Source organism: Plutella xylostella, chromosome 29 (assembly GCF_932276165.1).
Source record: "Plutella xylostella chromosome 29, ilPluXylo3.1, whole genome shotgun sequence".
NCBI classification, from domain to species: Eukaryota; Metazoa; Arthropoda; class Insecta; order Lepidoptera; family Plutellidae; genus Plutella; species Plutella xylostella.
Window position 1 is genome coordinate 7,365,558 of NC_064009.1, and position 72,089 is coordinate 7,437,646.

Below are 72,089 nucleotides of genomic sequence, written 5' to 3' on the forward strand. Positions count from 1 at the left end.
AATGAGTGCAATGCATTTAGGGTATACATCTAGAATCTAGATGTTTAGGTGTCCTCACGATGTGTTTCTTCACCGTAATAGTTTTTTGCAATTTGGCAAAATAGTTTATGGCCTCCTTGTACGCGGCACTAACTCACAGTGTTCCAATAAAGCACTTTACGCCTCATAGCCGTATCACGTAATGTGGCCTAGGAAAGTATAATAACCAACCCCTGCTGATCTTTATGATAAGCCCATGCTTCATAACACAGGGCATAAACTTAGCCGATAATTTAATACCCACTATAATAATAATAACATTATTGTTACGGTTTCATATAATAACTACTAATTTATTGGCACGTAAAAGCTGATTACGAAAGTTCAAAAAAATCATAAAGTTTTCGTTTCTCGAAAACAAGTATCCGGTAATCACGACTTTTCAACACCATGGATTTGATTTCGGGAATAAAGTCATAAAAACACCTTAAAAAAGTAATTCTGCAAACAAGATTCTCTAACGAGTTTTACAGGCAATTCCCATAGCGGTAAAGACAATGCCTACCACGTTTTTACGTTTACGACAGTTATCCTGAAAACAAAGCTACGGCGTCAGAAATTACGGCCTGAAAGCTTTATGTAATTAAATAGTTTGGATGGGCAGTAAGTAAAGGGGCCCTCTGCCTTTTAGGGAGTATTTAAAAGGTGTCTTAATGTTGAAGAATTTACATAGATGATCGCGTCGGTAGGTCCGATAGTCACCCTTCGTCAGTCTCTTGCTCGCCGCCGCCCGCGTCGCACGCAGTCTTCACGGGATATTATCGTACGCCTCCAAATAAATAAAATACTCATAAGAACCCCCAAGGAGTACCCTTCATGGTTTCAGATCATATTTCGCATCAAAAAGTGACAGCAAGTAGCTAAACCAAAGTTATTGGATTAATATTTGCACAGTAAGAAAAGTTTCAAAAACTTTTTTCCGTAACTTTTTGTGTTGTTTAAAGTTTTGTGAGTTGATAGACACACGTCTGTTTGTTGGATTATAATCAAAACTTGAAATGGATTTGTAAATACCACGATATTTGAAACTTTTCGGTAGTTCCTGAGAAAATGTGACGATAATGAAACTCCGCAAATAATGAAAATAAACACATGAAAAGGTCAGTATTTATTTTTACGTAAAAATGTATTGCTGGTATATGGTTGAAATGTATTAAAATTAAAGCTTTCCTTTGTATACATGTGTTATATGTTTGCATATCTGCATACTTATGTTATAATTATGAAAGTTTGTAAGTACCTATGGATGCATGGACCATGTTTTTTACTCTTTCACGAGAAAAGAGCTATCTTTTTAATTAAATTTGCCATGTAGTAACCTGACACAATTTTGTTAAACTTTTTTAGTGTCATGACGTATGAAAAAACTAGCAGTCATATCTGTGTTTCATAGAACAACGCGGACTCGGGTGTACTGTGTTTAAACAAATATCTGCCCCAGCCGGGAATCGAACCCGGGACCTTCGGCTCAGTAGTCAGGGTCACTAACCACTACGCCAATCGGTCGTCCGGATGAAAGTTAAAAGTTATCTGGGGTATAGTTCCGATGCTGTCGCATCTGAATGTTTGTATTAGTGACAGCGATAATTTTATTCCTCGAATAACATTTATCTGACTTGAAAAATCAGCCGTAAATCGTATAGATCAATGGGATATTTCCTAAGCCCGGGATAAAAAACGGCTTCAATACTTTTCCATTCAACCAATTTTAATAAATCATAGAGACTGGGTTCTCTTAATTCTGTTTGAGTCTGTATAAACAATGAATCGGGGAAATTTAATATTGAACTATAAGCCGTTCACAATAACACATAACTGAATTATTATTTGATCGTAAACAAAGTTAATTAAAATATAAATTCAATAAAAAATGTAACCCCCTATTGTTATTTGGTTTTGAGTTTTTTTGTTATACTTTAGGATGCTGCGCTGTCGTGAAAATATACTACGTTGTTTTGGTCTCTATTGGTTCCCCTTCGGTTGTGGTGTCCTAGGCAATTGCTAAATTTGTTAAAGGGTTAATGGTCACCTCACATATAATTGTAACGTAAAGGGAGCGCTTCATTTTCTTCAGACCAGAAGATTTAAAAAAATAGTGTTAGCGCTCGTAGGTATTCATACTGACGATGTAAAAAATTAGGTACTAGCTGCCCCCGTGAGCTTCGCTTCGCCTTAAAATATTTTCCCGTAAAGAAAGTTATCCTTACGCCGCCAAAATAAATAAATTTTGATTACGTAATGATTACAAAAATAAGACAAACCTAAATACATTTATGTATGAGCACAGAAACTAGAGATTTCCTTATGGTACCTATACTTAAAATTCCAAATAAGTACATGTCAGCGTCGGGTTTCGATTCCGCATCTCTGGCGTGAGAAACGAGCGCTTACCCGAATATGCTACTACCGCTTAAACGAACTTACCGCCTAATCTCAAAGTCTTGTCTCCGACTACACAAGAACTACAAAATTCGTTTGGCCCGTATAATGATTGCCTACCATAGACTTAAACACTATAATGAACTTATTAAGGTTTGCCTACCCTTTTAACTGAAACTTCAGCCGATTGAAACCTGTTTAACTCAAGTTAGTTGACATTCGACCTTCTTTAGAAATCGACATAAATAAACGGTGAAATAAAGAGGAAAGAGCCTTTCGTTCCACCTTTTTACGACTTACACTCATAAAACGACACTCTTGTGAAGCGAATTCATTACTTCATAACTTCTCAAAGAATTTCCGGAAAAAATAGGAGTTTCCGGCGGAAACCAGGTGGAATTTCCACTTAATAGTGAACACGAGCGTGGTGTAGGCGCCATTTAACAAATATTACCATGAATGTTTTTAACTTCAGTTAGTAATTTGAGTTTTGCATTGAAAAACCGCTTTTATTTTGCTATTTAGGTTAAATGTGTGCAGATTCTAAAATATTCAAAATAATTTCTGTAAATTTTTGTAAATTTTTATGTTTTTACTTTTTTATTTTAATAATTTAGTCTTAGGTACTTAGTTACAGTAGCTTATAATAATGAATATATGTATATTAAATACACAAAGTAGATTGTAATAATTGTATGCTTTTACTGTGTTTATAAATTGTTATGTATTTATGTTTTTTGTGTACAATAAAGTGTTAAAATAAATAAATAAAATAAAATATATAATGAATATAAATAAAATACACAAACGATTACAAAGACCTGTTTGTAACAGCAAACCTCCTTTAGATTTAGAAATTCCAAAGCTGGAAATATTGTAGTAACATGCCGGATGCATTAGTTCGTTCAGTTGGTGTTTTCATTTGTTTTACATAATAGAACCACCCGTGTGAACCGCTTACATTGTTAGAATGTGACCTGAATAATATTTAAATGTAACAGACATTGAGAAAAATACCTACGAACTCTGTAAACCTACACTCTAGGGCAATAAAACAGTTACAGTTAGAAAAGCACCAAATTATTGTAAAACGGAAAAGGCTAGGTTAATGACGCCCTCTGCAACATTACATCACTTTTAACAGAGCATGAGGATATTACCAACTAAAAAAGATTATATTTAGTTAAAATATTAAAATAAATGTCTGAAAAAATTCAAGTCGTTCAGTTTTGGCATTTTGTGAGTGGAACTTTTTCATTGCCAGTGAGTATAAATCTACCAAATTGTGTATGCTTAAATATTGAGGAAAAATGATTGTATTAAAACCTTACGTATTAGGTATAACTCTATGTACTTAGTACTTTTGTACGTAGTACAATGGTCCTAACATATTTAACTATACGATCAACTGATTAATCCCGTTGAAAACTCCACAGGAGGAATACAGGGTGTTACAAAAAGGGTATACTAAGCCAAAACCTACATATCTAAGCCCGAAAATGAAATCATCATTTCAAAATTCGCGAAAAAAATATATCATTTTCCATAGAAACTATGTTGGTCACGTGGCTTTCTTTACATCATTTTTATACCATGCTACTTAGTATAAGTACCCTTTTTGCAACATCCTGTATATTTGGACAACGGTTCAGTTTGACCATTTGTATTTATTTATTCAACCAAAACAATCCTTAAAAACTAATATTTACAATATCAGCCAAACAACTGAGCTGTTTATCGGCGGTAATACTCCCATTCTATTCTATTCTCTGTGGGGGTGTAGGTACCTGCACCTGGCTCTCTCGAATGGAACCTTTGTGCATATCCCCAAGGTCTAAACTGCCTTCCTAAGCTAGGACCATTTCCCACCACGCTGGTCCACTGCGGGTTGGTGGGTTCACATATCTAGATGTGCTAAATCTAGATATGCAGGTTTCCTCACGATGTTTTCCTTCACCGTAAGAGGGATGGTATACATTGTACTTAAGTTAAAAGAACTCATTGGTACATGTCAGCGCCGGGGTTCGAACCCGCATCTCTGGCGTGAGGAGCGGGCCCTTACCCGACTGAGCTACCACCACTCTCTTACTAATAATCCCATTTAAATTACAATGATATTACACTAAACAAGTACCTACCTACCTAAGTTATAATACATGCATATAATGGCAACTTATGTACTCGTATGTGTGTATATTATAGTTAGTGTGTAGTATATTAATGAATCTAAATTTCCTTTTAACATGTACACTACACTTAATCTCATGTCTTATTCCCTCCATCCAAAGGTTGTCTGGCAGAGATCACTTTTAGTGATAAGACCGCCTTTTGTACCCTAATTAAGTTGTAATTTGTTATTCATATGATTCTTTGTTGGTGTGCAAATAAAGCGTATTCTATGTATCTATCTATCTATTAGTAGGTACCTACTACTACTGTTGTATTTTTTTAAAGCATGTCACTTACACGATATATTAATTTACATAAAACGAAAGAATTATAGCAAATATACAGACGGACGAACCGACTACAAACTTATCAGAACTTATTATGTTTTCTCCTTTATAAATACGGAACCCTAAATATTAAGTAAAATTTATGTCAAACAACACCGAAAAGATAATAATATTACATATTCAACCAGCTGCCTCTTTATACTTTGGTAAACGATGCCGCGACCTAAGCTAAGAGTGACATAATGTCTCGCAAATGATAACATCAACAGCCTATCGCGTCCAAATGCTCAACAATTACTCGATAAAAGCCTCGACGAGTTTAGTGATGTATTATATTATTGTACATAATTAAAACAGTAACAGCAGGTGGTCTTGTAGATAAAATGGATCTCTTCCGGATCTATCTACCTTTTCAAATACTGTTTGACTATCAGGCAAGCCAATTTATTTTTCCCCGAGTCCTATATGCTGTGAAATTTCGGCAAAAAACAAAGTGCTCACTAAACATTAGACTTCGCGATTCCCCGATAGCATAAGCCGTTAATATTTTGATCCTTATATTCGCTATCTTATCGTGCCTACTCGACAGGGATTACCAGAGTCAGAGAAAAATAAGACCGGAAAAGTTGGCAAAATGCTTGGGCATACAACGTTTTATTATATTTGACGAGAGAGTTAACCAAGGTTGCATTGGTCGTGACGTGATCGCGACTCTGTGATAATAACGCGCAACCCTATATACTACACATACTTAACATCGCTGGTATCTTCCAGAACTGAAAAAAACAAGAACGGAAAGTTAAAACTATTCTATTTGTAAAACTGTAACAACACTAAAACAACATACAAGTTTAAACTACAAATAGACCATTGCAAAACAAAAGCTGCCGGGTATTAGGTTCATACGCGGAAAATTTCGTTGCTTTTCCTTGAGTTTTCATTTTTTCAGATCCGTTCAACCATTGAATAGACTACCTCTAGTTAGAGAACAACCGAACAATTGCGTCGCCATAGTTTTCAAATTTGAATAGCAAATAGGCCAAAACGGAAAACTGTTGAAAAAACCAATTTGCATTTTGTTCTCTTGCAACTAACAAACACCACGAATAGTTTTCCAACGATTTAAAAACTGGAATGGAATGAAATTTCTGGATTCAGTTTTAATGATCGATCACGAATCAAGTAAGATGATAAAAAAACAATCAAGAAACTATACATCGGTACAAGTATATACTGCGTCCAGATTTTCTCATCATTGTGTAAAGCGAAACCATTGATTATTATTCATATCTCCATAATACAAACTCTCCGAAGTAAAGTGAATTCCAACAGGTTTTAATATTCATGTCAATTTCTTGCCAACTTTTTCGACGAATATTGGTAACCTATTTGGTTGTATGCCAAATAGGATGTTGTTTTTATCGACACCATTAAACTTGAATTTTTACCGCTGAAGTATGACTCTTAAATTAGTTGCAATAACGACTAGCTTTTGTTTCACTTCGCTACCAGTTCCGGGGTATGTATGATAGCACAATCACTGGTGGCTTGAATGATGCGTTTCCTGAAGGGCTAGCATGGGGCGCAAGACACACACCAAACCGTGACAAAAGGTTTTACATCGCGTTTACTTACATCGCGACTTTTGTCATGTCTTGATGTGCGCGTCTTGCGTCCCGTGCTAGCTCTCCAACAAAAATGTGTGACAGCATCGATTCCACGATTAATTAATAAGTAGGTAATAATAATATTTTTATTTGCCAAAAAAGAATTTCATTGAAATTTACATTTAACGATATTCCGAATTCAGAGACATCTTTTCGGTGATTTTATTTTCGTCCAAAGTAGAAAACAATGGAATCCAACACCTGTTATTTGTTATTAAAGAAAACACCCGGGACTTTCAGGATAGTCTGAGCATGAGTATACCTAGTTAGCGTTAATATTACATCTGGTCGGCCATCAAACTTTTTTTTTATTGAATATAAAAAAAGGAATGTTTGTGGTTGATGTAGAATGGTTTATTTGTTTAGTTTGTACGTAAACATTTACTTACAGCTAGATTCAATGTTAAAAAATGCGTCAAGATCAAGAGATTTAACAATGGAATATTTTGGGATAATATCAATATTTATAATTTCTGGCATCAGAAACGCCGCTAACAGACTAACATTGCTGTGCTCCTTTCCTAATACTATGCCAAGTATACGATTATGATGATGATTAGTTAGAGATTAGTAGTTTGTCAGCCATAGGATGTCCACTGCTGAACATGGGCCTTCCCTAATCTTTTTCACCTTTTCCGACTTTTGGGGCGCATCGTATCTCTAGTTAGGTGTAACTGGAAATATTTTATTTAGTAGGTATCTAGTGTAAATACATAGTGGGACGCGTATGACGCTCTCGATCTAGTTAGATAAGTGGCATGCAGTGACTAGGTTACGATTGAGGATGGAGTTTTGTGGCGCTCCTTGACTTGTTGTTTTCATCTACTAACTGATTTTTGGGGCGTTTTCGAGAGAATGTTTGTCTCTATATCCCGTGTGATTCTACCCAATTGGCGATATAGAAATGATATGGTATGACTAAGACGCGAAATTGGTTCTGAATGTATTTTATGAATGTGTACTAGGTAGACACTGCACCGTCCGATTTCATAACCCAATAGCTTTTATCTTATCGTTGAAATATGCCTTGTGCACACGATAATACGTCGCTATCGATTTTATTACTCGAACAAAGCTTGTCATTTATTGATACTTTATTATTGCGCTTCGTAATGATAGGTATGATAGGGTCGTGCAATCACTATTGTCATGCGAGTTTTATAAGTTTGGAAATAACACGTTTCTTTAATTTTTTTATTGCATCTCTCACTCTACATCCTATGGTTATTCCCTTTTTCTTATGATTATGATGGTTTTATCATCATTATAATATAATCACAACATCATCCAATAATCTATCTGGACGGATGGCTTCTCCTCGCATCACCTAGCTTCAAACGAGCTTGTCATCTGAATGCCTTTTTGATCGACATTCATCTGTCTTCTGTCTCTTTTCATGTGTATGTCTGTGGTAGCGTAGCTCCTAAATGGCTGAACCGTTTTTCCTCTTATCCTTTTTGAGTCAAAGGTAATGTTACCCCGAGTGTTCTTAGCCATATTTTTATCAAAATCAACTTAGCCGTTCAAAAGTTATGCGTCGTTTAGAGTGGTTTTCGGGGGTTTTCAAACATTGAAACATTAATATGCGTCCTAATATCCTTGCAAAATTATTGGCTTACGCTCTATACAGGGTGTTAACTAGAATGCGTTTGAGCGGGAAATGGGGGTTAGTATTAGTCTAACCAAGCACGTTTCTAAGAAAAAAAACATCAGAATCTCGAATATTTATGTTTAAAGTCTAAAGTAAAGTGGAAAGTTTTACCTTAATCAAAAACATGGTCACCCTACACAAACACATAACCAATGAGACATTCGATTGCAAAAGAACACACACTGTATATTTGTTATCAACTTCACTTTTCATAATTTATTTGATGTAACTATGATTGTAATTAATTACACAGTAGGTAATAACAATTATTAAATAAAATTGAAATTATTCATGGTGATTAATGACATACTAATCAACAATTAAACAGCTGATTGTCATAAAGTTTGATAGATCGTACAGAATATAATTTATGACTTTCTAGGAGCTCAGAACAATAATTAATCCTTTTTACTCAGAATAAGGTAAGCGTTTAGTATTCACCCTTGATACTCACCACATTTTATTTTTCTTTTATTACCTAAAGATGCGTACAGACCGGCCCAACGAACGCCCACCGATGGACATTTATCATACATAATACAGGGGCAGATTGAGCAACGAAGGTCAACAAAACCCGTTCGTTGGCGTTCGTTTGGCCGGTCTGTATGCAGCTAAAGATAAAAGACCACAATGCATAACAGGATGATAACAGGGTCTACTTCAATGACGAATTTATTTACTTACACTCGCTCATCTCGATTTGTGTTGTGTACTTGCGATTGAGACGTCTTTGATGACGAATAGTACGGAAATCCTCATAATAAGTATGGCCTCACTTTAAATACCAGTAGAATAATAACAATCTCGCATATCATAACCATCGAGTATTTATGATAGTCATTACCTTCTCTGTGGATCTAGTCTGTCAGTCAGTCATTGTTGTTTACTTGTTTACAATCATTTTTTACAATTATTACCTAAAAGGGAAAAGGTACCTACAATTCTATCTTTTGATTACCAAGCCTTGTTCCTCATTTCGTTTTATGTTGTGCTGTGCTGTGAATACGTGTGACCTATGTTATGAAGCATAAAATGAAAATGTTCTGTATTCATAAAAGATAATTGTGTATCAATAAAGTGATACTTATGGAGTAAAATGAAATGTCTACAATGGATTGGGTACTTTGAGTACCCAAAATCTCGGTAGGTACCTTGACGATGTGGCTCCACGAGTGTGGTGCAGATGCACGCATACTTTTTTATTGACCTTGGCTTTGAATTGTTTGGCCTTGATCTTGGCTTTCAAGTTCATGGTCATTCTGTCAAACGTACCTAAACCTGAATAGGGTGACTATGAAATTTTAAAATGTACTAAATAAAACTGTTTTATGTTGGTCAGCTTAAAGCAAATAAAATACGTTTTTTAATGTCTTATCGTGTTCAGTATCATCAGCTGTATCTACCATTTCCCGCTCCAACGCAATTAAGTTAACACCCTGTAGAGCCGGCAGCGTGCCGATCTTGTGACACAAGTGAAACTTCAAGTTTTACGCTCGAAATCTCCTCTATTTCAACGAGAAACAGAAATAAAATCTCAGTAAAAGGATGAGATGTCCACTCAGTCATATCGGAATGTCCTCTAAATTCCGTCCGTCTCTTCTGAACACCTTTTATATCCTCACAAATGAAATGGTTGGAAAGTAGCGAAAGAAACACATTAAGGGTACTCTTCCACCGATACAAAGATATAGATTTTTATGAGTTTCAAAGGTAGGTATTATTATCTATACGTATAACATTAAAATAGCGTATAGAAACGACACCGCGAACTTAACATAAATTTACTAGTTAGCATAATAATTACAATAAACCTTTATAAGAAGACCTGCCTAAAAACTATAGTATTGTTTCGATATTAAAATTTTGTATTTTCAGTTCTATTTTTCACTTTGAATAATTATTTTATGAATAAGATAGTTTCTGATCTCTAGCTATAGCTAGCTAGCAGGGAAAAGGTGTTCTTTGATTAATAAAACTGGAAGTCATAATATAATTTATATTAGATAACATTAGGTAGTAGTAATATAGTCATGGAATTACAGCTCGCAGTGGAGGAAGAGCGACCATAGCCCCGGGTGGCTGGACTTGCTATTGAATAAATATGACAGTACTTTGCTTAATGCTGCGTAAGACTACTACAATACTACAAAGGATAATGCCAGCACATTTTGTACCATTCATAATGTGTTGTGAATCTTATATCTATAGAAAGTACATTAGATAACTCATAATAGAGGTAGTCATAATGCGGAACTCTTTTACGGTAAATAAATTCTCGTGAGGGTACTGTAGTTTCAGTGCATTATTATTAATTCCAAAAACAAGGATATGTACTTATGTAGGTAGGACTTAAAGATCTTTACTTGCGTAGTTGATGAAAGCTTTAGAATGTTGCCAACTTATATACCTGTTAAGGCTAAAGGTATATCGTTTTAAGGTAAAGCTGGTAGGTAAGGTAATCCTAGACACTTATGTCTCTATTATATTAAGTTATATCTAAATAAATTAATTAATCTCTTGTATCGGAGGCCAAGAGTCACTTTGGGTCGCTGAGCCAGCGGAGTAGGTAAGTAAATAAATAAATTAAAAAGCATGGCTATTGTAAATATATCTTCATGTCTAATAGGTACTGTTAGCCATAACGTAACACACAAAATGTTCTTTATCTATTTCCTCTTTTTCACTGTTTTATACCGGGAAGTCTACTACGAAAAATATATTTTCAATGAATATATCTTCTTATGTTTCTTCACTAGATGATGTAATGTAATGGGCATGTAACTGGTTAGTTAGTAAGCACTCTGTGATCCTCGGCAGACCCTGTTGGATTAAAGGGCTTAGAGATATTACGCTGTAGAGTTCACACAAAGACGTATAGGCCTACGTAAGAACTAGTTCACTCAAACTTGGTTACCTTATGAATCTATGTATTTGTGTATTCGTCAGTGGCTGACCTACTATGGTAGTTGTTAATTCTGAGGGCACAAATTCAAATTTTAGAGCTCTCAATAAAAGCTTATTTTTTTCGTTTAAAATTCGTCTTATTGATAATTTGACTAAAATATTTTGTGCCTTTAGAATCCACCACTTTATTACTAGGTATTATTATAATGTAGCTAAGGAAGTGATGATTCAAATGTGGTCCTTATTGAAATGTATTTTATGAACAGGATAATGCGGGTCTAACGAATAAGCTATTTTTACGAAAAGGGTGTTAGCTAGTTCCAATAAAATATCGTGCAAATAAGTTATTCCAACATATTAATTACATTATTTTATAAATAGATGTAGGTACCTACCTAGTTGTTTTTTTGCTATGGTTGATATTGCCTTTTAAGTACCTATCTACTTAGGTTTTAGTTCTTTATTGGTTTAGTTTAGGTATAAGTTAAAGATAATTTACCCATTTCAAAACAAACTTCTCTGACTTTAAATATTCAAATAGGAAATTATGGAACATAGCCACCATACAGCATGGCAGTTATATGAATTTGTAACTAAACCATGAAAGTAATTAAAACAGAACCCAAACAGGATCCCCTAATTACCTTTTATAGGCGACCGTCATTATACAAATGTTACGCATATTTGCGTAGTTTTACCTATTGCATGCATACCTACCTACTGCCTATGAAATTTAAATGTATGTAGGTGAAGTTTAGGTGTTTGAAAGTAGAACCCATCGGATTAATACTTAATTAGTTTCGCTAAAAACTATATATACTTTTATTAAGTTTTAAGTAAATTTTCATAGATATTTTAGTATACATCCATTATTTAGAGAGTTGTGTAAAGTGTTTTTTACATACCGGAATAATAATGTAAACTGTATTAAGGCGAAGCATCTACGTAGTCTAGTATCTACGCCAATATTAATAACCTCTTCCGGGCTATAATAGTCGGCTCCAAGTTTAGGATAGATTAGTAAACATGAGAGCACGACTCGACAGTAAATAGATTTATGCGATGCCTCGCCGCGTAGTTATAATATCTAAAGTCTATATTCAATTCAGTGCAGTTTGAACACTTCCTGAATCTAACTTATACAAGTATGATTAATCTTTAGTCTCTCTTTTTTTTCCGTTTTCTTGAATACATTTTCAAAATATTCGAACTCCATCTTTAATTCCCTTTTCTACCACACATGGAATTCGAATATAATTTATTTACTTATTTAGTAGATTTCCACTTCGCGTGTCAGTGACAATCATTAGCTCAAGAGTGCCTGTCCACCTGATATGTGATATGCACTTGCAGCATCATATGCTGGGAAAAATAGTAGATTCAGATGCATTTTAAATTCCCAGCTTTCCATATCGACACGATAGGCTTCGTGGGAAATCGAAACAAGAACAGTGGACTAGTAACAACTGAGTCTTACGTCGGTGTGGCTCAAGAAGTCCAAAGCCCATTTTTTTACTTAAGTTATTATTACTTTACTAAAGATGGATTGTGCACCATCATGATAGTAGCTTTATCAGAGGCCTCTGTCCAGCAGTGGAATCGATATACAATAATATGTATACAGAAGTTTACATTTCTAGTGAAGTTGCATGTAAACATGTAGTGCGTTCTCCGAAGCCAGGCCTGAATGTGTCGGGACAGGAAGTGTGGCGGACCGGAAGTGACGCGCCCGATATCCGGTTGCATCATGTCACGCTGCAGCGGACACTAACACCAAACATCAAGTTCCAAGTTTGAAGGGTGAAAGAGACCATTTGATTGAGAGCGAATCGGGTTTGGTTCAATGAAATTATGGACAAAAAATAGTAATGTCGTGCCATCTCGTTGGATTATGTATGTGTATTCTTACTAAAAGTATACGGTTTTTGATGAGTATAATGTTCATGATGTGCATGTCTGTGACGTATTTTACGGCATTTCATCGATACTGAATCCGGAAACTGGTATCTACTAGCAAATGAAAGCTTATATTTTGCTTTACACCGTAAAGCTTAATGTTTTAAAATGTAAAAAAAAAACTAACGAAAGGCTGATTTTTATTTCACCATTTGTCAGGAGATTTACCTAGAATTTCATTCGTTTTGATTGCACTTACCAGTCTCGCTACAACTGAAAAAAAAAACTGAAATGCTCGTATTTCTAAACATTTACCAGAAATACATTCATAACTGTGGTTAAGTAAGTGAATCTCAACTATCCTCTCTTTTATTCAATTATGAATAGTAGTTCATAGAATTTTGTGAAAAAAATTCAGGACAATGCCAGAACGTTTTCAATTAAAGCTTGGCATAATTGAGAACCACTCCCGAAAATTGTACGCTTAGTTGACTCCTCTGGCTTTGAAACGGGAATGTGAGATGTTTTGCTGTGGAAACTTTTTGTGACAGGTAAACTTGAAATATGCATTTGAAAATATGTATGTGAATATTTAAATGCACTTTGCTTGAAAGTAACGGTTTTATAGGTTTTGAAAGTACATACGGCTGCTTTTAATTATATCTTTTTTCTTTTCATATATATTTTTTATGTTTCTAAAACTTTAAACATAACTTTTGTGTTTAAAAGTATCCATTTGATATTTTAATAGTAAACTCAAAGTTTGAATGTTTGGTTCGGTCGCTCCACACCAGACCTGAAAATTTTGAAACTCAGAATATTAAATATATTCAGTATTCCTGGTGCACATGTCTTAAAAAAATATTGATCTATGATCAGTAAATAATACTTGTGATTGGTATGGTGACAAAAAAATACAACAACCCACACATTTCACCGTACGACCTATATGAAAACAAACTCTAAGTACTACCTCTAAATTAGAGACACGGTGTTCTGGCACTAGACACAAGCAGATCGACGTGGTTGTTTGCCGCTCCCGTCCCGGTCTGTAACGGATTAGTCCCAAGCTTTGTGTTCACACGACAAACACAAGATTGCACAGTTCACTCGGCTCTATGAGATTACACATCCCACATTCTATTTGTGGGAGACAGAACCGATAGAGATTATTGGCCACTTAGAAACAAAAGAAAATAAAAAGAAAAACTATCATTTGCAGATTTGTGTCTGGCCAGTACTTTTTGTAGAAGAAAAAGTTTTTCCACTTTCAGTTCTGAACAAGAAGGTTAGTTACTCCACCATGGATGTTAGATAGAGCCAAAAGAGGCTCGGTGAAGCCTTCTGATTGGGTATTGAAAACGTCGCGACGACTCGGTTTCTATAGAGCTTTGAGTACAAATGCTGAATGTACTCTCAGATAAGTAAGGTCTGATGACTAAAGAGACACTTTACTCTCTTTAGTATCAGGTTACACTAAAATACACTGTGTAAAACTTTGTGTGTTTAAGTGTACGCTATAATTAAATATTCTTATAAAGGCGGGTTTAATTTAAGACCACAGGATTTCATGCTAAATAAAAAGTTATTACCTACCTGTTTCAGTACCGTCTGTCAAAAGTTTCAACCAATTATAACCTGGACTTTGCCGCCAGTTGTACTAGACATACAATAATTTTGCAGTCACAGCGCTCAAAGTATTTAGCTAACTAAGACCAGGTACGCTCGTGAACAAAGACAAACATAGAGCTTCATTTCGTACTACCTTATGTTCACGAACTTGCTGAATAAAGCTTTATGGAGGTTATGAACTTTCGTCTCCAAGATAATTTCTAGAACTCTGAATCTAGATGTAAGTAAGAACGAATATGTAGAAGATATGAGTGCCTGGCTAAGTTTAAATTATGAATGTTACTTTCAGTGTAATATTCTTGGCTTCATTTGTGGGTTCGATTACGGTATTCCTTATTCTTATTAGACTAACTGCCTGTTTCACAATGTCTGGATAAATATTTTCTGAGTGATTTAAGTCATGCTGTTGTTATCACGCCGATAACTTTTGTTTAGAAACCGTGAACGAGTTGGATAACCGCATCGCTTGAATGGTTGTATAAGTTTCTGATAAATGTAAAAAGAAAGTCTAATTGCATCTAACCACAGCCAAAAAGTTCAGCCATAAAATACATATATATTCCACAAAAACATTACTAGGGCGAATGAATTTTTACCTGTGTGGATACTGGATATACATTTTAGTTAAATCCTATTACTTGTGATAATTTTCTCCAAAGTACAGAAGCGATAATGTTGGAATATAATTAATTACAATTAGCAAACGTGTACCGAATAATTTGATTACAATCTGAAGATTTACATTAACCTGTTAGCCTAGCTATTCTCACCTGTCTTCTATCATTATGCCTACATATTACCTAAGTACTTGCGATCATCAGAAGTCACTAACCAAATTATAGTAAGACGTGTAGGTAAGTTGATTCCTCGGAAACAGGACTCACTTCACATCAAAGGCACACTAACGAGTCAGCTCCTATATTCAGAGATTCATATAAGTACAGGGTGTTCCAAAGGTAAGGTATAGTAAGCCGAAAGGGGGCGATTCTGGGGGTCATTATAAACAACTTTGGTTCTACGACCGACGGACGTTTGGAAATTCGTGTAACAAAATATACTTCCCATACCTAGTCAAAAATCATATGACCAACAAAGTTTAAATGGTGCAGCTTTTCAGCAACTTTATGCACTTTAAAAAAGTCACAAAAAATTTGAATAATAAAAGCTCAGAATGAAAAATAAAATAAAATCAGGAACAATTACCACCAGCAAAGGTAAATGTTATTTTCATTAGAGAGTTCGGTAAGTAAATACTTTAAACATATTTATTTATTTCGCTAAAATTCAATTAATAATACACCTGGTACCTATCTACAGAAAATAAATGTTGCGTTATACGATAAATATTGTTGTTGTTGATTTATTTCCTTAGCTGTGTGATTAATTAGTGTTGTATCTCGCTGAGGTCAGTCACTTGGAACCAACTCATCAATCTGTAGCGGCGTAAGATGAGTTGTGGGTCTTTTCAGTGCCTGAAATACAACGCACACTGGCCATAAATAAATATCTAATTGGTTTTATTTTTTTATTTACTAAGAAACGCAGCGTGGGACGCCCTCCTGTTCGCTGGACTGACGACCTTAGGCGGGTATCCGGTAGTGGTTGGATGAGGAAGGCCAAGGACCGAGTGTTGTGGCGCTCCTTGGGAGGGGTCTATGTCCAGTAGTGGATGATGATGAAGAAACATAAATTTAGGACACGGACACGATTTAATTCAAGAATTAGATACATTTATCTATTCATACTAATAGATAGATGAATGTCTTTATTGAAATTAATCTTGTTCTATTAGCCTGCTTTATTACACTTTTATGATTTCATTAAAAAACTCTTCAAGTTTCTAAAGTCGTCGAAGTAAAGTAGTTAAGAATAAAAAAAAAACAATAATTATCATCATTGTAAGGCCAATTATACTATTATTTCCAGGAGCCATGCAAAGTTTTGCCTCCAGAGCCTATGTAAGTCAGCAAGTAAAAAAGCCAATGAGTTGCCCCCTCTCAGCTTGGTATACTTACTTTACTTAGACGTGAATATAATATGGAATTACGTACTATAAAACTTCTGCAGACGGCACACAATATTGCAGAGCAGGCTTCCTGTTTTCCAAACTAAGTAAAACATTGATTACTTTTCAACTGGACCGGTTCAACTGAAACGTTAGTTTTCAATACCTACATTGGATGTTTTCTAGAATAAATTGTTGAGTTTGCGCGTAATTTAATTCGATCTTCGTAGTCGCAGTTCCTGACTAGGCCACGGGGTGCTGATGGTTTAATTAACTATTTTAATACTTTATCAAGCAAGCCGCGGTGGCGTAACGGATAAGATCTCGACCTTCATTCGTGAGGGCGTGGGTTCGAATCCGGCTATGTACTAATGTTTTTTTTACGGAATAGGAAAACATGGTGAGGAAACCTGCTGCACATCTAGATTTTTTAATATTTTCCCTAAGTGCATTGTTCTTATTTCAAAAACGGCGATACGGCTCTTGACCTATCACGCGAGTACAAATGTACAGCAAAACGCGAGTGATTTGTTTGCGAGTCACCTCTGACTACCCCTTACAGTCGTGAGCATAATTATGAATGTATGTTAAGTTTCGTAGCTCAACCATTATCTTAAAGCAAGTATAGTTTTGTGGCTTTCTACACTCACAAATATATCTTACTAGCTGTTCCCGCGCGCTTCGCTTCGCCTTAAAAAGTTTTCCCGTGGGAATTCCGGGATAAAAAGTAGCCTATGTTCTTTCCCAGGGTCTAGACAGTATATATACCAAATTTCATTCAAATCCGTTCAGTAGTTTTGGCGTGAAAGAGTAACAGACAGACAGACAGACAGACAGACAGACACAGTTACTTTCGCATTTATAATATTAGTTAGGATTAGGATTATTCACTTTTGCTGGACATAAATATGTAAGCATAATCAGATCTGCAGTTAGTTTATTTGAAAATATCAAACTTATATAACCTGAGGAGGTGTTGCCACACCACAATACCACACATCGTATCGAAAGCCTATATCTGCAGTTAATAGTGACCGTGCTAATATTGCAACATTCCTTACAAGTTATTGAGTTCCAACCTGCCACTACGGGAGCCGCGGGTTCACTCTATATCACGAAAAGCTAAGTTTCGGAGCGCTGCCGCTGCTTGACAAGCCACGACTCTATCTCGTTGTATGTGCTGATTACACGACAGCTTTCGTTCTTTCGTTTTTCGTCAGTATAGAGTAACCCTCCGGTGCGCGGTGTGAAGACACAGACGTGGGGAGGGTTACGTTCTAAGCCCTGATATGAAACGTTCTAGACCATTGGTACTCAACCTTTTTTATATAAGGGCCACAAACACGTTTAATTCATAGTGTCGCGGGCCGCAAGCAAATTTTTTTTTTTACCTTTTTTAAAACCATGTAAACTATCGAATAATAATATAAAAAAAACACATGCATGTACAACTCTGTGTAAAAAGTATCGGGATTAGATCAATAAAACAAAAAATGATTGTTATTCATTCAAATTTATTTTATCACCTTCAGAAACGATACGCATACGCCAACGAATTAGCCAATCACTACAACATTTTTTTAAACGCTGTTTAGAGAGTTGTATTTGGTACTCACGGCGAATTTTCTTTAGGACAGTTTGTCTTCTATCGACTGTTAGTTAAAGGTATGTTGACTGTTTTCTTTGACTATCGTGTTGTGCACTCGGAATTCTTGCCAGAAAGTCAAACGGTAGGAAAATAATATTATTTGCAGGTTATGTAGAATTTAATACAGCAAATTCGACGAAGAAGGCCAGATTTGTGGAAAAAAAATCGAGAAAAGATTTTGCACCATGATATTGCACCTTTCGCACAACAATTATCATTGTGAATGAATTTTTGAGCAAACACTCAAAAAATACAGTCGAGCATCCACCATATTAACCAGATATGGCTGCAGCTCACGGCTCTAGCTTCTTTTTTTTCCTAAACTCGAGGCACTGTTTTCAATCGATAGAAGACAATAAGGAAAAATCGCCGCGAGTACTAAACAAAACCCTGAAAACTGCGCTTAAAAAAATGTTGTGATGATTGGATAATTCGTTTGCGTATGTGCATTGTTTCTGAACGAGCAAACTTTGAAGGTGATAAAATAAATTTGGATGAATATAACAAAAATTTTTTGTTTTATGGATAAAATCCCGATACTTTTTACACAGAATGTATATTCTCTATTATCTCTCATGGCACGCGGGCCACTGATGAAGGCCCGGCGGGCCACATGCGGCCCGCGGGCCGCAGTTTGAGTATAGCTGTTCTAGACGGTTACCGGATACAATTTTCCCGCTTGCAAGCGAAATTCCATAAGACCCAAATGCTATAAGATTAATGTTTCTTTCCCACCTGTGCGTGTATCTTACTTAAATCATACCTAGCTGTCTAAAGGCAGTCCCAAATAAATCCCAAACTGTCATTTTCCATTTATTCATCCTTGTTCAATTTTCGGTGTTGAGAACAGTATTCATATATTTGCTATAAAATGGCGTGAATTTATGATAGCTTCGTGGAAATTGATCCAGTTTTACGGTTGAATGATGGTCATAGAACTGTGTTTGTGGCATGAGAATTAGCTTATAGTCCCTGCTGAGGGACGTCAGGATGGATGTATGTATGTATGTATGGGGTGCAAACGCGCGTGACAAGCTGTGGCAAAAGTTTTCCATCGCGCTCGCTCCGTTACTTGGTCTAGCGAAACATATTTTTATAACCTCTTGTCGTGCATCCCATGCTATGATTCCTGTGCCAGCAGGTACTTTGAATATATACAAAATCTCCTGAGCTGTTTAATTCTATATTAATGCAGTTTTTCTTGTAACTTTATTATGTTAAGCTACCGTACTACCACCGACACATTAGTAAAACATCTGTCGGACAAGTTACGCCAGCTTTCTAATAGTTTTAGACATTCCCATATTAATCGTTCTTACTTTAACATCCTGCTGAGTAAAACCGACATCAGCTGCAATCTGGCTGTAATAAATCAACGTGTTTTTACTTGTAGAATCGCACATTGAAATCAACAAAGTAATAAAATCTAAGGAAACGTCACGCAAAGATAATTGATGACCGAACTTTATGGTGTTATCTGTAATAAAAAAGATGAAAACAAGCGGGAAGTCAATGACCCATAGGATGTGGTGCAAAGTAGCCAGATGTATATCCAACTGACCTGCTAAGTGTGAAGATCACGGCATACTGAAAACAGGCATAATACTGGTATATACTCGTAGTTGAAACATTCTTAACTAAAAATATACCGAATGTTTATTTTTTTAAGTGGGCTGGAGCATTTCATTACTCTTTCTATATATGTATCTTATATCTTATAGTTTTAGTTCCTAAAGAAACGGCTTTTTTATATCAATTGTGTGGTTTTATTTGTATTGGTGTCAATACATTCATTTATAATGACTGCTGGATTATCTATATTAAATAAAAACCGGCCAAGTGCGAGTCGGGCTCGCGCACAAAGGGTTCCGTAGCTTAAATCAACCTATCTCAAAAACTATAAGAGATACTTTGATCAAACCAAAAATCGTTGAAAGAGTTAATTAGCATGCATCACCTCTATTTTTTTTAGAATTTTATACCCCGTAGTTATAAAAATAGAGGGGGGGGGGGGCATACTTTTTACGACTTTGAGAGCTGATATCTCAAAAACCGTTCACTTTAAGAAAAATGTTTTTTAGAAAACTTTATATCATTTTAAAAGACCTTTCCATTGATACCCCACACGGGTATGTACATCGAAAAAAAAAATTTCATCCCTCAGTTACATGTATGGGGGGCCCCACCCCCAATTCATTTTTTTATTATTTAGTGTCATATTTTTGTAGCGGTTCATACAACACATATTCCCATCAAATTTCATCACTGTAGTACTTATAGTTTCCGAGTAAATCGGCTGTGACAGACGGACAGACGGACAGACGGACATGACGAAACTATAAGGGTTCCGTTTTTGCCATTTTGGCTACGGAACCCTAAAAAATGAATTGATGTTCGTTAGTCTGCTTAAAACTCGAGAACGGCTGAACCGATTTGGATAGTTTTGAATAAAATGTTCGATGGTGAGAAAGATTTGATGTGTTGTTGAAATTTCAATTCGATCTCATCAGGCGCTAGAAGTCCTCTCTAGTCTAAAACATTGACCCAGGATTATATCCCTGTAACGGGGTGGGCGCGGGCAATGTGGCTATGTGAAATAGTTTCGTAGAATTGTATAATACACTGACCGACATACTGCGACCCTTTGTTTCAAACAATATGTGTAGGCTTTGCTACATTATTAATTAAAATAAAAGCAAGACCTACTTTGGTCCATAAAATTATTACTTTATATTCTGAATGAATAACGCTGAATGCTATTTGAATAACGAAGTGTTGTAGATTTTGTAATAAACCTCTCTTTAATATTTAAATGATGTAGGTACATAAGTAATTGATATTTTTTTAAATGCAAAGCAATTACTATCATTGCCGACACATAAGGACTAACACTTTCTTACAGTAATAAACGATATTTACACAGAAATAACCTTCCCCTGAACACTATGTAAATACGAACATTCTAAGTAAATAGCGTATATTTACTCAAATACCCATCAAACGAATTGTCTGCGTTGTCATTCAAACTTACTTACTGATAATGATATAGACAGTCAGTAGACCGTAGAGAAAACTTAATGATGCCATGTAACAACACTAACTCGCTCGTAAGTACAATATACTTACAAGTATACAACAAGAACTTACAGTCAGTTCACAGTTTTTTCCGCTGATTTTAGTCTCGGTGGACCACAACACAGAATAACGCGCCAGGTATATCTTGTTGTATAGTTAACGAGCACGACAGCTCTCTTTCGTTCGTTTTTTTGTCAAGCTAGAGGGTAAGCCAGGGCTTGGCATCTTTATTAGCCGGATCTCCACCAAAATATCGTCGATGGTCTGGTAGAGATCCGGCTATTGACATAGATAAACGGCACTGTATCGCGTATCCACGTTAAACACAGCGTCGTGATTAGTGGGACTTGCACGTGTGTTAGGCCCGGGTCTCCTATTTACGCCGTAGGTCTCGTCCAGCGTCACGCCGTAGGCCGCGTCACGATGCTCACTATGGAAATGTACTGATACGGTCGACGTAGTGAGTATCGTGACGCGGCCTACGGCGTGACGCTGGACGCAACCTACGACGAGAAATAGGAGACCCCGGCCTTATCTACGCTACGGAGTCACTGGACGCTGCAGACTCTTCACGAAGTTAATAGTAGCCGGTTGTAACCTAACAATCCATAAGCAGCGTCGCTCAGCTGTCAAACATCTGTCATATTCATACAAGTTACGCCAGATTTGACAAGCGAGGGACGCTGCATTAATTTTCGGTGGTGGTAACTCCACATGAGGTTTTATTTGGTGATGCGCATTATATGGCCACGATATTGCATGCCCAACGTCCCTAAACATTCGCAAGACCGGAGTAGGACCCGCGGACTCGGAGGAATGCGTAGCGAGCAAGGCTGCAGGGAGTTTGCACTAGTAATTATTCCCTTCCGTTTTCGGACAGCACCAGCTGTCAGCTGGACTGTGATTTGGGATCATTTCCTTTACGTAATGGGGAATGGAGATTTATTGCCATCAGACCCGCTGATGTGTCCCGAAGGACAAAAAGGGGTGAGTTGTTTGTAGGGGATGACGCTTAGATGGGATGGCGACTTTTAATTAAATGCTAAGACAGAATTTTGAACTTTTACAGATTATACATTTTTTTTATAAAGCTTCCGTCTATTACCTTGTAATATACCGATGTACTTTTTAGCACATGGTCATACCAACACCGCACCTACAAACTTCTCTCGCGTAAAAAGATTGACGAAGTCAAAAAAAAGTTATCATTCCATGTTTGAAAATTGACCGTTCTATTTTTAAAACAGCACAGAGAGGCCGGACGCCAGCTGTTTGCATACAGGATACAGGTGGAGCTTGTAAAAACATCTCACAGCAGCCTACGTATGTCACAAATTGGCGTGCAGCCAAATATTCGGCCACCGGGGTTGCCATGTTTATAGGGAAAGAATGCCTACCTGTATTGCCAGGCGTACATTATGAATTTTATTGTTATGCTTGCGGCCACACTGCCGCTGCCCACTTCAGTTTAGTAAAACGAAGTGTGTGAGTACCTACAACATACAAAATAATTATTATGATACGTAAAGTCGACTCTATCTCGTTGCATTAAACGTACCGTTTGCATGAAAGCTCTCGTTCAGTTGTTTTTTTGTAAAGCTTGAGTAGCATTACATAATTTGTAAATGCCAAAGTTTACAATTGCCTAACTTTAGTTACTATGGCATTGCAGAGCTGAATACTAACTGAATCGGTTTCAGTACTCTTCCACTAATAAATTGCTGTTTCCAATATCCAATAACTGTCAATAAAAATAATAGAGTTTCAGAGAATATTTATTTATTTATTTATTTATTTGTTTGTTTAAGCATAGTCATGATTAAACTCTAAAGCCATCTTAATTTGAGTGTGTCTTAGGGCTGATTTTTCAATAGTGAAATAAGTGTTATCTGTCAGACGCGAATAGGTACATGCATTACATAATTATAAATAAGTCGTTGTTACGAATCATATATCCATTTTTGCATTACAACGCTATATTCGCAACACCTCTTATAAATAAATAAATTTAAGGGGCAATGTATTTGCTTCACGTCAACTTCACGTGTGAAATATTTATAGCTTTTTTGGCTGACTTTCCTAACAGACTTTTTGATGTATAGCCCATTTAGCGTTTTGCAAGGGGACAACAACTTTTGGAACCTATGCTTGTGTAAGTAAAAAGATTTATATATTGTAGGATAAACAATTTTTATCCCATCATATTTTAAGGAAACTTACATTCCACTCTCGATGATTATTTCGTAATCAAATAATTCAAACAAAAACTTATTTAAACTTTAGCACTTTTATCACGATTTTAAATTGTCTTGTTCGTCAGAAACACCAAGTCAGTGTGGCATATCAAACATCGGGCTACACATAAAATATATCAGCCCCTACCTGGAACCAAACTCGATATCGTAGCTTACTAACCACAACGCCGTCTAATCGATGTGCTTAATTTAAGTACCATTTAATTGCCTTTCTTACAAAGCATGCAAATGGGATGTTGATTGGTTTCTCATTTACAAACAAAACAAAGGGCCAAGGTTGTCCCTTTGAATTAAAAGCTCGGCCTCCTTTATGTCCCACTCTCGTAAAAGAATCTTTGTAAGCTGTGCATGACAGGGTTACTCTATCTTAGCAAATTTATATGAAATTTCCGATTGCTAATGAATTTTTTGTCTGAAACGTACCGATACGCATGAAAGCTCTCATTTGTAAGTTATAATTTTTGCACTCCCATACAATTTACTCCCTGTACCTCCTGTAGGTTGACTGGTAGAAAATGCTTTTAGCATTAAGTCCACCTAATTGTACATAATTACTTTTGTATATTGTGCAATGAAGAATAAATAAATAAATAAAATAAATAAATAAATAATCCAAGCTAGAGGAACCCTCCTAATACACTTACTAACAATTTTATTATACTTAGGGCCACTTGCAGAAACATATTAAATCTAGATTTAGTGTGAAATCTCGATTTAAGAAACGTCAGTCCATTTAAAACTTGACACTAAATCGAGATTTAACACTAAATCTAGATTTAATATTGGTGCAAGTGGCCTTTAGTTTATTAATTAAATTTAAAAACAGTTGTGATTAAAAATACTTATGCTATACTTAACTTATAACTTTCTATTTCTTAACCTCCTAGAAGGTATGCGGGATCTAACTGAAACAATAAAATTCCAACCAAGCGAGTACTAACTCTACATACGCAACATTGCGTTGAAATCTGTAAATCTCTCTACATCGTGAAAATAGTTGGGTCCAATTAAATGCAATGAAAAGTTATAGCCGTGAACGGTATTCCAATACTCCACAAATGGTTGCCAAATCAAAAAGCTCAGCCATTGGCCGTCCATGTAGCTGCCAAGCACACTCGGCTAGTGAACGCTTTAGATATTTATACCGTTGCATACTTGCATAACGGCCATTGAAATCTGATATCACTCGCCGCGATACAAATATGTAGGTATTCGTATATCACTCGTATAATGGGATAACTGGAACAATACTCGACAACTAGTAGGTATTACGAATATATCGAAAAAAGATTATTTTGATGAATCTAGTTTGAGTTTCACGTATTTTGATGAAATTCAGTTATTGAGTTGGCCTATATTCGTTCGCCAGAGAAGGTAATTTTTGTGGCGTGAGACATTTGTAAGATCGAAGGTCGATACTTATTTTAATGAATTTGGTAATAACGGACCAATGAAGTGGAAAAGCCTGTCGATATCGTGAAGAGAAAGATGAGAACGGGGTAGGTACTTATACTGAATATTTTATTATCTCAGCCGCGTTTATTTTATTATTTCGGAATGAGTGATGATACTATATCGAAAGAGTTATTGGGTTTCCTACTCGTAGAGCTTTCTGACAGATAAAAATGTTCTTATTAAATTGTTCAGAAACAGTACAAAGGAATAAAGTGTAGTTTTTGTAGCACTACTAGCTCTTTTTACGGATACTCAAAAATATCTCATATATATCATTCGTTGTCTAAATGGAAAATGAAAGTTTGGCTCTATAAATTGAATATTTGAAAGATGAGATTGAGCCCACAGGTTGCCTGCTGGGAACAAATTCGCTGCACACAATACCCACATGCAGCCTTATGCTGACATGCATAATTAATTCTCTGAATGCCATAAACAAAATGAAACTATAATAAGAAAATCTGGAATTTCAAAGGGATAATCTTTTTTAATTATTAACTAAAGTTAATGTTAGGTATCACACATCGGGCACGGGTCTTCTTCCAATGACGGAAGGTTTTTTTTTTCTTTTTATGACTGTATTCAAAATATACTGTAGTTATATATAGGGTGTTGCAAAAAGGGTATACTAAGCCGAAACCAGCATATGCCCGAATCTGAAATCAGAATTTCAAAATTGCGAAAAAAAAAACATTCTCCATAGTAAAAATTCACGTGACCAACTAAGTTTCTATGGAAAATGAAAAAAAAAAACACAAAAACGATTTCACTTTCGGGTTTGATATACCATGCTGCACATGTAGGTTTCGGCTTAGTAGGGTAAGGCCTAATTTCACACCATTCGGTTAGGTTAAAAATAATTCGGTTTGGTCACATTTTGGACCGTTAAAGTTAGTGAGTGTCCCACCATGCTAAATCACGGGGTTAACTCCCTTGATCGGGTGATAAACTTGATTGCTGCTGTGGGGTTCCGCTAAGACTTGGTTAAGACCGGTAACCAGGCAACGGGTTGTTTACTTGTCACTCATTCTGTCAAGATTCAAGATGGAAAAATGAACAGAGTCTTTGATAAACAATATACGAACTAGATGTCGTGTGACATAAAAAAAGAAGCGAAATACTGTCTGGGTTTTATATAATGTCAAACCAAGATAAAAGTTTTAATTTAATGTCCTAACCTAACTTGGAACCGCAATATAGAAACACAAATTGATGGGTTCCCTGGGTGATGGAGCTGAGCTTCTACCACTAGACCACAGAGGTAGATATAAGAAGTTAAACCTAATGACTTAATGAGAACTATTGAATTAAGTGAAAAATCTACTAACAAAATATTTTAAAATAAGACCTTACTTAGAAATTGTGGTGTTATTTGTTGAGTCCTTTCTATTGCACTGACACTCCATCTAGTTCGTTGTATTGTTTTTCAAAGGGCATGGCGTAATGATATTATTTTCAATGACGGATGTCAAAAAACAACCTCGATAGAAATAGTAACCATGGCAACCTCAAAACCAAAAAGTTTGGTTGTTTGAGGTTGTTTGACATGATAGAGACATAGACACCAATTTCAATGAATATGACAGAATATTGAATGAAGTGTGAGTGAATGATTTACATAATGCTTGATTTATGAATGGTCTATTAGATTTTCGTCATGGGACTCATCCAATTAACAAGGGTAATAATCCTTAATCGCGTCGTCCGCAAATCCGTTATTGAGACTGTAACTAACAGAATCATGAGAAACCAGGTCTAAAACTGCCAGTTATTAGCCATCGTTAGTTACTGGCCACTATAAACTTAAAAATCATAAAATAAGGAATGAGGCATCACCTGCCATCTGTGTTTTTTAATAGAAGTTTGTTATCTAACTGACTTTGATTTTAGTACAATTTTTTGCCACTATGAAAAAAAGCGCTATACTATGCCGCCTTTTTCTGACAGTTGGCGGTCGGACTTCCGCGTGTACGCTTCAGAGTAACGTATTTCTTAACGAAACACATTTCTTCAAAATTGACATTATTGGTGATTGAACGCAATTTAAGTGATTTCTTTAGCATATTTATATGGTGTAAATGGTAAGTTTTATTAATATATTATAGTTTTATGCAATTACCTTTGGGAAGGTGAGTTTTTGGAGGTGGCCAATAATTGAATCAATATATTGCAAATTTTCTGTTACTGGCCGCCTATGCCAATGCAAGTACTCTATTTAGATGAAAATCGACTGTTTTCACAATATTTATAAGTTGTAGTATCGTGTGGCAAAATGTCACGCACTTTTATCAATTAAATTCAGTTACTGGCATAGGTGGCCAGTATTTAGTGGTGAAGTGGCCAATATCCGACCGATGTATATATATATATTATAAATTTTGTTACAGTGCGCAAACCATCATCAACGGGATGCCACCTAAACGAAGACAGTATTCTTCAGATGACTTAAATATAGCCTTCAAATTCATAAAAGACAAGACAAGACATAAGACAATAGAAAATAGTTTTCAGAAATTCAACAATATTTTATTGAAGGATATCATAGATCGACGAACCGTCTTGCCTAAAAGCTCGGCGAGTTTCAGCCCCCAGAGCAAGCTGGGTTTCGAAAAGACTTTAGTACAATAGATCTACACAGTAAGGCAGATTATACAGAAGACCGAAGAGTATAATAAGCCTCTGTGTCTAGCCTTTGAAGACTATGAGAAAGCCTTCGTCTCCATCGAGACGGGCAGTTTTGGACTCCTTGGAGAGATGCTAAATCGACTGTCGCTATATCAGGGTGTTGAGGTGTTTATACAATGCTGCTACTATGATTGTCCAAGTACAGGACCACAAGAAAAGACCTATCCAAAGGCAACGAGGAGTAAGACAGGGAGATGTAATATCTAAGAAACTGAAGACCGATGCATTAGAAGATGTCTTTAAGACGTTGGACTGGAACGAACACATGTCACACCTCCGCTGCGCAGACGACATCGTCAATATGGCAGAATGTCTGCCGGAACTCAGCTGGATGCTAAGTGGCCTAAATGCTGCTTCCCAACCTGTAGGCATCCCTCAAAGCCTGAAGACAAAAGTCTAGTCAACCACTGCATCTTGCACAGTGATGACGTATGGTGCAGACTGGTGCACCGATTTAAAGTGCACATGCTATGGAGAGAGCTATATGCTTGGGGTTGCTCTGATAGATCCTATAAGAAATAGGGTTATCTGTCAAAGAACTAAGGTTACCGACATATAGCTGTTAAAATGTGCTTAGATAAAATGGCAGTCATATCTCCCCATTCTGCCGAAGAACCGATAACCGTTGGGTTAGACGAGCTCTCGTATAGAGACCACGAACAGGCAAAAGCAACGTGGGACGCCCTCCTGCCCGCTGTTAAAGTTGACTACGGATCAAAAAACTCGGCATAAGTGAATTATTTTGGCGGCATGTTCTACCGGAACAGCCGGCGCCTGCCCTAATTTCCCGCGGGGTGCTAAGAAAGTCATTTCTACAAAATCTCATCACAAATGCTTGATTGCTTGTAAATTGATTGATGCCTTTGGGTGTACAGTTTTATCCTGCAGGATTCGTATTTTATGTAACCACTTGAACTGAATTATTGACGGAGATGAAATCTACGGATTTTTCTATGTAATATACAAGACATACTTAATATTTACATTTTCTTCCGTTTGAAACGAATTGAATCATGTGGTGCTGTCAGGATCAAGAATTGATTTAAACACATCGTAACACGTATCTTTTTCAAATGGATTGCATAATTATGATTAAATTTATATTAAAATTTATTTAGGGTTTAAATTTTAGCTCGTTATCTCCTCGGCTTCCTGATATAATCATAAAGGGCTGTATAGACATAATAGGCGGATAGACCAACCGACAACAAATGTGTTAGTTTTTACCTAAAAAGTAACTATTATTCGAAACTCAACGCGCCAGCGAGCGCCAACACGCTAGGAAGGATCTGGAGATGAAAATATATAAATATGCTAAGTACGAGATAGATGGGCCAAGTTTGGAATTTAAACGACGCCAGTGGTGCTGAAAAGTGTTGGAATCTGAAAAGGAGCCAAGTTAATTAGCGCTTTCTTAAAATATGTGATGGCAATAAGAATTCTTTCTAAAGACGAATAATTTTTAAGTGAATTTATGACTACTTAATTACCTATAGTATTTTCGAATAATAAAGAAACCGTATTTTTTTCGTTCGTTTATTTAACAATAGTAATAACAAATATTCGTGATTATAATAAATTCAGAATAAAAAATGACGTGATTTTTATAATTTGTAAAATGGATTATTCTTATTAAGTATCATTAACACTACCAGCCTATAATCGTTATCTGCTGGATATAGAATGAGCTCTTACTTTTTTATTCATGTCATGCAAATTTTATGCAGCCAACTAATTTATTTTTCAATTCTCTTTTGATTTCTTATAACCGCATACAGATATTGCGGGCAATCCAATCAAGGGTTTACCATATTACAGTAACTGTAGTCGATGCATAAGTGGAATCCGAGTGCTTGCCATTCGTTTATTATTAATAGACGCATTTTTCCTGAAATAAAAATGACATATTATGTATCTAGCCTATCTGAAACCTAGTTAAACATTGTGAGATATGGCGTTTCGACTTTCTCCGTGTTCGGCATCATAAGGGTCACAGTGACAGTTAAATAAAGTCCATTTTTCTCTCCACCTTTAATTTGCAAGGTGCGGGTGCCTATATAAATAGAGTGAGTCGCCCGCGCGCCTCAGTTGTAATATCACCATGCAGAAATGACTAGGTTTCGAAAGGCTAGATACATAATATGTCATTTTTATTTCAGGAAAAATGCGTCTATTATGTAGTCTGAGCCTATCTGAAACCTAGTTAAACATTGTGAGATGTGTTTATTATCGCATGGTGGAGGGAAAACCAACTGTGACCCATAAGCTACTGATGAGTATATCAGTAGATAAATATTTGAATCTATAAATTTATAATGCATAGATTTCTAGGTAGTAGATATACTAAAAAGAAAGGTATAAGTATACTTAAGACTTAAGTACTTCCTTATTATTCCTGACTTGTCAGAAAGTTATGGAAGGTATGTACCTATACCTACATATATGTAGGTATTTATACATATGGATACACACAGTGCCTCTTCGAAAGCAATACTTATAAGTAATTATTGATCAAAATCTTGTTATTGTCAAGGCAATATTTTTAACATACACTAGCCGAATGGATGGAACCAGTGAAATACTTTGCAACAATATTTAAAAGCTGTAAAATGTAGAATATCGATCCAGGCCGCTGGGGCTCAGGTCAGCACATGCTGACTAGGGTATGTAATTCTGGACTGACTTCAGAAATGCAGCAGCCGACCCTGGAGCCTCGAGGACCTGCTCAGTCAGCCCTGTACGACGACACGGCCTGCAACACCTGGCGCGGCATCTAGTCCTTGGAACGAGGAGTGGTGCTTGAAGGGAAGATAATTTTACTAAATATCTCAGCCTCATCAGCTACTGGAAAAGATTAGATGAAGGCTGTGACACTGGCGGATAACTAAGTATTCAGTTTTTCAAAACATGATGCAGGTCACTATATTCATATTCTAGATTGACAAGTAACACACAGTCTAATTTTGTATTCTAACTAACTCGGCGGTTAACGAGTTCCTGTGCAGTCCTACTAGGAAGGAAAGTTATTTTATAAGCCTTTGCACCGATTTTGTGGGCTACTATCATTCTGTATCATCATGTGTGAATATTATGAGCTCTGGCAGCATTCCTTGGTAGATGACATCAATTAATAAAGATTGATTAACACAACAATAACAATTATAATACTTGATAAATGAAACCCGGCTAACATGTCTTAACTGGGTAAGTAAATGATCAGTCATGCCACCAGAATAAGTAAAATGTTCAGTACTTCATATGAAAAACATTAACAAGGTCACCTTTAGGTATGTTCGTCAACACTACGGGCAGGTCTCGGCCAAAACCTTAAGGCTTCGCCTTGTTGCAACTTCAAAGGTACGTAGGTAGGTACCTACTACTACCTACTTACATTGTTGTAGGTTCGATTTTGAAACCATTAAGTCAACCTAGATAAAACTAAATAAAATAGCTCGATTAAATAAAGATGGTACGTAAAGATGTTACTTGTATCTGATCAGACCTGATGCAACGACAGCCAACATAGACTCTCTAATCTGTGGAAGCAACAATCATGGTGGCGGGAACATGGACAGTTGGACGAGCCACCTCGAGCCTGACTTATCAATCAGAACTGACAGTTCGCCAACAGCAGATAGCTTGCGGCTATCTATAGGTAAACTTAGGTAGTTAGCTATACCCAAGAAAAAGTCCTTGGACATCGATATGACAGTGGAACGGCGAATAACTGTGACATTCTTTACTTGTTGTTGTTGTTGTCCAGCTAAGGAAGGTTACCTACTTCAGCGACCTGGTATTGCATTCTGAAAGAACTGCGAAGAGTTAATATTATGACTAATAATTATTACCTACTTATTTAGAAAGTTTTCAGCAAACTCTAATAAATCAAGCAGCTACCACGTCACCGTCACCGCTGCCCGGTTATAACTCTGTACTAGCTTAGTAGATATATATACCAGTTCTAGCATTCAGCTAGAGGCCAGAGAGCTCCTAAATGAGATGCGAGTACGAGCATGACACAAGTAATTTTTTACTTGGTAACTAGTTACATAACTAACTGAAAGATCCATAAAACAGTTGAGGATTACTCAAAATGGAATTGTGAAAACGGCACGTCTTCATCTTAACCAGTCAGTCTAAGTAGTTTCAGCAGATACAGTGTTGAAAAATAGTTATGAAACGTTTGCGCCAGAATCGAATTAAAAATACATTTTCATTAGAGAAGCCGTTTAGGCATGAATAGGTACTTTCACACTTTGGATTGTGCTCCAAATGATGACCTTCGAAATTCATAGAAATTTAATGACGACTGCCATTGTTTATTATCTAGCCCCGTACATTGAGTAGGGCTGCGGCTACACGTGATGTGATACACAGTACACAGTAGGTATATGCATGTTCCCAGAATAGTGGAAGTTATAATTTTACCAAAAGGTAGTCGTCTCGTGCAAGAGCACCGTTACTCGATTTATTCGATACACAACTAGTAGACAGCTGCTGCGTAGGAGGTTCACGCATTTTTCAACAAAGAGCTCGGATACACACTCACAATCCACTGGGACATAACGAAGACAGCTAATATGGTGCCACTCAGAAACCGCGATGACACTCCGATCATGATCACCCGACAGTAGGATCATAATAAATTCGGCAACTTGTGAAGCGGTATGGTATAGCAACAGTGACTTTCACGAAATCAGGAATTAGCTCAGTGCTTTTAGGTTGAACACTCGCCGGTGGGATTCACTTTGCTCACAGCCGAGAAAAGAAAATACTCAAAGCTGGAATCTGCCGATGTGTCATGACACTTAAGATAGTGTCTGGGGGGTCACTTTATATGACGAAAAACGAACTTTCAGTGCACTGCGGCGCGAGCCGCTCTATCTGTTTGTATGTATTAAACGTGCCGATTGCACGACAGCTCTCGTTCGTTCGTTTCTCATCAGTATAGAGTAACGCTCCTGTACTTACCGTGCGTCACCATTCCCATGAGCAGTCCAATGATCTTTAGGCAGTTTAGAACAAAAGCTGCATTAGACAGTTTCTTCAGCAGAGACATCGAAATAAAAAAAAAAAAAAAAAAAATTATTGCACAACTATCCCCAGGAGCAGTCTACAGGTCACTCAGAAGAAAGCTGCTTTAATAGAATACCCTACCTCAGCGGAGGCATAAAATTGAAGTGCTATAACACTTTTAGAAGCGGTGCACGTTACCCGATTTGTCGTCATCCATGCCGATGCGGCTACGGCGACTGCAGGTGGTTACTCAGGCTTCGTTGGTGTGCCCTTGTATGGCTAACATGACCAACCTTGGCAGTAAAAGTTCGTCTGCATATGCCAAAATCGCTGATGAATAGCGCACGTTACTCGATACCTTCTAAATAAGTCACTCATAATGATGGCTGATGATGATGATGATGACCGTGCTAGCAATAGTGCAGGCGGTTCTGCTGAGCATAAAATCTCTTCCCAGACAGGGGGCGTTTGGATCTGGCAACCAGAACAGGAGTGCCAGGTGTGCGCAGCGATGCAGGTGGGACAACACAGCCGCCAGGGCAGGAGTGCATGGCTGGGTCTATGCAGCGATGCAGGTACCACAAACCGGTGGCCAGGGCCAGGACCGGGTGTACGCTGCGATGTAGGTGGCACGAGACGGCGGCCAGCGCAGGAGCACAGGGCCGGGTGTATGCTGCGATGCAGGTGGCACGAACCGGTGGCCAGGGCAGGAGCGCAGGGCCGGGTGTACGCTGCGATGCAGGTGCCACGAGCCAGCGCAGGAGCACAGGCCCGGGTGCAGGTTACACGAAACTTCAATTTCACCGAATCGGCCTGCCTACCCTCAGCGGGTAGGTACCGGCGGATCAAATTACTCGCCGCACATGCCACAATGTCCCAACATACTGAAACTCGGAGCCACGTGCTTCCTGTAAAAAATCCTATGACGGTCCTGGAAAGCTCCTGTTTGTAAAGCCTTACATAAGCTATAATCAAGTGCATTATTGTAATAGCAAAGTTTTTATCAACTGTTTTCTAAAAATATTAGAAATTGAGGGTAGAAAAATATATTTTTATAATTTTTTCCTGTATAAAATTAACATATGCTTTACTTAAAGCGGTCATTCATGTAAGTATCTAGCTCAAGCGCCACTAGTAGGAACGGAATATGTGATCAATCATCACCATGACTATTGAATCGGACCCTACTGCGTGGGATAAAAACCCCAAGCGCCGGAGCATTATGACCAGTGGCTGAGCTTTTAAAAGCAGTAAATAATAGCATTTTACTCACGGCTTATCAACTCAAACCTTCGTTGCGAAATCCTCAGCAATGGCTGCGTGCGCAGCAGCCATTGCTACAGCTCCCGGCAGCGAAGACTCCGCAAATTCAATATTATATTTTTCCCCGTCGGAGCGAAGCCGACGAGAACCGTGGCTACATTGAGCCATTTTGCCGAAGTGTTCACTTCAAAAATCAAAAACCAACTGAGGCGCGCGGGCGACTCACTCTATTTATATAGGCACCCGCACCTTGCAAATTAAAGGTGGAGAGAAAAATGGACTTTATTTAACTGTCACTGTGACCCTTATGATGCCGAACACGGAGAAAGTCGAAATGCCATATCTCACAATGTTTAACTAGGTTTCAGATAGGCTCAGACTACATAATAGTATTTTTCATGTTTATTCAGATTTATTTATAAAAATAGTTATTGGTTTAAGCTTTTTTTAAATTTATGAATTGAAATGAATTTTATTTTCCCTTGTATTATGGCTAATACTTAACCATATAATTTGTTAACTACACCACAGATGTAACACAGAAACATGTTAACTCGTGTTTAAAAAACTTTCATACGGAACGTGTTATCTCAACATTATAAGAATTGTAATTGGAGTCGTTAACAATAAACGAAAGTTACCTACATCGCTATTTTTTGTCATATTACTTGGAAGGTAATTCATCTTCAACCTAATTTGTTAGATGAAGATGACTGGGCCCAAAACTTTGTAGGTAGGTAATTTTTTTGTTTCATATTATACATAATTGAGTTGTTTTAATTTAGTTCACTCACTTATAAGGTATTTTTATAAAGTCTGTGCTGGCTACAAACTTCAACCTAGTTGAGAAAACACGATAATAAACAAACCAACGCAACGTTTGATGGCAGGTGACGTGGCCGGCAATCGTCGTAACAGCTGCCGACATTTTACGGTGATGTGTAGGTACTTCACCTTATTGTGTCGTACGGTACGGTAACGGCTACCGTTGTCATGACAACCACCCAAGTGCAAAAACGTCTGTCATTAACAAATCTAAATAACGCTAAATTGACAATGATATCTATAAATATAGAGAAAAACGCGCTTAGGAAGTTAAGTACAGAAAGAAATAGATACTTAATGCAACTTATAATATTATCTTTTGGTGTTATAATGAAATAACCCTCACAATCGTACATAGCTCTGAAGATCAGGTTAAAGTGTTTGAACTTCGATCGGCTCTTTTTTCTCTCTATTAAGTAAATATAACACGACATTTCGTCTCTTTCTTTGTGAAATGTGATTTTCAATTGGATTTCTCTATTATTGACAAAATCACTGTACACACGATTTTATTTTAAGATTTAATATACCTATTAAACTATTGAAGAAATAGTTGGCGTGATTATTTACAAAGTATTTTTTGTTCACAGATGGACTGGCCTACTGACACGTCGCATCGGAAGGCCGTCGTCATCCCAACGCAGTGAAGAGCGAGATGTGGTGAACACAACCTGAACGAGTCAAGAACATGCCATCATGAACGTGACAGGCGCCACCTACTCGGGAGGGAGCGTCCTCATCCTCAAAACCCTGACCGGCGAATCCATCGAGGTTCTAGAAGACCCCAAGTTGAACAGAACCGTAGACATCATAGACGAAAAACCTGTCCAAGTGGCCTTCTGCATTCTCTACACTATCATCTTTATGCTCGGTGTGTTCGGAAACGTCTTAGTTTGCTATGTCGTCTTCAGGAACAAAGCTATGCAAACTGTCACGAATCTCTTCATCACAAACTTGGCTCTTTCCGACATTCTCCTGTGCGTATTCGCTGTCCCTCTCACACCGATGTACACTTTCATTGGCAAGTGGGTGTTTGGTAGGATACTGTGCCATCTCATGCCTTACGCACAAGGCTGCAGTGTCTACATTTCCACTCTGACTCTCACGTCTATAGCTATAGATCGATTCTTCGTCATTATATACCCGTTCCACCCGCGAATGAAACTAAAAACTTGCATTTCTATCATTATCTTTATTTGGAAGTTCTCATTAGTAGTCACCTGCCCGTATGGACTGTTCATGGGCATTCAAATAACAAACAACAAAACGTATTGTGAAGAAAGCTGGCCGTCAGACAGGTCGAGAAGGATATTTGGAGTTTTCACGACAATACTTCAGTTTTTTATACCGTTTCTAGTCATAGCTGTTTGTTATACATGCGTTAGTATAAGACTGAACGACCGCGCGCGGTCGAAGCCTGGAGCCAAGAACACTAGGAGGGAGGAAGCGGACCGAGACCGCAAGAGAAGAACTAATAGAATGCTCATATCAATGGTGGCCATCTTCGGTATTTCGTGGCTTCCTATTAACATTATAAACATATTCAACGACTTTTACGCTCAAATGACTGAGTGGAAATATTATTTTCTGTCTTTTTTCTTTGCGCACTCGATGGCGATGGCTTCTACGTGCTACAACCCTTTCCTGTACGCGTGGCTGAACGAGAACTTCAGGAAAGAGTTCAAGCAGGTCTTGCCTTTCTTCGAGTCGACGGGCGGGGTTCGAACCAGCTACCACTCGGGGCGGATGCCGACGCACAAGTCAGATAGAATCTGCAATGGAAACGACACGATACAGGAGACGTTATTAGCGTCTTCTGTGAACCGGGGGCCCTCGTTAAAGCAGAAAGCGCTGGAGGGGAATGGGAAAAAATCGAGTGACTTGGAAGTGGAGAACATTGTTCTGGAGGACAAAGCGGCGGCGGCGACCTTCCAGGTGAAGGGGGAAAACGTGAATTTGCATTTAATTAACGAGGAAACGCAATTTACCGAACCTGTCAGGAGTAATCCTGCTTAACGGTGAGCTCATTAAAGTTCTATACAAGGCGGGATTTTGTTGTCGACCCAAAGGCATTTAAAGTTATCCAACAGCCTTTTCATTTTGTGAAAGGGCTTAAACAAACAAAACATTTACAGCTAATATTCCCTTGTGTCGATCGTAGATAAAATGCCGTAATTATGTTTAATATTAGGTATTGTTTTTCTCTCTTATAAATATATCTATGCAAATGCAAAATTTCAGTATTATTGATGCCGGGAACTAAGATTACTAGTAACAAAATAGACACATTAATCAAGTCAAATTTTAGGCAAGGGTTTTCGGTTATGATAACAGATAGTGTTTTGTAACTTTAACTATTTCAGACTATCATTAATTAGAATATGGATTTAATAACCGTGGGACGCTTTAGTTACTTATCTAAAATCTACAATATGATGTAGTTACATTAAACATCAACAATATACAATATACCTATATTAGTTGATAGTACCTTTAATATAAGTAACACAAGCACACACGGCTAGATTCTGATCTTAAAATATTTTTTTCAGTAAGCTTACGTCTTTTCAACGACTCATGAACGAAAGTAAAACGAAAAGTATACATTCTTAATATAAGTACTAGGGTTAATGACTTGATCAATACAAGTTAAAAGTTTCTTAGAGTTATGTTAACATCATTTTCTAAGTAGGTACTTGATTACTTACGTTACCATCATAGCCGAAAGAGATAAGTAGTGATAAGTACCTATAGGTTACACATACATTGTATAAAAAGTAGGTAGTACGGTCAGGTGCAGAGAAACCTGACCCCCATCTCATAGTAACAATGCTTCTGAGGGGGGTCAGGTATATCTGCCCCTTACTGTAGGTACTATTAATGGTAGTTATTTTTGTAATGTAAATAAGTCGTGTAAAATAGAATAGAAAATATAATCATGTACAAATCTAATACCAAAAAATATATTTTACGAGTACAGTTATAAAAAAATGTCGCTAACATGATAAAATGAAACATAAGAGTGAAGCTTTTAGAGAAGATAAGTTTTATTCATGATTATTATCATGATATTTTAAGCTTTGATGTTGCTTTGTATATAAGTTGAACATAAATTACTTGCAAAAAGGTCTATGAAGACTCATGTTAGAAAATAAGCCCAATTTATATGTATAAGTAAGTACCTATAATAAAAAAACAAAATGTTATCTAAAGCCACTTCTCACTGCTACCTGTGGGTAGTTAAAATATGGGTTTAGTAAACCATTAAGAAATATAGGAGCTGTAAAAATATTAAATACTTAAGTATAATAATAGATAGCTTCGTCATGTTACTTTTAACAGTTTGATTTTAGTGTGATTGAGGACTGAAAAGTGATCAAATAATTGAGTAAGAAACTAAGAAAATAAAACATATAAGCCATTATCTGTATTTAAGATATTTATATAATATGATTATTATTATGGTGTGGAATTTCGGGGATGTTTAACTTAGAAAGCCATGTCATACTGTTCGAATTATTGTGCTTTAGAGTAAGCACCGATACAACATTATGCGCTATTCTGTAACTAAGTGCCAATTACTACAAGGTAATGGCCAGTAAGATTTTGCTAATGTGGTATAGGTCTGCGCAGGGCCTCCCTATTGGTTGAAGTATATTCGATTTAGCCATTCGATTCGTGATGGAGAGCCAAGTCGTTTTAATTAGTAGAAAATGTTGAAGTAAGAATATCTTTCTAAGCTTTATGTGTGCTTAATTTGATCTCGACATCTCGACTCATTTGTCAGTTCTAGAGATTTAAATTGCCCGTTTTGAAATTTAGTTTTATCAGTTTCTTTCAAATTTATACGGAAATTTAGGTTCACAGCGAAAGATTGATACTCAGATAGGTAAAATAATAACAAAGCTTATCTAAGTAATCCTTCTGGATCATCGTTTTCGTTATGAAAGTAGCTCTGGAAAGTACCTACCTATTAGTTGGCGGTATCTAGAGTGGTAAATTTACCTTCTATTGAAAATATTTTTATACGAGTTGTCTGCCATGTTCTTTTGTAATAAAATTAGGAAACTCGGAAATATATAAATGTTGATTGCACATGCACTGTTACATGTGGGTACATACTATCATAGACAAAAAAAGAGAAAATATAGAATAGTACTTTGAACGTCTTTTTTTCGTGTAAGTTTTTAATAATTTTAGTGTGTAAGTTTAATAAGCAAGTATCCAAAGGCCTATATTTTAACCCTGCGATGTGAATATACTACTATTATGTTGTAGTATATTTAAATATAAAATAAGAAAAGATCTTTTAAAACTATTATTACAGTACGGGTAAATAAGATACAGCTGTTTTACTATAAATTTGATTGGTATTAAGCAAGTAGACTACTGAGCCCCATAATTCAAAGTTGAATACGAGTAATGTAACCAATAATGATTTTCTAATTAAGTACCTATCTGTTTCTTTAGAGCAATTTGTAAGTAACTCAGAGTGCACCCCACATAGATCGCGCTTTCGGAGAATCTGCATTCGCCTAGCGATTTTGATCATTTTTGTTTTGATTGAAACAAATATAAGAGCCACATTTGCACATCGCGATGTGATTTTTATACTGAAGTTTGCTGCGAGGTTTTTCAGCTTGTTTTATCTGCGAGTAGTAAAGACCATGCATGAAAATTTATGGATGATTAATTTTTGGTTACATTACTGAAGGTTGCAACTTAGAATTATGAAGTATATTTCTTAATGCTGATTAAATTATAAATTAAAGTATAAATAGGTACTTAAGATTTTTATATAGACTGTTGCGAAAATAGCCGTAGAAAAAAAGTTGTTCAGGATGACCCCCTGAGTCACCCCCTCTCGGCTTAGTATAACACTTTCGCAACACCCTGTATATTATGATGATGATGCTAATTATGTAAAATGTACATAACAAAGATGTAGGTACCTACTTAATATAAATAAAAAATGTTAAGTTTGTAAAATATAATATTATGCAGAAACTATTAATGAATAGTGACTTGTTTATAATGAATGAATGAATGAATAAAAAGACATGGAAAATATGAATTAAGTTTAAAACCAAATATTAATCGCTTAACTTAACTATAGTTATTCATAGAGTAGCTATTCATAGATGCAGAATGAAGATTGTTTGTTACAAATTTGATTGTTCTTTATAAAATTATAAATGTGATTTAATTAATTAAAAGCTGATTTTATAACATGTGGTGTTTCTTTTATTATATGACTAGTTTAAGGCGGAAGTCTAGCCTCACGAACACAGAATTCTAAATAATAATTTAGATTCTGTGCTCAGGATTAACTACCTGCTGTCCTATAGAAACGAGCTAACTAAATAAATAACGACTCCATGGGAAATCACACAAACACAAGAGTGGGCTAAGTATGAAGTGAGTTTTAAGATTCAACCCAAGGCTCACTAGTTGTCCCTGGGTTGAACCTTTTGTGGTGCTGGCATCTTATGACTAGTAACCGCGTTGTTATGTGTGCGAAAGATGCAAAATGTTCAGGGAAAGCGGTGTGTCAGTATTTTTAATTAATGTTCGAGCTGAGTGTTTGTAGCTGGGAAAGATGTTCAATGCCACTTTTTTTATGGGTGTCGTGATTGTCTTAATCAAGATTTTTATCCGAATTGAATCCGGCATGGAATTAAAATGCAATTCCAACGAACCTGAAAACCGTAAGTATATCTTATATCATATCGGCATCTATACTCACGAAAAACATCCTAAATACTGATAAAAGGAGGTTCCGGGGTAAATCATTCCCGTAATGAACCTTAGCAGCATGTGGCCTATTTCGTCAGGGCAACATCCGCCTAATATCCGAGGCGCCACGATCGGTTGCTAGGCAACCGGCGAGACTGCCATTTCAATGAAATAAATCTACGACCGGGCAACGACGGCGGCGGCGGCGACGTTGGTGGTAGATAACTCATATGGATTGTTGATTTGACAATCCTAATCCTAACTAATCCATCCATCCATCCATATATCCATATCCATATCCATCCATCCATATATCCATCCATCCATATCCATCCATCCATAATATTATAAATGCGAAAGTCACTGCCTGACTCTCCTACTATAGAATAGATTTATCATATGAGGTTTTGTATTTATTTCAGACAACTGAAAAACTTTAATACCGCGATGTAGGATCTTCATATTAAATGGCCTCGGTTCCATACAAGCTCTCTGTATTGCGCTTTTAGTGCCATCTGTTGGTTATATCCGGAACTGTCTGTCTGTCTGTCTGTCTGTTACTCTTTCACGCCAAAACTACTGAACGGATTTGAATGAAATTTGGTATACATATGGTCTAGACCCTGAGAAAGAACATAGGCTACTTTTTATTGCGAAACGGAGGTTGTAAGGGGTTAAAAGGGGGGGTTAAAAGTTGTATGCGAATACTTAATTTTAAAAGATAAAAATCTAGCGTAGTGGTTAGTGACCCTGACTGCTATGCCGAAGGTCCCGGGTTCGATTCCCGGCCGGGGTAGATCTTTTTTTAAATAAACTTTTTATTTAAGCACTTGATGAGCAATAATTAAACATTTTGTTCTAGCGTTTTTGAAACTTCGATGTGTGAGTGGATGAAATAGGATTTCATATTTTGTATGAAGTTCGTCATTTTTGAAGATAATAACATTATATTTTGTATTTAGGCACTACATAATCACAAAAAAATAATAATTAGCATTTAAACAAAAAACCCAGTGTGGGGGTGTAATATAGGGGTTGAAGGTTTTATGGGTGTTGAGTTTTTGAAGTTTAATTTATATAGTAGCTATGTCCGCTCCTAGATGGCGTTGTCGGATCGGATATAGATCGCGGTATGGTTTGATTTTAGCTAATGTACTTATAGTTTGTATGTATTTGCAGTAAGTTTCAAAGGTCCTCGAAAACAACACAATAAACGACTGTACTTTTCAATACGAGGTTTCATCATTCATTGTCATTTGGTTCTTATGCGTCATTTTTGAAGATAAAACCATGAAACTTATTACGTAGGTGTTTTAGGAAAAATGTACAGAGATTTTCTATACGGAATTCCCATGACTGACACGCACAGGCTAAACGTAGCATAGGCACTTGAAATTTGGAAGGGACGTAGCTTAGGTACCGTATTTTCCCACAAAAACCGGAGTTAGCGGTTGAAATTCGGCATTAACTTAGGCTGTTTTTAACAGCATGCGGATTTGATCACGCACGCGGGATTTCCCCGCACGCGTTCATACAAGTATTCATTGTAACGCGTAGAATATGCACACGAGATGCGGGAAAATGGCGTGCTATCCCACGTGCGTGATGAAATCTGCATGCTGTTAAAACAGCCGTAAAGCTTAGTTACAATAGGATATTGCAAGATACCTAGATGTTATCAATCTAACATGTCTGCACACCTTAGTAAAGTTATGGTTTTGTTTTGAAAAATGGGAGTTAAAGTGAAAAAAAATAAGTAGTATGAAAAAAACCAAAACTGCATAAGTTAGATGCTTGAAATTAAACATTTATAAATTACTATTCTGCCATTGCTATACAAGTCTTTGCGCAATGAAGTCATGAAAATAATTTTTAGTCAAGTATCTTCGTACTTATTTGTCAACTTTCATCTAATTTAATACCACCATGGCATGTTATTGGGTAGGTAGTTCGGGAGTCGTCCACGGCAAAATAATTTTAAGGCGAAGCGAAGCTCGCGGGCAACAGCTAGTATTAAATACTTATACACACATCCATATACCATTTTTAAGTTTAGAGGAGATTTAAAAATGACTTTGGAACAAATGATTTTTGCCTCTTTGTGTCAGTCAAAAAGTCGAAATTCGTATATCACAACGTCATTATTTGTAAACTTTAAATCTTCAGATCAAATTTAGTTCAAGTACTTTGTAGAAATTTCCACCACGATGGCCGATCTGATAGAAGAGTTGATCCGATAGTGCAGTTTATAGTGCTCAAGTGTGTGCAGTGTGTGCACAGTACACAAAAGAACTGTTATTACTACACTCTCTTGTGAAAGATCGCTTAGAAGCTTAAAAATTTGTTCTATTTTAATATTATTATGAATATATAATGAATATTACAATCCTTTTTTAGATTTTGTTTGTTACAAATATTTAATTTGTTAGATAATAGATCTATTTAGTAATTCTAAATAACCTTGCTTAAAGTGGATGTCACTAAACGGACACTACAATCAAAATGATAAGGGTTACACCCGTTAGCAACTTATTTAATTAAAATAAAACGCTCATCAATCTGACAGGCCGACGAAAAGCTGACAAAACTGGGAACAAAGAGATTAATTCTAAACAAACTCTCTACCCATATGTACCTATACATTTACATTTTCCTCATAAAGGCTCCCAAAGGGTAATCTTGGATAACATTCATTTGACAAATGAATGTCGCTTTAGATATAATTGTTTGCACTAATTTTATTTATTGTTTTGAGTTCAAGCTCATGGGTAAACCTACCTAAAATATTTTATAGGATGTTTCTTATAAAAACATTTTATGGATCAATACAATACCACACGAGTTCTCGAGAGGAGACCACGAACAGGCAAACACAGCGTAGGACGCCCTCCTGACCACTGGACTGACGACCTTAGGCGGGTAGCCGGTAGTGGTTGGCCGAGGACCGAGTGTTGTGGCGCTCCTTGAGAGAGGCCTATATCCAGCAGTGGATGATTATTGGCTGATGATGATGATGATGACAATACCACATATGTAAGTATAAGTACCTGTATAAAATTAGTACTCTTGCTAAAATTGCTTTCAAAAAACTAATTACATTTGGGCGGAAATTGAGATTTTTGCCTCGAGTGTATGAACTGAAAATGCCGGAGATTATGCCTTTAATAATGTAATTTGCCTTAATATTGAATTAAATTTACGTAGGTTGTAGTAACTATACAGGGTGGGGTTAAACATATATAAATATGCGCATGCTGGGAAGTCAGCGACTGCCGCTATTCTGACTGGCTAATCCTTTCACCGCAGTAACACTCTAGACTTCTGGGGCCACTTACACCAACATATTTAATCTAGATTTAGTTTTAAATCTCGATTTATGGCATAAATTTATATGGACTGTTTCTTAAATAGAGATGAGACACTAAATCTAGATTTAACACTTTGGTGCATGTCACCCCTAGTGTTTGTCGCCGACATGTCAAAAAATGATAATTTTTAAAAATAATAAAAGATCGACCAATAAAATTGCATACAAAACACCGAGCATGCAATTTTATTGGTCGATTCTGGCCTTGCACATCGCTCTGCCAGCCTTCTCCGCTCTGGTGGACAGTCACCATTAGGATCTTTTTTATCGCGGAAGTTTTACAGTAAACCTTTCAGGGCGAAAGCAAAGCACGCGAGAAATGCAGTGCCACAAACTTATCTGTTCCGGTGAGAGCGAACTAAATTGATCCATATCTCATTACTTACTAATGAATTATATAGTGATATAGATTAGATGGGTTTATTAAAACCACAAGTGCGAATTACCACTACTAGCAAACTTAAAATCTTATAGAATGAAGAAATATTAGACATTTACGTGAGCTCATATAAATGACAAGTAAACCGGCGACGCGTCGGTGGATTCAACAACAAGTGAGTTTGTGACAAAATCGAGTCACTGCCGTAGTTTACGTGGGCGATAAACCAATTGTTCCCAAACTCCCATCGCTTCCGAAATAGTGCTGAAAGTAATTCGGGAAAGTTAGCTCGATTGTCACGGGTGAATTTTATTTGTATTTTTTTAAAGGACTGATTAAAGAGGCTTAGGTACCTTTTTGGACGTAAACAAAAAACAAACTAGGTAGGTGCTAAGTGCAAACTTGTGTGTGTGTTATTTTAGCCTGACATACCTTTTAACTTTTAGGGACTTTCGTCATTCGTTATCCATTGACGTTTCATATGTCACTGGAATTTCATACTCTGCATTGCTTGTGAGTTACTGATAATTAAACCTTTAATGGTTAATCACTCGTGGTTTCATATCGCAGGTATTATTAATCTACGGTCTACAGCAACAGAGGGTCTAAATTATTGCAAGTGAGGCGTAAGACCTTACCCGAGTTTTTCTCTTCGATTTCTGAAATGTTCGCATTTTACACATTTTCCAAAGCGGACTTTTCAAATCAATGTTTTCAAATTGTTTACGAAGCAAGTTTATATTGAATTCCTATATTCAGCGTAGCACCACGTAGCACCAAAAATGTATAAACCATCATATTTTTTATACCTACAGCAACGGAATCAGAGAAAATGGAAAATAAAAATCAAATGTCCAATGGGCGACTCGATTCGCGTTTCTTTCCCTCTATAAAATCCGTTTATGATTTTTAGATCGCCATAGAGTCCATTAATCGGTTTAAATTTTAGTTTTTGTTTCAAATAGCTTTTTCCCTGTCGTTTTTATAGTGTGGTCAAAAATGCACACATGCCACATAGTGCACATTACAATATGTAATTTTTGTTGTAGTATATTTTGTAAATTACCAAATCAACAGAAATTAATTGTACGCTTCGCACTTTGGGTGTTTGTTGGATAAATATATTTAATAAAATAAATATTATATAGGTTTTTGCTCACGTGATGGTTCAAGGTCCAAAGCTCGGCGTGGAGGGCCTTCCCGATGCTTGAGTAATCCGTTTTAATCTTGAGGTTCTCACACACAAAATCACATGTCCACTTATAATCGTATACACAAATATAATGCCTAATAGCAGCTGGTAATATTTAACCGAAAATACAAATATTGCGAATATCGAGACCGCGCCGAAAAAGGAGCAGATAACCCGACGAGAGGCTGCCAACGTCTGAGTAGACTGTCAAAAATAAAAGAACCTACCCACATACAAATGTAAGAACCTACCCACATACAATTATTAAAGTGTTCGTCGGTACCGAACATTCTCCCGCCTAAGCAGTAACCGCTGCTTAAAAATAAATAAGTATACAAGTATATACGTACAACCGATTTTTTTTTTGTAATTAGTCTAAAGGCAGTCTAGATAGCCTACCTATTGCCCGCTTGAGCGTTGCTCCATTTGCAACCCGAATATCCGCTAATCTGACCACACCATCCGATCCTGGGTAGAGTTTAATTATCCGACCGCGATTCCACTGAAGAGGAGGGACGTTGTCCTCTTTCAGCAGAACTAAATCACCTTCCTTAGGAGGAGAGGTGGAGTCCGTCCATTTGACCCGCTGTTGCAAAGTGTGAAGATATTCTAAGTACCACCGATGCCAAAAACTTTGTGAAATTTGCTGTAACAGCTGAAACCGACTTAATCTATTCATCTTCACATCTTGCAACGGATACTCCGGTAGAGCATCCAGCGGATGACCGATAAGAAAATGACCAGGGGTCAATACCTCCAGATCATGAGGGCTTGAGGAGATGGGACACAAAGGTCTAGAGTTCAGTACGGCCTCAATTTTACAGAAAACCGTGCTAAGTTCCTCAAAAGTTAATTTTGTTTCCCCTATGCACCGTTTTAAATGAGTTTTCGCCGATTTAACCGCAGCCTCAAACAAACCACCCCATGATGGATAAGCTGGAGGATCAAAAATCCAAGTAATACCGCGCTTGGACATATTATACCGATATAATTTTGATTTTGTTCCAAAAAACGATAAACTTCCCTTAAATAATTATCAGCACCCTTATAATTAGTGCCACAGTCCGACCGAATAAGGGAGGGCAAGCCGCGCCTTGACACAAGCCGAGACAAGGCGGCAATAAAAGCCTCAGTAGATAGTTCCGAAACTAACTCCAGGTGAACCGATTTTGTGGCCAGACACACGAACACGCATAAGTATGCTTTGGTGATTTTCGGATTCCGTAACTTATGTGTTTTGACCTGGAAAGGTCCAGCAAAATCCGTACCGATACCTTGAAAAGGTCTAGCCGAAGTAACGCGATCACGAGGCAAATTACCCATCAATGGCTGAGTCGTCAGGCCTTTCAATTTGTAACATTGAATGCACTTAAAAGTGACATTCCTGACAGCTCTCCGAGCTGAAAGTACCCAAAAATTCCGTTGTAATATAGCCGTAAGAGCATTTGGTCCCGCATGACAATTTTTTAAATGCAAATCCAAAATTAAAAGTTTTACGAAATGTCCCGATTTTGGCAGAAGCAAGGGATGTTTTGCTTCTAATCCGATCTCCGCATTTTGGAGCCGACCGCCAACGCGCAACAGTCCACGAGAGTCTACGAATGGAGTAAGACTCCTTAAATTGCCTCTGATCTGCTCGCAGTATTTCATTAAAGTAATGAGTTCTTGCTGAAGGCTCAACGCATCAGATCAGATTCCGAATCCGTACCAGTGATTATGTCATCTACGTACACATCTGTTCTTAAAACCGCTGCCGCACGAGGAAGGCTTTCACGCTCTTGCTCAGCGAGCTCCAAGATTGTTCGATTAGCAATGTACGGGCTACACCGCAACCCGTAAGTGTTAGTACACAACTCATATGTGAGGAGAGGCTGATCAGGAGACTCCCGCCATAATATAAGTTGGTACTTCCGATCCGATTCGTCTATTACCGTTTGCCGAAACATTTGTTTGACGTCACAAATGAAAATAATTTTATGTCTCCGAAAATTTAATAAAATGTCCGTTATGTCCCTTTGTAATTTGGGACCAGTGTGAAGACACTGATTCAATGATACGCCCGTAGATGTGACGCAACTGCCATTAAAAACCACCCGAATTTTGGGCACGTCATCCGAATATTTAAAAACCGCATGATGTGGGATAAAAAAGTGTTCCTCGCCCGATTTATAATTAAATTTTGAAACCGACATATGTCCCAGTTCTTCATACTCCCGCATAAAACTGATGTACTCCTTTCTTAAGACCGAATTTTTCATAAGCCGTCTTTCTACCGCATGAAATTGTTTCTCGGCTATGTAACGAGACTCACCTAACACTGGACGCGAGGAAACAAATAAAAGTCGAGTAGAGAACCGACCGTCTGATAGCCGATGTGTATTTTGCTTATAAAGCTGTTCACACTCCTCATCAGCTGGGGTGATCTGTGAAACCGATGGAGGCTCCTCAACCTCCCAAAACTTTTGTAAAGCATCCGAAAGTAATAAAGCAAAAACATCACCTGCTAGCTCCGAAGTTACGTCAAACGAATGATCAATAGGTCCCAATAAAATGTAACCAAATACCGAATTATACGCCGTTAAACCGTTTGTACCTAAAGTAATTTTATCACCACCGACTAGTGAACCGTAAACATCCGAACCGAGTAATAACTCAACTGGTTTGGACTTATGAAACTCTGGATCAGCTAAGAACAGTCCTTCACATAAATTTAATACCGATTCATTTAAATTAAATGTTGGCTGATTACCGACAAGATTCCGTAAACAAGTAACCGGAGTGGAAATAACCGGAAACCGCTTTCCCGAAGGTGAAAATGAAACACAAGACCGACCGAAAATATTACCGAGTTCTAATCCTCCTACCCCTCTCACCAGCTCATCCGTAGGTTCTAACATTAATCCTAACTTCCTAGCTAAATTTAAGGTTATAAGAGAGCCTTGGGATCCTGCATCTAATAAAGCCCGAATTTCAACAAAATCATCCAAGTTATCACCATGCACTCTTACAATAGCCGTAGGAAGTAAAATAGTTTTATGTTGAACAGGTGATTGCAATGGGTAGGTAGGAGCCGTATCCTATTGTCGATCATTACAAGATCGCTGCGGCGCCTCACGTTCGCACCGCTGATCCCTTCGACCATCACCGTCACGCTGAGGGTGATGAGAATAACTGTTGCCGCCCACTTGAGCCACACGACGCGGGCTCCACTGGTCGTTCCTCCGACGCTCCGGGGACGCGGCGCGAGCCGGTGACATCCGAGGTGAACGGGTTCGATTCCCGCCGCTGCCGCGACGATAAAACTCACCTGCTAGCTCCGAAGTTACGTCAAACGAATGATCAATAGGTCCCAATAAAATGTAACCAAATACCGAATTATACGCCGTTAAACCGTTTGTACCTAAAGTAATTTTATCACCACCGACTAGTGAACCGTAAACATCCGAACCGAGTAATAACTCAACTGGTTTGGACTTATGAAACTCTGGATCAGCTAAGAACAGTCCTTCACATAAATTTAATACCGATTCATTTAAATTAAATGTTGGCTGATTACCGACAAGATTCCGTAAACAAGTAACCGGAGTGGAAATAACCGGAAACCGCTTTCCCGAAGGTGAAAATGAAACACAAGACCGACCGAAAATATTACCGAGTTATAATCCTCCTACCCCTCTCACCAGCTCATCCGTAGGTTCTAACATTAATCCTAACTTCCTAGCTAAATTTAAGGTTATAAGAGAGCCTTGGGATCCTGCATCTAATAAAGCCCGAATTTCAACAAAATCATCCAAGTTATCACCATGCACTCTTACAATAGCCGTAGGAAGTAAAATAGTTTTATGTTGAACAGGTGATTGCAATGGGTAGGTAGGAGCCGTATCCTATTGTCGATCATTACAAGATCGCTGCGGCGCCTCACGTTCGCACCGCTGATCCCTTCGACCATCACCGTCACGCTGAGGGTGATGAGAATAACTGTTGCCGCCCACTTGAGCCACACGACGCGGGCTCCACTGGTCGTTCCTCCGACGCTCCGGGGACGCGGCGCGAGCCGGTGACATCCGAGGTGAACGGGTTCGATTCCCGCCGCTGCCGCGACGATAAAACTCCGCGCTCCCGCCCGCACGCGGCGGCGAGCGTCTGTCCGATGTACCATTATTCACACGAGGCTGTGCAGTGCCTACCCGATTGAAACACAGCAATGGATGGTGCTTCTGGCTACCACATCCATCGCATTGCGGCACCTGGCGGCAGTCACGGTAGTGATGACTAGCCAAACAGAAATAACATAGCCGCTTCCGAGTAACAAATTCCTTCCGAGCTACGGGTGTAAGTTCCCTGAACCGTGAACATCTATTCAACACCGAGTGCGACGACTCACCACAGTAAGCGCAGCACGGGACTTGCGCTGCCGCAACCGCATAATTTTGGTGGCGCCGTGGAGGGCGCTGGTCCTCGCGATTATTATGAGAAACAAATTCTCTCTTGGTACACTCCAATAACCGACATTCTGTTTCTAAAAATTCTACCAACTCCGAGAATGTTGGTATAACATCTGTTTCCGTACCGTATTTTTGTTCGAACCGAGTTTTAATTGATGGCGGCAATTTAGTACTAGCAATATACAGTAGCAAAAAGGACCATTCAGCTACAGGGAATCCCAAACGTTCCAGCGAGTTTGTTGCCATAATTAATGGATTTAAAAATTGCGATCGCAATCCGATTAAATTTGACGAAATAATTGGCAAGTTCATAATTTTGACCGACATGAACGTCCGCTAGATGGCGGGAATTTTGGTATCTCCGCATCAAAAGGTCACGAGCTGTTTTATAACCAGCATCCGATATTTTAATATGTTGAATTAGCCCGCGAGCCTCACCAGAAATGCATGACATTAAATAAGCTAGTTTCTGTGAGGGTGACAAATCCGTACGATTATCTACCAAGCTGTCAAATAAATTATTAAATCCGACCCATTGATCCAAATCACCCGTAAAAATAGGTAACTGCAGGGTAGGTAATCTCGACACCAAAGCCTCTGAGTCGAACCTGTGTCCGTCTGACCGCGGCTCCGACTCGTCCGTGGAACCGCTCGTGCTCCGGCGTTGTTTTAATTTTTCATACATTAATTTGTCAAAAGCTTCTAATGCCCTCACATACTCCTTACGTGCCGCTTCTAAAATTTGATTTTCCGAATTATTTTCCGGGTCCGCGAGTTCAATTATTCGTTGATATGAAGCTTCTAAACTCGTAAATTCCGTATTAACCGTTAACAGTCGAACAGAGACACGGTTGACATGTTCAGGTCGATCCAACAAGTCAGCACTGTCAATAAGCCATTGAAGTTTTACTTTAAATACCGAAAACGATGCTCTCAAAGCCATATTACAATCTTAAACAATAAACAACGCAACAATACCGAACCGAAGTCGATGAATATCACCTCACTTTATAACGTCAATATTTACTAACTCCTGAAATTTATTCAAATAAAACTTTATCCCGTATTATAAGTATAATATTTACTATGAAATTAACCAGTTATCTTTAATCAAAAAGCTATAGTTACTAAGAAATCGAAGTTACAAAGTGACTAAACCAACCGCCATTTAAATTCACAATAATATTAACTACATTTCAATATTACAGCCGTAAATTATTGAACATAAAGTAACTAGGTACTTTCTCAGGTCGAATCACCAAATCACCGACCAAATCTCACCACAGCAATACTGCACGATTAGTTAATAAATAGGTAAGTATGTTTAACTTAAAAGATAAATGATTCAACGCCCATAGCGAGCTGAGACAATATGGTAATTACTAACGTGAGACGTAATTGAACCTACCGAATATCTGAGTTACAATAATAATCAAATTATAGCCGTAAAGTTAAGTAGTTGGCTACCGTAGCTACCGTAGTACCTACCGTACGAAAACCAACACAAATATAAGTATTGACCGAACCGAAATAAATATACCTATACTTAGTACAATAGAAACTGTATTCCGAAAGTAAAATTACTACGTAAACAATATGCAATGAAGCTAACCGAAATGATAACGCCGCCCTGAGCTAACCTCAAAAACTTACGTAACACGAAAACCTAATAATATAGCCGTATTAAAACCACGCTCTGCTACCAAAATGTTGGATAAATATATTTAATAAAATAAATATTATATAGGTTTTTGCTCACGTGATGGTTCAAGGTCCAAAGCTCGGCGTGGAGGGCCCTCCCGATGCTTGAGTAATCCGTTTTAATCTTGAGGTTCTCACACACAAAATCACATGTCCACTTATAATCGTATACACAAATATAATGCCTAATAGCAGCTGGTAATATTTAACCGAAAATACAAATATTGCGAATATCGAGACCGCGCCGAAATACAAGAGCAGATAACCCGACGAGAGGCTGCCAACAACTGGTAGACTGTCAAAAATAAAAGAACCTACCCACATACAAATATAAGAACCTACCCACATACAATTATTAAAGTGTTCGTCGGTACCGAACAGTGTTATATATACCGTATCTTCCTCCTAATATCCTAGAATATCATTGCGTTTTATTTACTTAAAATAGAGACGAAAACTCGAACATAACATTATCCAGTACCCCATGAATCCACGACAGATGCTTCGACACTTTGAAAGGACTTTGCTCGTAAATAGCATTTTATTACTTTTTCATAATTAGTGATGTGCCGCGCCGTAAATATAAAACAGTAATTTGGAGTAAGTTGTTTATTGGTTTTTGTTCAATACTTGTTTGCAATTCGAGTAGATACGTGGTGGCTCTAGGTTCTGATTAGGGTTACACGGAAGGACACTTATCTTCTCCTTATGTACGTTACGTACGAAATATATTAACAAAGTTAAGTATTTAAGTTCAAATACTGTCTTTTTATGAGAATGTATGAAAAGTAATGGAAGGTGTTACATACCGGCCCCCTACCACTAAACATAAATTAATTTTATCTATGTGTTGAGTGGTTTAATCAACAAAGGAAAAAATACGTTTCTGCTATTTTTTCATTCTCTTCAATATTGACTAAATTCCTATCTTGCCAACTTCCCTATTTTTGCAACATTTGGCTACTAGAGGTAGGTTCCGTTTGCTCTTTTAAAACGATCTACTGAAAATACTTGAAACTATCGATATCGTCGGGACAGTCCCGAGGGGCTGGCCGGGCTCGGCACACCACTACTCATAATACACTCATGTGTAATTTATTCCCTAATATGGCGGTCTTAGCCTCTCATAACCTTTACTTATTGGCTTTTGTAGATGTAAATTGAATTTGGCTTTGTAACACGGAGTGGCGGTGCGCTGAGTGAAGTTATGATTTTATTCATTACAATGCTTATTCTTACCCTAGGGGGTTTATGTTTTCTAAGATATGTATGAATTTATATCCTTTTTTGATGCACACTCTATAGACAAAATGGCTTTATGGATTTGTTTATGATGATTTTGTATTTACTTTAAGCCTACGGGCTGGAATTTTGTTAGTGAGCTTCCCATCGGCAGGTACCTAAATACTTGTATCAAATTTAACTATGGAGCCACTCTGAAATGACGAAACTGGAAACAGCCGGTGAGTAGTAAAACGTAATAAATAACAGAATCCCTATTTTACATGTCGTTTGTCTGGTCATAAAAACATCTGGATATTTTTTTACATAAAAAATTTCAGAACTTAAAATATAGGTACCAAGGAATTTATTATTTATACCTACCCCGCAACAAGTTACCTCCTCAATAACAATATTTTACCTCACTAGGTACGTGCGTTATGCAAGACAGAGTTGTACAAATAATTTATCACATGCGATTATTGCCATTATTTACAGACTTCCAGAGCAAAATTTGCGAGTTAAATCCCGTGTGGGATTATATTTTTATGAAAACTTTGTTCTGCAGCAGTTGCAACAAAAAGTATTTTCTGAGCTCATACTATCTGGTTCCATTTAAAAGACAATAATAGAATGACCCTTAAAATTTCTTCATCATTATCTATTACTGTTTTTTTTCTAATTTCCAAATAATTTTACTGAGTGAATAATGGTAGGTATTTTTCTTTTCCTTGGCACTTTTGAAGCTTTTACTAACGAGCCATCATTAATTGGCAAAAAGAAAAATGCAAAATGAGGCTGCTGGTGTAAACATACTAATCAATTTTATTATAATATTATTATTAATAGATTGTTAAATGCTATGGTTCGCTGGTGTGTATGTACGATAAGGCCGATTCACACACTGTTCAGTGCGAGTGTTTAGTAGACGTACATTGCTGGTTATGCAAAACTATTTAATCTTTTATACTCACCAATGTACGTCAAGTCGAAGACTATCGCACTCGCACTAAATATTGTGTGAATCATCCTTAAGTTGTAGTAGGTATTTCACCTCGTGCATAGTTAATACTCGACGATAGCGAGTAATTCTTCGTGAATTTTCCTTCACAAGAATAACTCAGTGTTAGCTGCCTTTACATGGACGCCCTTAAATACCCATGTTATACCCATGGGCCCTGTTGGCACGACATGATATTGTAATTTGTAACTCGGTATTGCCACTATAATTAAGGACCAATTAGGCCCTTTAATATGCTATGAAACATTGTTTTCGGGGGCGAGACATAGTTTTAGAAAATACCGGAGACTAAATAATGATTTCAAAATACTTATACTTAAGAGGTAATGATTTTACCTACCTGTGATCGATAGAGTGATGGATTCATCCCTATCCATCTAATCTATAGATTATGCCAAACTACTTTTTATGAAATTTTGAATACGAATGCAGCTGCGAGATATTATCAGGTACTTACATGGAATTTGTATGACTGACGATTGAATAATAACTATTTATTATAATTACCTCTGTAATTAAAGTATAACTATCTAATTATATTAAATATACACATTAACACATGTATGGAATACAAACACATGCAATACATTATTAACATTCGTACGAATGTAGGTAGTACATACAATAGTAAGTTAACAATAGTTCTCAAGCATACTGCAGCTATCAAATCGTACCCAAGAATTATTGTTCCAAAGTTAGAATTGCCCTTTCAAGCGTGTTTACGTCATCAAAACATAACACATAACATCCGCCAAAGCTAATTTAGACTCCACCATGTTACGGTTCAATTTCTGGAAACTTGAAGCGCGATTCCAGGTACTTTGCAAAGTGCACGATTGTTCGAGTTAGCAATGAATATAAAATGGCGGGCGCTTTTGTTGGCAGTCTGTGTTAGTTAATTTTTGAAACGGCTAGATTCAAATCTGACTAGATTTTTTGCCTAGCTATTAATATTCTGAAATGAAATAAGTCGCACCGAAAGACTTACCAACTGTATCTTATTATACGTGACGTGATGTAGGTTAAAAAGTACCTATGTCTGGCGCATCCTGGGCTGTCATCGACTGATGCGGCTAAGGCCTAGTTTCACCATACTCAGTTAGATCATTAACACCACTGTTACATCATAACAACGTATTAGTTGTTGACTTGTTAAACTTTTTAGAATATTTTATAAATTGTATTGCATTTAATTGACACAAAACATCAATTATATTTCATAAAAGCTCGTCATATTTTCACGACATCCAATAACATTTTTTCTGAACATATCAGTCTGACACGCAATCTCTCTATTATAATGGAAGATAGTATCTGTACGTTCGCTATAAACAAAATGATGGATTACTAAACTGTTTACATTCATACCAATGAGAAGTGGAAAGTTTCAGTCCGGTATTGTACTGTTATTTCACAGAAGTACCTACCTATGGATGGACAAAATGCAGTTCAAGCTAAGGCCACGGCAGTTTCGAGATAATCTCAATAGTTGAGATAAAATCAAGATAATCTCAATAGTTTTAACTATATATTATAAATTTCTTATAACTCGACACGAATTCTGCATAAAACGCATTTTCTACTTAAGGTGCTACCGTCATATCCGAGTCCGCGTTGTTCTACCGTAGCCACTCAGGCCCGGGATATTGCATCGTGGAACAACAGAACAGGAACAAATAAAACGTATTAAAACTGTTTAAACGTATTATAAGAGCCCCTATCAAATAATAACCTCCAAGACGTAAGCCCCGGCTGTGGTCGCGTGTAAATTCAAGAGGCATGAAGAAGCGGCTTATAATAAAAAAAAGAACAATGGCTCATGCAGTTTTGTGACCGGTGAGTGTGTGTACAGCACCCTTAACGGCAGGTCAAGAGGTCGGTAAACTGGCGAGGCGAGGCTTCGTAGCTTTAAGTTTGTGCATGTGAATGCACCTTTAGTGCATCTGCTGCTAGGCATCTGTGTTCACAACGAACTTGTTTTGACAACGATTTTCGGATTCATGTTGTATTGAATTTGACACTAATTATTTACTTCGTAAATGTTACTTCTTTTTGACTTTGCAATAACACCACTGCTGTATTACCACAAAACAATCCAAGCCATGTTATTCGAAGGGTACGTAAGTATAAAATAGAAATGTGTTTAACGTGTCAACGTGCGTCTAGTATTTGTGGTAAGAACTCTTGGAGTAAAATCAATTTTTACTCAGATGAAATGTACTTCCAATCAAGTTATTACATACTCTTTGTAGATATATAATTATAGAAACTCGTAATTAATCGATTTTAATTCAATAACTAGATATGAACTCCCCTGATCATGTTAGTAAAATAAATAAAACACAAGAATGACCATCCGGAACAACGGTGGTTCAGACAGAAAAAGTACCTTTTTGTAAAATCAAGGTAAGTAGGTGGTATTATGAGTGGACATTCTAAAGACAGGTAAATATACCCGGCATAGTGAAAAACTGATAAAAATCCAGCCTGTTACAGAATTAATTCGTTAATTCTTGGAACGAAACATGTTGAATAGATTCGAACGATACAATATTCATGCAACTTCCATTGTTCACTGACACCGCAGTTCTAAACTGAATGTGTTCTGAATGAATTATATTCATGTGAATGAACATGCTGGTACTTAATTAATAAAATTAGAAGATAGAGCTTAGATACACATGTGTTTCTTCTAACAGGTTTTTCTCCCTTTCAGTATATGTACCTATCGCATATATATGCAAAACTCAATTTCACTTACGTACCAAGCTTGAACGTAATATGGCCAAATATTATTCACACTATAATTTTCATAAAAAAATATTTTAGAATATTTATATGACGTACTGTAGTAAAAACCTTTTCCTGACATGGAAATAATAGGCATCTTGTAAATCAAAAAGATATATGAACGACATGATCCTAGATTTCCCACAGGACACCATGGGACACCAACCTAACATTTTGTGTGTATGAAGCTGCAAAAAAACTTCGCACACAAATATTCACATAAAATATTGAAAAAGTATGCTGCAAATTCTGATTACCTACGTTTTAAAATTTTGATTAACTTTCAGTTTTATACTTTTACGCAAAATTTGTTTTCAGTTTTTAATTAAAATATTTAATGGATTCATAAAAAAATACAGCTATTCATATATTTTTTATTTAATAAGATTTTCTTTATCGATTCAGTATACAGTATACTCAATTACGTATTTAAATATAAATAAAAAATCGATAAACCCTCGCTCAAACCCCTAAAACCGCAATCTATCGCAGAATATATAATTAATATTATGTACTATTCAATTTCATCGTTTCTCACTTGCAAATCGAGAGAATGAATTTTGCAGTGCTGTATTGTCGTTGGGCAAGGCTTAAATAGATTTACTAAAATGAGAAACTGGGTACGTTTACTCCCTAAACTCACTCACCCTTAACTTACTCCCAATTAAACCTCATTATTTATTTAACACAAGTCCCAATCCGATACTACACCAATCAATTGATATTTGGTACATATGCTGCGCTAATCTGTAATACTATTCGATTCATATGCCATTAGGGTACTTTATACTTTTTAGAATTGAGTTGTTTATTAATAGAACATAAATATAACATCCATAAAACAACAATAGCATCAGACATATGTATTAAACAAACAAACACCCGTATTTACGTAGACTAAATACTTATAGTTCTGGTTTTAAGTCAGTTTTATTCCAGAGATCACTACCTACAGTAGTCTAAGTTTTTTAACAAGGGGGAAAGAGTCCCCTACAAGAACTCATAATGACTTACCACACGGGAAACCTTAAGGCGAACTGTGCCTTTCCATTCTAAAAGGTATTATCCTAATAGCATTTGAACCGGATAATACCTAATTCGTGTACATTAGAGCCGGTGAGGCTACAAAGCAGCGGTACAATGCCGGCTCTGCTCGTGACAGGGTGATGGCTATATTGTTGTAAAACGCATTGTTTTTCGTTCCATGTCGATTGTGGCTGACAGCCCTACGTCATTGTCCAATGAGTGTTGTGAAATTGTTAATTAATCCGCAACGTTATCTTTATTGTAATCTGGTGATTAATATAGCGGTTGTCGTTGCAGTTTTGCTCTTATTTCGTACTTATCACTGTAGTGGTGTAAGTGGAGGGTGATAGTTACTTATCCTCATCTCGTTGGTACCTATAACTTTTTATTTGTATTCTAATCTATTCTTGGCGGGGGTGTAAGTGCCGGCATCTAGCTCACTCGAAGGGAATCTTGCAGTTCATATCACCGGATGGTCTTAAATCTTGGACCATTTCCCACCACGCTGCCTGGTCCACTGATACATCTCGATGAGCAGGTTTCCTTATGTTTTTTTTTACCGTAAAACACTTTCCGACCGAAAATCCTTCGTGCAATCCCGTCATAATCAATTACATTATTAATCAAATACCTACTGACAAACAATTTCGTTTTCAAATAGCTTAAAACTCTTTAAACAACGTATCGAAAACGAACTTTCTACCAAAGAAACCGCAAACCATCTCGATACCCAGTTGTTTAAACTCTTGAAACAAACCGGATCGTTTTAAATTAACGTTTATAGGGTAAAGGGTAGTAGAGCTTTTGCCGCACTCTCAAACCTCATTAAATTTATAGCTAGGTACGCATTAATGCCAAGCAACTGCAGGAATTAAAGCAGTTGGGTAGGTCATATCAACAAAACAATACTTATATCCAAATTTAACTGTAAAAAAAGGTAGGTAAACGAAAATTCTGTAACCCTGCAAAAATCGTATCTTTTTATGTTTCTTTTCCATTACTACGGCAGCTTGATGAAAAGATTAAGAACAAAGAAACCTATTTTGGAAGTTAAACTTTTTGGAAATTTAATAAAATCAGATTTAGCCACGTTACAATGGCGTCCGTCTACCTGATTCTTGCTAAGTCGAGGATTACCTCGTACTTTTACGACAAAAGAACTTGTTTGTACGAGAATCTTCGTATGTTTTATTACGCTGCCTAATTTGTGGTTGCTGGAGTCGAGATTAACTTTGTCTGCGTCAACGACCGAGGTAAAAGCTGCGGCTTTTACTGAATAACAACCATGATAGGAGATAACAGTTAAATATGGTTGAATGTTAATCCCAACACGATCTTCCTCTGCTGAATACAGACCTCTGCCTAGTTGCGCAAGCCAAAGTAATATTTAGTCCAAATATTTAAGCAACTGACCTCATCGAAATATGCATGTTAATTTATACAAGGTATTTTTTTCCTGCGCGTTAAATCTGGGTACAAATCTAGCTTTCCTTTTCATTTTTTACGATAACATGCATTTTGCAACACACCTAAACTCTATGTTTATGAGGATTATAAATCCGTGCTACTGCTATTTGTACGTAAAATAATGGAAGAAGTATTATGACCCTACACACATAGGCACAAACATGGAGAAACATAAATAATGATATCCTAATACAGAGAAAAGTATTCTTCGTGAATGTATTAGTACGAGTAATAAATAATAGTAAAATTTCCCGTTGCTTCACCTCAATAAGGAAATGAAATCTGCATTGCACCGAAAGAAACAGGAACGAGTAGTTCGAAATGAAATTTCATATTTGAATATTGCTTCGTCTCAGGGAATTCAAGGATTCAAATGATTTTCCTTTAAATATTTAAGAAGAATAAAGAATTCCATTACAGCAGTTTTAGGACCTTTACTTCAATTTTACATTCAAGTTAACTTTACAGTTGTATTCATCATAATAATCATTCCCAGCTAAACATTAAGGGCCTTACCACAAAAACTTAGACAGTATTTAACAGATGTTTAGCGCTGTCAAACGCCTACAACATCTGTCAAATTTCGTTTTAAACACTAGTTAAACAGTGTTTAAAGTTTTTTGTGGTAGCACAGTATAGGCCTTACCACAAAAACTTAGACAGTATTTAACAGGTGTTAGCGCTGTCAAACGCCTACAAAATCTGTGAAATTTAGTTTTAAACACTTGTTAAACTGGACTCTAGGTCCTCAAATTCTTATATACAAATAACGCTATTTGCTGTAACCCCTAATCCAGAAGCAGTTCACATCCGTAGATACACTCAAGTGAAATACTGGACTGTATTATAATAGAGCCAATTCAGCTCAATGTCCTAAACTGAAGATTTACTGCACCGTGTGTCATCTCCAAGTCCTAGCCCATTATCTTCGTTCGCCATTGTCTAGCTCACAGGTTTGGAGAACTGCTTTAAATATTATGTCAGGGTAATATGACTACGACTCATAGCAATGAACGAATGCGCCTTACACTGTGTACCATATTTAATTGATTATAACCAGAAAAGTAACGTATACAGATACAGCCTGGTATTCTTTTATATTCTATTCTCTGTGGGGGTATAAGTACCTGCACCTGGCTCTCTCGAGTGGCACCTTTATGCATATCCCCAAGGTCTAAACTGCCTTCCCAAGCTTGGACCATTTCCCATCACGCTGGTCCACTGCGGGTTGGTTGGTTCACATATCTAGACATTGTACTTAAGTTAAAAGAACTCATTGGTACATGTCAGCGCCGGGATTCGAACCCGCATCTCTTGGGTGAGAAGCGGGCGCTTACCCGACTGAGCTACCACCGCTCCCGATACAGCCCGGTAAGAAAGAGTAGAAATTCAGACAGTTTTTATCACCGATACTCTAAGAACAAATCACATCTAGAGCATCATATTCCAATACATTATTCACAGAATATACAAGTACTAGGTATCTACTTTAGCCAGTAGGAGAATACCAGATTCCAGTGATCCTAATACAATCTCTCCCCGTAGTCCGAAGCTGTTGTTCACAACAGAGCATAAATTCTAACAACTCCCAAGATTGTATGTTTATGTACAGACCCTTATTCTAGTAATGAAACACACTCCTTTACATTTAGTTTCTAATGGCAGTAGGTAAGCTCTTGTATTAATTACATTGTGACTAACTAACAATGCATCTCTGCCTACGAGTTTTTTTTTAAACTGCGTGTAAAAATGCTGCATGTAACTTTATAGAAATTTTCTCAAATAGAGATTTTTCACCATAACCTACCATAGTTAACAAACCTGTTAACATGCGATTTAACGTAAATAATATTTTTTTTACTTATTAAATAGCTCACATATTTGTAAAAAGCTTATTCTTCTAGTTCTCTATGGAACTGAGAACGTCAAGTTAACACGAACTTGAGTATGAAATGCATTGATGCAATTAATGTCTGAATTACTATAGTACCTAACACTTAATGTATTTCTTATTATTTTATTCAAATGAGAAACTGGGAATTAGTCCCTTGTTTGGGATTTAGCAGAATAAGTCAGTATACGTGCTCAAATTCAACTGAATCCCGAATTTCATCATAAAATTCAACTGTAACAGTCTCCCAGATGCGGCGTCCAATGTGAATCATTTGAATTCAGATTCTATATCGCGGGCTTCATGGCAAAGGGGCGTAAGCGCAAAAAATCGATTTTGCGTTTTTCATGCCAATCGATTCCTATACTAGTAATACACGTTCTGTAATTTTTTTGAAATTTTCAGTAAACTAGATTTTGAGATATTCATAAATAACATAAAGGCGTATACGATGTATCAATAATTTTGTGTCGTGTCAAAAAGGCGTATAGACGGCGTATAAACATCAGTAGGACGCATTTCAATCATTTCGCCATGTCAGAGAGGCGTATAGACAGCGTATAAGAATCAGTGGGGCGCATTCAAATAATTATCGCCATGTCATATAGACGTATGTGCATTTTTTTAACAAAATAAAATGACAATATGCTTTCACTGTTGATATTGATGCCTAGTCCTTTCCAGTCCAGAGTTTTAATACATCTTCCAATGCATCACGGAACAGTATCGGAGAAATTACGTCCTCTTCCCTCACGCCCCTTTGCCTATGGATAGATCTTGTCGCTGGTTCTATACTTGGACAGTAATCGTTTCAGTGTCATTAGGCACTTCAGCGCCTCGATGTATCGTCAATCTATTGGACATATCTGCAAGGATGCCAGAACAGCCCAGATCTCGACAGAGTAAAAATTTTCGTAGTCTACGAAAGCTAGGCACAGAGGCCGATTATATTCTTCCTTCTTCTGTATAATCTGCCGAACTGTGTGTATGTGGTCTACGGTGCTATAACCCCCACGAAATTCGGCATGCTCCAGCGGCTGAAATTCATCAAATCAAGTCTCGTGATGACTGTTATAAATGTACATAAACATCTTATTCACGTGGTCAAGAGTGTGATCAGTCTATAGGTTTTTAAGAGCAAATTTGTCTCCTTTCTTGAAAAACAATAGACCTACACATCTGGGGTTCTGGCTGTTGCGCATGTGAAGCGTACAATCGTGCATTCCGGCTCAGATTCGACGATTCTGCTATGGCTGGTTGTCAATTTTTTCGTTAGGGTCCCTTCAAGTCGCCTGGCAAAGACATTCGATCCCCGGTTTTGTTTAATAGCTTCTTCAATCCGGAGTGTGTTAAACCACTGGAGGTCACGATGAAAATAGCCTTGCGTATCATTTTGTTGAGAGCCTCTAGTTCTGACGGAATGGTCCAGCACATGCCGTTTGGTCTCCGTAAGTCCAAGAGTCCCCCCTGAAAGCTTAGACTTCCTTCCCGTGTTTTACATTGCACAGAACCTAGTGCCATCTTTCTGTATTGCATTGATCACGTCGTTGCAGTGGTCTGGCGCAGAGTTGGTCAGAGGGTGGACTTCATCAGTCGCCGTTCTTCAAGCTTTAGGTCGATATTCAGAGTTCCTCTGAGTATACGGTGATTAAACCGACCTGAGATATGTGCCTCTTAATCAGTCATGATGATGAAATCGATTTTATTTTTCGTGACAGAGTCCGACTTGCACCAGGTCCACCTTCTTTGGGGCTTCTTTTTGAAGAAAGAGTTCATCAAGGAAAGCCCCTGCATTCTGCGAAGTTCCAGCCTCAGCCCTCTGTCATTTCTTTAAGGAGTTTTTTGAGTTTATGTTCACTTAATTAATAGTAAATTTTGTTTTAACAGTAATTCTTGTTTTATTTTGTACTCTTATTGTTTCTAATAAATTATTCTGTGTTTTTTACAGCTTTACTATGTATTAAATAGTTACTTAAATAGATTGTTATTTTTTTATAGGCGTATCATCTCTCTTAAATTGATAGATAGATAGATAGATAGATAAATTATTTATTTACTTAACACAACACATACACAGGTTACACAGCAAGATTTTTAACATAAAGTTTAAGATTACATAAACACAAAACACTATTAAAAGACATGCAGATAGAAAAGCAACATGTGTATTTATCATGTTAGCAAAAGGGTTCTGACTCAGCATAATACTATGATTATAATTAAATAATCACAGCGCTGGTATTCTGCCAAGACCAATTTTAGTGAGTGGGAGTGGAGCCTCAACTAAACATAAATATGTGTGTAGTAAATATGTAAAAGTGTGTTGTGGTACGTTATAATTATATTTATACTAAAATAAAATAGATATTTATATATTATGTTATGAATGTATGTATATGATAATATGTAACAATAAATTGTGTTAAATGATTATGGGTGTATGCTATGTAGTATGTGTAAACGAATATATTGTGATGTGAGTTTAAGTGATATGTGTGAATTGAGAACATCCGTTAAATTACGCCATGGCAAAGGGGCGTATGAAATTCGAAAAAAATAGAAGCAGTTACATTTTTGGTTATATTTTGCTATCAGTATATTAAATGATTTAAGTGTAAAACAAATAAAATATATATAATATGATTGGATAACAAATAAAAAAGTTTGTTTATACGCCCATTATTCCTATACATAATATGATAAAAAAAGGATAGCAATACAATAATTTCCGTCAAGGCAGATAGACGTATACGCCATAAAGTGTACTTAAAGCATAGATATTATAAAAATTTTGTTTTAATTAAAACAAAAAATAATTAACTAAGGTATATGCAAAATTATAGCAAGCTAGATTACTTATTTAAAAAGTTATGATGTTTTTTTGCTCTCCTGAAAAGTAGGGTCGATGCGCATACGCCCCTTTGCCATGAAGCCCGCGATATCGTGTTACATTGAACTAGCTTGAACGCTTTTGAGATTTGCATAAAATATGTATATTTAACAAATAAAATAATTATTGCTCGAAAATGAAGAACAGAATTTGACGAATCGCTTGGGACACTTGGGAGTCACCTCCGTAACCTTTTGGGGCCTTCAAGAATAAAATTTACTTTGCAATAAGAGTTATATTATATATATATATATATATATATATATATATATATATATATATATATATATATATTTTTTTTTCTAAATGAAACCTATTTACTGAAGTCGGCCATAAGGGACTTATTCAGCTTTACCCTAACTGTGGGGGAGGCGCCGATAGGCGCCTTCACCCAGTTAAAAAGAGAGACCTACCTAAATGACCCGTCACCAGATGGAGGTGGTGAGAACCGGCCAGGGATGTACCTGACGCGGGTATAGTACCTGTTTTGGTGGAGAAGGATCCTAGCCCTACGATTCGGACCGGCAAAAGGCCGAGACCGAGTGTGAGTCCCTCCCCCGGGTCTGGGGCGGGGTGTGTAAAAGTTAAGTGGGACAGTTGCCGAGGCAGGGGTCGGGGAGTCAAAGGTTTGCAACTCCCTAATACGGACAGTGATCTCATCGTCCGGGTCACAGAGAACGTGTCTCGGACGACGTCGCCTCTGTTTGAACTCAGGGAAAACGTGATAGTTAGCCGGTTGGCTAATTAGTGGGTTCGTGTGATTAACCGCTTGGTCGAAGTAGCGGTTTGAGGAGACTTTGAGATACTGTCGGATAGTAGGGATTTGCAAATCTTTGTGCAAGTTGAAATTGCGGACGTACCAAGGCGCGCCTGTCGCCCTGCGCAGAAATCTATTTTGGATTGCTTGTAAAGAATTGATATATCTGTTCGAAGCATGAGCAAACACTACGCTAGCGTAGGTCATGACGGGTCTTATGCAAGTTAGATAGAGTCTCACTTTGCTGCGTAGTGAGAGCTTTTTGCTTCGAAACAGAGGAGTTAGTCTTCCTAAATAGAGAGAAGCTCTATTCCTAACCCTACGTATATGACTAGCAAAAGACAGTCTGCTGTCGAAAGTGACACCCAGATATTTGACATGGTCGGACCAAGGGATAGGCTTGCCGAACAGAGTGATGTTGGGTTGAGGAGCAGTGTTGGGCCGGCGGAGAGCCCGTGAAAAGTACACTGCGGTACTTTTCTCCGGGTTCACCTCCATTCTCCATTTGCGAAACCATTCGCCGAGGGCGTTGGTTGCGCTTTGGAGATGCCCGTGCTGGACTTTGCCTTTAAACCTATCCCTTAAGTAGATCGCTGTGTCGTCAGCATATAATGCTAGCGACACATGCGTATGTCTGGGGATGTCACTTGTGTATAAGGAGAAAAGAAGAGGAGCTAGAACTGACCCTTGCGGGACACCTGCACGAATCGGATGAAGAGATGATCTGGAACCCTCGACGCGAAACTGGAAGTACCTGTGGAGCAAGAAACTGTGGAGAATAAGCACTAACCGATCCGGGATGCCTAACGTGAAGAGCTTAAAGATGAGGCCGTTGTGCCACACCTTGTCGAAAGCCTTCGCTATGTCGAAGAAGAGAGCTCCAGTGCCTTTCGGCCTCTTCCTATGGAAACCATCTAAGATGTATTCCGTGATACGATGAACCTGGTTGACACAAGAGTGCTGGGCCCTAAAACCAAATTGTTCGTTAGGGATGAGGCCCTGAGCGTATGCTATCTTTTTGAGCCTGTCGGATAGCAGCCGCTCATAGACCTTACCTAGGGAAATTAAAAGACTGATGGGGCGGTAACTAGAAGGTAAATTTCTAGCTTTGCCAGTTTTATGTATTCCTATGACGTCTGCTATTTTCCACAGGTCTGGAAAATAGCAGTTCGCCATAGCTGAATTAAATATGGTTACTAGTAAGAGGATAAGCGAGGCTGAGAGGTTCTTAAGGACTCTGTTGGAGACGCCATCAGAGCCAGGAGCCTTCTTGCAATGAAGGTCCTTTATGACTAACTTAACTTCGGATACCGTCACGAGGTCGAGAGAATCTACTGGAGGTAAGCTAACCCTACGTCCTACTTCCTCGTCTACGACTTGGATGAATGTGCTGTCGGGATGCTCTTCCGAAGGAGAGCATTGCGCCTCTAGACTTAGGGCGAGACATTCAGCCTTTTCATCGTCGTCGAAGGCGAGGGAGTTATCAGGTTTCGACAGGGGGGGCATGTCTACTACGGTATCCGATTTAAGCGCGCGTGTAAGACGCCAGAAAGCAGTGTGGGTTGGCCTAATATCATCCAGCAGGCTATCCCACCGCTCTGAACGTAGAGCCTTCATCCTAGATTTGCATTTGAGATGCAGAGAGCGGAGCCTATCCTTGTTTTCCCTACTTGGAAAGAGGTCGTGTGCCCTAGTGGCGGCGTGCTTTGCCCTGAGCAGGGCCTTCATATCATCAGGCAACCTCCAACGATGAGGGGTCATCGCAGGAACCCGCCTGGTGCAGTCAGTGATGACTGTTTGAAGGTGACCGCTCAAGGCATTGATCGCCGTATCTATCTCTACTGTGGAGTTAATTTGAGAAGGTAAGTTTGCTATGTCAGAAGGACTAGCCGAACCTAAACGCTGACTAAGCCTATCCCAGTTAGTTATGGTTTTGGTAGGAGAGAAGAGGGAGTTGGCATCCCCGAGACCCAGCATGACCGGTCTGTGATCGGAGTCAAGCTCGTGTATTACCTCTAGCTTGTTTAAAGAAAGAGAAATGTTCTTTAAAAGTGCAATGTCTAAAATGTCTGGCTGATGCTCAGGATTGAATGGATAATGTGTAGGCTCCATTGGAGCCACCACATCAAACATGTATTCATCCATGAAATTAAAAAGAATATAACCGTTTGGGTTATTGACTCTACAGTTAAAAGATTTATGTTTACTGTTAAAATCCCCTGCAAGTATGACATTATTCCCCATATCCAAAAGTGACTTAAGGTCCTCAGTTTTAATTACTTTTCCTGATGGCTGATAGCAAGAGGCAATATACAGATCCGGATGTCCGGTCATAGCCAGCCTGCACACTGAGGCCTCGAGGCTGACAAGCTCCGGGGTATTGACACAACAGACATGAAGTCCACTACGGTAGTAGATAAGTGTACCACCGAGGGTGGCCGACAGTCTGTCATGCCGTATGATTTTATAGTTACTAATGTTGGGATTCTTCATGTGAGGCTTTAGAAAAGTTTCCTGCACAAGAAGGATGTCAATGTGATGATCGTTGAGGAACTTGTGAATCTGTTCTTTTTGATCTTTAAGAGAGTTGGCATTGAAGAATCCCAACATTAGTGACCTAGGTTTAGTTCTACAGGTGTTAGAAGTCATTGCGAAAGTTTATTGGAAAGGGCGGAAAGTTCCGAGCTTAGATGGTGGAACTGAGCGAACACATTCTGTTGGATCAACAGCATGCGTTCACTCAGTTGGGTTATCGCGAGCTGAAAGTCCCTGTTTGGATCACCGTTGTCCCTCCTCGGGGATGGAAGCGAGGACTGAGACAGCGGTGATGGTCCTAAAGAGGGCGGGCAGGTCGCGGGAGGCGGGGGAACCACCCGAGAGGGTGCATTCATCCGACTCGACGACGGTGCCTGCCTTGGTCCTTGTGAGGCTATGGTTGGGGGTCGAATCCAAGCGTTAGGTGGGGTGGCTACCGACGCGTCCGCAAGGGCCGCTAAAGGCGCTTGTGGACTAGGGTTTTTCTTTATAGATGATGATGAAGTTTGTTGTTGACTGGGCTTGGATTTGGGAGCCCTACGGTTACGAGGGCGCTGGGGGCAGCCGCCATATGAGGCTGTGTGTCCCAGCGTCCCACACAGAACACAACCAGGGGCCTCCGTACACTCCTTGGGATCTTTTGGGCGCGGGCAGTCGTGGGTGTGATGGTCGCCCAGACACTTTACGCACCGCGCCCTGACGTGACAGTTCCTAGAGGAGTGCCCGTAGGATTGGCAGTTGTGGCACTGCGTGGGACTCGACTTCTTGTAGGGCTTCTCAATCTTGAGCCCAGAGATTTGGCATATGGCCGTTATATTGAATATCTTTTTCCCCTCAGGGGAAAGGTCAAGGATGACGAGGATCATGTCGTAAATGACCCGCTTGCCTCGCCCGTACATGCGGTGAACCTCATGCACCGGTAGAGACTGCGCCTTCAGATCCGACATGATCTCCGCAGAGTCGAGTTCCTTGGGAACTCCCCGGATCACTACCCTTAGGCGGCGGTCCTCTGGGAGCTCCCAGTGGTAGTACTCGACCTTGCGCTCGTCGAGTAGTCTAGTGAGAAGGCGATGATCGCCAGAGGTGGGCACCTGGACCAAAATACCATCTCTGGTGTTTTTGGCCTTGGTGAAACCGATTTTGTTTGCGGCAAGGGCCTGGGAAATAGAGTTCCAGGAACCTTTGTCGCGGAGCATCAGAGATGGAGGGGCTCTCGCCTTCGGACCTTTCGGAACAGCGGGAGCAGAGGGCGAGGGAGTAGGAGAGGAAGGGGGGAGCTGGGTTCTGACAGCTTTCGCTGCCGGACGAGGGAGCTTCGACTTCGCCTTCCGCTTGGCTCCAACGACGGTGAAGCCGTCGTCAGGGTCAGCGGATGAAGCGGAGTCCGAGAGGTCCGAAGGATGAGCTACGTCCATAGCCTCAGGCGACGACGACCTACTGTGCTGAGCACATTGGAGGGATAGAGACACTGGCGATGTTGGGATGACCCGGGGCACACGGCGAGCAGGAGACGCTGGAACGATTTCATCTGGTGACGCAGGCGAGAAGTCAGCGTCAGGAGATGACGGACATGGCTCCAAAGGAGAAGCCGGAGGGCTGATGGCGGCAGGCGAAGCAGGATGGCTGGATGCAGGAGCGGCAGGCGACGCAGAACCAAGCTGAAATTTGGTGAGGACCTTCTGGAAAAGCGAAGGGTCCTCACGTTGTATGAAAAGGAGCAGCTTTTCAAACATGGAGTCCATAGTGGAATCCATGTTGAAAAGAGGTTAAGTGTTACCTCCCTGCCTTGCGGCAGGGGGGCAGATAGAGTACCTACTGCGTACCTGTAAAAAGGTACGCGTGCCTGACTGACCCTAACAGTCCCTAGGCAGGCGCAGGTAGTGCAATTGCGCCTGCGTGTACCTGAGTTCAGGTAGTTGTCCCTACGGGTACCTGAGTTCAGGTCCTAACGGTCCCTACACTAACAGCCCAAAGGACCGAGAAGCCGGGCCGTAGACCGACTCCAAACAGTCCAATGGGAATAGGAAATAGGGATGAGGAGGGGGTGGGAGGGAGACAACTGGAGATCAACTAGGAGTTCCCCCAAGGCTGATGGTTCCAGTCCCGTCCGGTAAGTTGATATTTCCAAAAGGGAAATATCGGGCAGCCGGGTCAGTGCCCCGTAATCGGGTTCGTTAACACCGCAAGGTATCAGCCGATACGACCACACAAGAATGGTGTAGATTTTCAAAATCGTATGCAAGTCCAGAAACAATAATCGTTTGTAAAGAGTCCGGAAACAAGGAGGTCCGTCCTCGGCGCGCGGCGAGCGGTGACTGGCACCGGTCGACCACGGCGAGGGGTCGGGGGCGGCGACGGCGGGGCGTCGCAGCGGGGCGGCAGGCAAGGAGACTGCAGCGGAGGTACACGTCTGCTCGGCAGGAGCGCTGAGAGGCGTGTGTATGTGTTCAAGTTATATTATAAAAGCATAAGTTTGTTTTTATAATTGTGTTCATGTGTTTATATTTTGAGATGTGGTAGGTACTTCAATAAACGGATGAAGTGTTTTTGATATGAATCCTAATGAAACAGATATAAATATTTAAAAACGTTCAGGAAAAACCCTACTGTTTAATAATAATCAAACTACCTACGGGCAACTGTGTTATGCCATCTTTCTTGAATACATTTTTAAATTTTAGAGTTAATCTACCCTATTCCAACTTTGGAACTTAGAAAGTAGTTTGTAGAGACTACTTTAGAAGTTGTAAGTTAGAATGCGATCTTAGTTTACCTTGTTCGCAGAGAAACTTCAATGTTTGTGAACTGCTTTTGAAAGGCAATCGCTAGTTCTAGTGATGCTAGTTTTTTTCTCACAAATTCGTTTCATCTTCGTGGGACTTCGGCATTGACTTCCTAAAATCTTTGTTTCAATAAAATAAAACGCCAAAAATTAAATCATATTTATGTTTGTAAATTTATAAGTAGGTAGTAAATAATACTTAATATTTAACTTTTTAAAAAGAAGCGTCTACGGTACGTTTTTATTTCATGATAAAAAATTATTTAGTACATAACATGCTATTTTTAGGGTGACTTGCATAACAAAGTTAAATAAAATTAAATAGTTTGTCTCTTGCTCTGACAGTATAATGTCAGAGCAAGAGGTCATAGATTTAATTTTGATTAACTTTGTTATGCAAGACGCCCTTAATGTTATAATTACCGATCAGAAACCTGCACCGTTTATTATTTTGGGTAATAAGTTCTTCACCCTATCCAGCAGTTCACTGCTGGACGCCACTGGATGCGATCTACAGGGTCTTTTTTCGTTTTTTCTTTGCGAATTTTGAAATTCTGATTTCATTTTCGGGATTAGATGTACCATGCTGCACATGTAGGTTTCAGCTTAGTATACTCTTTTTGCAACACCCTGTATAGGTTTACGCATGCAATTACCAGCCGCTTTTCGCAAGTAGTCGCCCCATCTAGCCGGAGGGCGTCCTACACTACATTAATATTACTATATTACGTTATCATAGATATTTATCAAGATTATATATCAAGGCAAAATAATGATCCCATCTATCATTACTACATAATTATGAGTTTCTTTTGTGGTTGGTCAGTTGGGTATAGGCATAGATAGCTAGGTTATACAGGGAGTTGCAAAAAGGGTATACTAAATGAAAGGGAAAATGATTTGTTTTTTTCACGAATTTTGAAATTCTGATTTCAAATTCGGGCTTAGATATAAAATGCTGCACATGCTGGTTTCGGCTTAGCCCTTTTTGCCACACCCTGTATTTATCCCGAGTTCTATTCTGACATAAGTTGGCGGGATGCGGCAGACACTAGATCGCTCATAATAATGAGGCAAGTTCATCAAGGGGACGCCTCGACCGACGATTAATTTTCATCTTAGCGCGGTCATAAATACAGAGTGTCAATGACATGCCTCTGAAAATATAACCACATGTACCCTTCTGGTTTACTGGCACTTATTACCTTACTTAAATAGATAGATCATTTTTTATTGCACACAAACACAGAAATTACAATAGAATATGCACAAAATAGACGGTACGGCCTTATTACTAAGAGTAATTTCTTCCAGACTACCTGTAAAATATCAGTTATAACTATGTATATCAGACATTTTGTTTAAAAATATATAAAAAAAACTTGTCAAATTACCTTAGTAACTTTTCCCAAGAAACATACCATCGATAATGCATTTTTCTATCTCTCATGTAAAATTTTCTATGAGAGAAATCGCAAAATACATACATTTCAGAGGGTAAGTATGTTTCATTGGGGAAAATAATTTCTGTTAAATCAGTAGATTATGTGGTTATATTACGAAAATATAACAGCCTGTATATTCGGCCATCTTTCAACAATCAGGCATTCCATCGAGGAAGGTGTTCGTTTGCTACCTCCGCGGGGATCCATTATAATATCACAATAGGTTCATTGTAATTGGGTGGGTCAAAGGACTACTTTGAAGATATTGATCCTTATCATAGAGCCTTTCAAATATACATACAGGGAAATCCATGAAATAAAATTCTACTCCCCAGAGTAAAATGTCACGTGACCAACATACAGTGCGACAAACTTATATGTTCCGGTGAGGGCGAACTAAATTGATCCATATCTCATTATTTACTAACGAATTATATATTGATATAGATTAGATGGGTTTATTGAAACCACAAGAGCAATTTACCACTACTGGAAAACTTAAAATCTTATAGAATGTAGAAATATTACACATTTACGTGAGCTGTCACCGGAACAGATAAGTTTGTGGCACTGTATGTAAGTATGAGTACAAA

At 38.0% G+C, this 72,089-nt stretch overlaps 1 protein-coding gene across 1 annotated transcript; it reads left to right on the forward strand.

Moving 5' to 3' along the window:
- Nucleotides 1-764: 764 nt before the first annotated feature.
- Nucleotides 765-37,658, forward strand: LOC119693997 (prolactin-releasing peptide receptor). The gene is made up of 2 exons (XM_038119238.2): nt 765-1,139; nt 35,442-37,658. Exon 2 carries the CDS (start codon nt 35,548-35,550, stop codon nt 36,865-36,867), a length of 1,320 nt encoding a protein of 439 aa, XP_037975166.2. The 5' UTR covers nt 765-1,139; nt 35,442-35,547; the 3' UTR covers nt 36,868-37,658.
- Nucleotides 37,659-72,089: the final 34,431 nt, after the last annotated feature.

Bases quoted from the DNA above. Each gene is read 5' to 3' on its own strand.
- LOC119693997 (XM_038119238.2), top strand. From the start codon at position 35,548: ATGAACGTGACAGGCGCCACCTACTCGGGAGGGAGCGTCCTCATCCTC.